The sequence below is a fragment of the Jaculus jaculus genome, chromosome 12, assembly GCF_020740685.1.
Source record: "Jaculus jaculus isolate mJacJac1 chromosome 12, mJacJac1.mat.Y.cur, whole genome shotgun sequence".
In the NCBI taxonomy this organism is placed as follows: domain Eukaryota; kingdom Metazoa; phylum Chordata; class Mammalia; order Rodentia; family Dipodidae; genus Jaculus; species Jaculus jaculus.
The window spans coordinates 14,178,339-14,249,559 of record NC_059113.1 but is presented as its reverse complement, the minus strand read 5'-3'; the positions used below and the strand labels follow the sequence as shown (position 1 = coordinate 14,249,559).

The window sequence follows — 71,221 nt, the reverse complement described above, 5'->3', positions numbered from 1 at the left end:
CACTCTGTAACTGAGATTGGCTTTGAATGGATCCCCTACTTCATCCTCCAAAGTGCTGGATTAAAGGTGTGTTCCCCCACCCCAGCCCTCCCCACACACATTCTTAAGATGCATTCTGAGCAGTTGGGCTCCTCTGAGCAACATTCCCAAAAACTGAGAAGGTAGGCCACGGCATCAGCTCTTGGAATCCTGCCCCGTTGTTAGAACCGCCCTTGGAATAGCCAGTGCAGGCTCTTTTGTGCTTGTAGGTCCCAGCGGGGATATGGGTGGCTTTCACCTCTTCACTTAGACACAGCTTCCTCGGGTTCAGAGAAGCCCCGAGGAAGCAAAACTAGCCAGATAGGCGTGGTCCACTATAAACCACTATAGGACGTGGTGCGTGATCATGTGTGTGTTAGCAAGGCAGGCCTGGCCCACTAGAAGCCACTATAAGACATGGTGTGTGATCATGTGTGTGATAGCAAGTTCCCATGGTGTGGCACTCAACACAGGGAGGTATTAAAAAATTAAAAATGCATGTGCAGGCCTTGAGATGAATATGACTAACTAAATATAAGTCTTTTCAGCAAACACAAGTTAACTCAGTCTCCTAAGTGCTACCCTTTGAAAACTTTTTTAAAGAAGAAAGTATTCTGGTACAATAAGACCTAGATGCTGAGGCACAAGTGAGTTTCAGAAGTTCAGAGGTGAGCTATGAAGCACAAGATTCAAGCTCTAATGAAAAGAAAAAAAAGAAAAAAAAAATCAGATGCCACCTTGCGGCCAGAAGCAGAAATTCAGGGATTTAGCTTTGAAAATAACAGATTGTGAGAATTTAAATGATTTCATTCCACAAGCTACAAATTCCATTCCAGAGAGAGCAGGGCTCTACCACATTAACCCTACAATGTTTCCTAGCTCTAATCTACAACCTCGTTAACCCACACCTGACGTGTATAAAACTCCTAGCTCTGATCTACAGGACTGACTGTCACTTCCACTAGATCTGTGTTGATTGGCCCCCGTCAAACTCTCAGGGAAGGAGAAAGTGATGCTACAAATGCTTTCATGGCTGTGCAGTGCTATCTTGAAGAATGTTAACTAAGGGCTGGAGAGATAGCTCAGAGGTTAAAAGCTTCCTCTGCAGGCACAAGAGCCAGAGGAAGCCTGAGAGACCTCTCAAGTTCAAATCCCAGGACCCACATACACAGCTGGACATAGCTGTGCACATCTGTGATCTCACTCCCATAAGGCGGCAGAGACCCAAGGATTACCAGAGCTAACGACAACAGCAACAACAAAAAAGAAAAAGAGCAAGCTCTGTGATTAATAAGAGACTCCACCTCAAGTAAGAATGGGCAGAGTGACAGAGGGGACATCCAACATCCTGCTCAGGTCAGCACAGATGAGCGCACCCTGCCACAGGCCGGCACGGGGGGCACCACGCAGGTACACACACATGCGTATACCACATGCACACACACGCACACACATCACTACACACATACACATGCAAAAAAATTATTGACTATGTGAAGTGATCGTTAAACCGTTATTCTATGGTATCACGTAAATGATCGATTTTGGCGCCACTGGAACATTCTTGGTTTCTCTAAAAGCAATCCAGAGCTGTTCAAGCCAGGTGTGATGATTCATCCTCACAACCCATTCTGAGGAGGCTGAGGCAGGAGGATCACCAGCCCAAGGCCACCTTGGTCTACATAGCAAGACCCCGTCTCCAAACAATGTTATTCAATAAAAATGTAATTGTGAACATAATTATGCCTTGTGGTATCTATTTGGATGCAGTTTTTAAAGTTTAAATATACAGGGCTGGGGAGATTGCACAGTGGTTGAAGGCACTTGCCTGCAAAGCCTACCAGCCTGGGGTTCAATTACCCAGTACCACACAATGCCAGATACAAAGTGGTGCATGCATCGGGAGTTCATTTGCAATGACGAGAGGCCCTAGTGTTTGCTCGCTCTCACACACACACACTTTGCAAAAAAATGAAAGTTAAAAATTGGCTCAAGGGGCTGAAGAGATTGCTTAGTGGTTAAGGCACTTGCCTGCAAACCGTAAGGACCCAGGTTCAATTCTCCAGGTCCCACATAAGCCAGATGCACAAGGTGGTGCAGGTGTCTGGAGTTCCTTTGCAGTGGCTGGAGGCCCTGGCACACCTATTCCCTCTCTCTCTCTCTCTCTCTCTCTCTCTCCCTCTGTCTCTAATAAATAAATGAATATTTAAAATAATTTAAAAATTGGCTCAGGAAACATTGAAGAAGAGGGAGCAGAAAGACTGTAAGAGCCACAGGTGGGAAAGAGTATACAGAGGCATTGCCCCCCACCACCCACACACCAATGACTGACGGCTGCTCTCACAACTCCATGGTGAATACCAGCAACCCCACTGAGGAGGGCCCTCAGTGGAATGGGGCCAGGGAGGAGAATGGTGCCAACACATGATTTATCCATACAAAAGTTCTACTTCATACAAAATTTTAAGTTTAAGTGTATAATCCAAAGATAGAAATTGTCAGCTAGAATGAAAAGTGGTACCCAATTGTATGTTTCTTATTTTAAAAAAACCCTTTAATTTTTATTTATTTATTGATTGATTGATTTGAGAGAGAGGGAGAGAGAGAGAATGAGCACACCAGGGCCTCCAGTCACTGCAAATAAACTCCAGACATGTGCACCACTTTATGCATTTGGCTTACGTGGGTCCTGGGGAAATAGATGCTGGGTCCTTATGCTTTGCAGGCAAATGCCTTAACCACTAAGCCATCTCTCCAGCCCCTTTCCCCCCAAAAAAACACTTTAAATATGATGGATTTATAGATTAAAAGAAAATGGTTGGAGAAAAGATATTTTGATATAAAGCTAATTTAAAAAGCAGAGTAACTATATTAACTCAGAGCAAACTAAAAAGGAAAAAATGTTCTTAGTAATAAATAGAGGTATTACAAAATGATAGAGACAGAGAAGTGAACTGTTCAATTTGAGGACTTCAGCATCCCTCGGTCAGAAAAGGAAGCTACGGGAGTCAACAGACACACAGCTGAGCTCCACAGTGCACTCACTAGACATGATGCCCACTGCATCCAAACAGCCGAGCCCACGCTCTTGTCAAGACCCTTTTCGATTCTAGGGCCTGAAGAGAAGGCTCTGCCGTGAAGTGAGCCGCTTCTGGGCAAGGATGAAAGCCTGAGGGGGCCCGACACTGGCAGAGTTAGAAGCGCCAGAACCCACGTGAACAACTGTAACTCCAGTCCCTTGGGAAAGCAGAGACTTGGACACCACTGGAGGTCACCAAGAAACAGAAGTTCTGGGATCAGTAAGAGTCTCTAGTTCAAACAAAAACAAGTGGGAAAGGGCTGGAGAGATGGCTTAGCGGTTAAGTGCCTGACTGTGAAGCCTAAGAACCCTGGTTCGAGGCTCGGTTCCCCAGGACCCACGTTAGCCAGCTGCACAAGGGGGCGCACGCGTCTGGAGTTCGTTTGCAGTGGCTGGAAGCCCTGGCGCGCCCATTCTCTCTCTCTCTCTCTCTCTCTCTCTCTCTCTCTCTCTCTCTCCCTCCCTCCCTCCCTCCCTCCCTCCCTCCCTCTCTCTCTCTCTCTCTCTCTCTCTCTCTCTCTCTCTCTCTCTGCCTCTTTCTCTCTCTGTGTCACTCTCAAATAATAAATAAATTAAAATGAGCAAAACAAAATTAAAAAAAAAAACAAGTGGGAAAAAAAAACATGTGAAAGTCTGATGGAGTGGGACACCGGACTGTGCTCCGGCCCCTACAGGTGAGCACATGTATGGTGCCTCAAAGGCACACACACATGCACGTACACACAGAGAGAAAGAGACCCCATTCAAAGCCATGAAACAAATTTTAACAAATTCAAAATAATAAAAACCGCACAATGGAGGTAACCCAGGCCCAGAAAGCCAAGCACCGCATGTTCTTTCTCATATGTCGATACTAGCTACAGATGATTGGGTTTCTGTGTGAGAAGGAAAAAAACTCAGTAGCAGAGGCCAGTAAGCTAAAAAAGAGATATAAAGGGAAGAGAAAAGAAGGGAGGAGGGTACTTAATAGGTTGGTATATGTAAATAGAAGAATAGATTAATGGGGGTGAAAAGACCCAAAGTGAGGTGAGGGGAAGAGATTGAGTAAAGGAAAGGTGGAGGGAGGGCTAATCAAAATCTAAGAGGATATAAATAAATCATATGGAATCCTCCAGTTTTGGGCAATGGAACACTCAAGAGCCATAGATCGTTGCTAGAAAATTTTCAGGGCCTGGGATGGGATACCTTCCAGTGAGTTGTTGGCCAGAGAGGTCCCTGATGTCCCCAAAACATTATAGGCCATTGCCAAGGCCTTTGGTTTCCCACCAGAAATAGATGGTAAGACCCTATTGCTGAAGACTCCACATACTTGGGCTGCAAAGCCACTGAGAAATCCTGCTGGAACTGAGCTGATAACCTCTTCCATGTAGACCAGCTGACAGAAAGCTGGAAGAAGCCATTCTACATGTAGTTCAATGAGAGAAAGAGTACCACCAATGAAGATAGTCAACAGTGGACACTGTAAGCCTTATAATTGGCCAGCCAGGCCAAATGAGCCAACGGATGCAATAGTGGCATGTCTATCATGGTGGAAACCAACTGCCCTCCAATTGGACTGGAGGCCCAGTCCATGGGAGGGAATACATCCCTCATACTGAAAACTTAAAACTGGGGTAGTCATGAGCCCTAGGGAGGCAACATCTGCTGATGTCTGGATAAATGTATATACTATGCTTATCAAACTGCCCAGTAAGCACTTTTCTTAATATTCATACCCTTATATTAATGCTACTCTCACTTTGGGTAGAGAATCTTCTCTTTTCAGATGGCAGAGACCTTGGGACGACTCAGAAGGTATCATAGCACTGGAAAGAAGTGACTGGAGTATTGAATAACATCTCAATCACACCTTCCAAGGCTCAGGGTCTAATGCGGAAGAGGGGGCAGAAAGAATGTAAGAGCCAAAGGAAGGGTAGGACTCCTTACAACGTGCTCCCTCCAGACATAAAATGGCCTGGATATCCATGACCTCATACTGCCTGACACTACCTACACAAGACCATCATAAGAGGAGGAAAAGATCATGACATCAAAACAAAAGAGAGACTGATTGAGATGGGGAGGGGATGTGATGGAGAATGGAATTTCAAAGGGGAAAGTGGGGGGAGGTAGGGTATTACCATGGGATAGTTTTTATAATTATGGAAAATGTTAATAAAAATTGAGAAAAAAAATGCACACTGTCTACTCTCAGAACACAAGGAAATGAAACTAGAATTCAATATAGAAAGACAGAAAATCCATAATTGGGCGACACACCTTGAAGAAACACTTGTATAAAAGAGGAAATCTGAAGATGTTTTGCAATATTTTGAATAATAAAAATTAGCAGGACTGGAGAGATGGCACAATGTTTAAGGCTCTTGTCTGCAAAGCCTAAGGACCAGGGTTCAATTCCCCAGTACCCATGTAAAGCCAGATGCACAAGGTGGCACATACATCTGCAGTTCATTTGCAGTGACCAGAGGCCCTGGTGCACTCATTCTCTCTACCATCCTTCTTTCTCTGTATATATCTTTCTCTCATAAATGAATAAATAAAATGGGGCTGGTACAATGGCTTAGTGGTTAAGGCACTTGTCTGTGAAGCCTAAGGACCCATGTTTGACTCCCCAGTGTCCACATAAGCCAGATGCACAAGGTGGTGCATGCATCTGGAGTTCATTTGCAGTGGCTTGAGGCCCTGGCGTGCCCATTTTCTTTCTACCTACCTTTCTCTTTCTCCCCCTCTTAAATAAATAAATAATATTTAAAAAGTTTAAATTAGCATACAATTATCAAATTTGCAAGACATAAAAGAAATGCTTTAAGAGAAATGCACAGCCTTGAGTATATGAGCTGGATAAGAAGAATGCTCTTGGGCTGGAGAGATGGCTTAGCGGTTAAGCACTTGCCTGTGAAGCCTAAGGACCCTGGTTTGAGGTTCAATTCCCCAGGACCCACATTATCCAGTTGCACAAAGGGGCGCACGCATCTGGAATTCGTTTGCAGTGACTCGAGGCCCTGGCATACCCTTTCTCTCTCTCTCTCTCTCTCTCTCTCTCTCTCTCCCTCTCTCCCCCTCTTTCTCTCTGTCTGTTGCTCTCAAATAAATAAGTAAAAATTTTAAAAAAGTAAAAACAAAATTATAAACAGAAGAATGATCACAAATCAGCCCCAAAGGCCAGCATTCCTCACTAGGTTTAGAGTCATATAGGCAAATAAATTAATTACAAGTACACAGAAAGGTGACTTTTAAGACACATTACAGAGACGGGTGTGAAACCATTATTCTCCTTTATCAGATGTAGTCTAGCTGTTTCCTCCAGACTTAACATGACCATGGCCATCTTGAAGCAGAGGGCTCAGTCATAGCAACGAAATAAATAGAACCACACGCAGATAGCTAGCTTTATGATAGTGGTCATGTTAACATTCCCTCTTGAAGACAGGAAGAGTCACAAGACCCTCCCCTGAAATCCGAGCCATCGCTCCCTCCTCCTCCACTTGGACATAATCACAGGAAATACTGAAGTAGGGCTGGGGAGATGGCGTAGTGAATAAAGTACTTGTGTTCAGACACCCAGAACCTACTTTTTAAAAAGCCAGGCATTGGTGGGTGTCTGTAATCCTAGCATGCCTATGGCAAGAAGGGAAGCAGAGACGAGAGATTTTCCCAGAATTTCATGGCAAACATAGAAATGGACAATGAGCCCAGCCTCAACCAAGGCAGAAGGTGCAGAGAGGACCCACGCCCAAAGCTGTCTGCCCAAGATTTGTCTTACTGACCCCTCCTCTACTTAGAGTAATAGACATTGCCTTTCCATCTCCCCAGCAACATCATACAAGACCAAAATTCACAGATTTTTAAATTCTATCTGCAGAATAATTCAGGATGTGAAAGGCGGTTAAAAAAAAAAAAAAAGCTAATGAATGATTCTTTCCGGTTGGTAGACTAAAAAGCCTGTGCAGTTTTCCTTCTAATCTCATATAAATCACCTTAAATTAAGCCGTAATTATAGACTGGGTAGAATGTGGAGCATACGGACGTTTTCACAGGCCTTGGCAGCTTCAGGAGCTGTGATCCATCCTCTGGCCCACGGCTTTCAGGTAAGTAAACTGTTGGACACAAAGGGTGAGTGATGCGTTCAAAGGTCACCTAGGACCACCTGTCCGGTTACTGACCTCCAAGACTCCTTCCTAGGCCTCTGGACGTATTCAACTATTATGTGCTCGATTAGAAGTGAACCACAGCCAATGAATGCCTTCATCACATTAACAGATAAAGCATTACCTTGCTGTGGAATGCTCTATCAGGCAATTGTATGCTTTGTTGAATTTTGACTTTAAAACTTGCTGTTTTTAAAGGTATAAGTTATATAAGCCAAGGTAGAAATTCAAGGTAGTATCAACAGAACAGTCATTGTGGTTTGAACAAAAACCAGCAAAAATGAGCTCTTCAAAGTAGGAAGTTGGATCAGAGGAAACATGACAATAAGAGCCTAAGAACAGGTCTTCAGGCAGTGTTCTTGGCAACCTTGGCTCATCAGAGCAACAGGAGACTGGAGGACCTCACGATTCACCCTCAGGCTTCTTAAAAGGAAAAGAGGCTGGGGGTTTGGTTGACTTTTTTTTTTTTCCTTTGAGAATATTCTTTTTTCCTGGAAGCTCTTCCCGGTAAGACTGCTCTTTGTCCGGCTAATCGTGACCCCCTTTATTGTGTGATGTATCCAGATATTACTCCAATGGTGACCTTGAGAGGAAACGCGAGAAGGAATCACGCACACAGCGACTCACTCTCCAGCCCTGGTTCCCACACGACATGTATACTAATCCGTGGTCGGGATCACTAGGCATGCGAGAGGAAAAACAACTAAAGGAAGTTGCTGGCCCTTAGACAACACCAGTTTCTAGGAGGGTGGTGTGTGTGTGATGTGTAGTACACGCATGCGCCCACACGGTGTCCCACGCACACTCTGGGGTGTCTGCTTCCACCCGTTCTGTTTTGAACCAGAGTCTCTCTTTTTTTTAAATTTTTATTTATTTATTTGAGAGTGACAGACACAGAGAGAAAGACAGATAGAGGGAGAGAGAGAGAATTGGTGCGCCAGGGCTTCCAGCCTCTGCAAACAAACTCCAGACGCGTGCGCCCCCTTGTGCATCTGGCTAACGTGGGACCTGGGGAACCGAGCCTCGAACCGGGGACCTTAGGCTTCACAGGCAAGTGCTTAACCGCTAAGCCATCTCTCCAGCCCTTGAACCAGAGTCTCTTACTGGTCCCAGAACTTGCCATTTTTTCCCATGAGCTCCAGGTAATTCTCAGGCCTCTGCTCCCCACAGGACTGAGGTTCCCGACACCCATACCCGGCTGTGTACGTGGCTCCTGGCGGTCAAACTCCAGCTGTCACTCAAGTCTTCATACTTGCACCGGAAGTGCTCTTCACCACTGAGCCATCCCCCCAACTGTGGTGACGGATTTACACCAAAGCAGTCGAAGCTTGGGCACTGTCTGGTGCCCTCGGGGGTGTCTGTGGTGGCCGAGGGCTCTTGAAGCTAAAAAGTGCTCATAAGCTGGGTGTGGTGGCTCAGGCCTATAATCCCCGCACCTGTGAGCCAGAGGCAGGAAGACTGAGTTGAAGGCTAGCCTCGGTGACATAATGAGACACAAAATTAAAAAGTGCTCGAAGGAAGCATTACCCATCCACAGCTCATGAAGTAATGAGGGACAGGCAAACATTATGGAGAAGCATAATGATGCCCATTAAAATTAGAACATGATTTCATTCTTTTTTAAGAAATAATTTTTATGAGCCAGGCGTGGTGGCACAAGCCTTTAATCCCAGCACTCGGGAGGCAGAGGTAGGGGGATCGCCGTGAGTTCGAGGCCACCCTGAGACTCCATAGTGAATTCCAGGTCAGCCTGGGCTAGAGGGAGACCCTACCTAGAAAAACCAAATAATAATAATGATAATATTTTTTATTATTTGAGTAGGTGAGTGGATGAGAAGCAGATGTACAGTGGATGTGCCAGAGCCTCTAGCCACTGCAAATGAACCCCAGATGCATGTGCCACCTTGGGCACAGAGCATGATTTTATTCTAAACATCACACAGATGCCTGCAGGAGGGGAAGGGGACATGAGGAAATACTTCACTCATCTGCTTAGATTAAGCTCAAAATACTCATCTTGAAATATATACATCACCAAGCCAAAGGCATCCACATTAGAGCATTTTCTGTCTTCTAGAGGCAGCCAGAATCTGCTGCCACAAACTCAAGACAGGTGACAACAACTCCAGTTCTTCCTTGTAAACTACATCTCCCCTCACAGGCAGCCACACAGGGCCAGTGTGAGAGGAATGGAATGCCTATGTCCACAGCACTCTCTCTGGCTCTGGGCTTCACGAGGGTTCAGCAAGCAGCTGCCACCAGAAGCCCTAGCAACATGGCAAGTCCTTGACAGCAGCAGCAATTCACAAGGGCCTGAAGACAATGAACAGCCAGCGTCGCCTGCCTGCGGCGGAGGCAGAAGCATTGCCGAGATTTTGTTTTCTCAGACAAAGGTCTGCTGACAGTGGACGTGGACTGGGCCATCTGTCCCTGCTACAGTGGCCCCTGAATCCTCTAAGCAGTACTGCTCATGGGTCTACCCAGAGGTCCCTCTTAGAATGGACGGTGAAACTTGATGACATCACAGACAAGCCAGACCATCTTTTAGAAGCCATGCCAACAGGAATGGGGAGTTCTAGCATGTGATCTCATACCCACAGCTTCACACAAAGAGCAAAGTTGTTCTCTAGCCTTGGGAGACAAGGTGAGAGAAATGGGGAAGTTTAGAAATCTTCTCAAAATCAAGTAATGCATTGACTGTTCGGTTTCAAATATGGGGTCTGTCTGGGAACTTTGGATGAAATATCCTTCCTTCCCATAGAAATACCAGGAAAGCGTAAACTTTCTACAAATCCCTTCACTTCTTGGCAGATATAAAGTTTATTTTCCAGCCTTCCATGTTCATGAACAAGACTGATTGATATGCCTTTTTGAGTATTTGTCTAATGATTGCCTTAAGTGACTATTGGACTATCCATCAGTTACATTAATAGTGTTTGGGGGCTGGAGAGATGGCTTAGCAGTTAAAGCGCTTGCCTGGGAAGCCCAAGTTCCCAGGTTTGAGTGCCCAGTATCCATGTTAGCCAGAGGCATAAGATGGCACATGCATCTGGAGTTACTTTGCAGTGGCTGGATGCCCTGGCCTGCCCCTCTCTCTCTCTCTCTCTCTGTCTCTCTGTCTCTCTCTCTCTCCCTCTCCCTCTCCCTCTCTCTCTCTCTCAAGTAGTGTTGGGAGTGAAAGCTGCTGGACCTCATAGGAGGGATTTCAAAAGAGCCAGAGTAGGTGCGATGGTTAATCTTTATTGTCAGCTTGATTGGAATAGAGGATCACCTGGAAGACAAGTCTCCAGGTGTGTCTGTGAAGGAGATACGAGATTTGGTGAAGGGAGGGTCCACTCTGATTGTGGGCAATACCATTATATGTCGCGGGTTCCTGTGTGACTAAAAAATTCATCTCAACTTCCTGACTCTGTATGCACGAGCTCTTCTGCTTGAAGCTCACGCCGCCACACCTTCCCCACCATCGTGGATGATAGCCCCTCGAAAACTGTAAGCCAAAATTCAACCCTTCCTCCCTTCAGTGGCTTCTTGTCAAGTGTGTGGTCACAGTACAGACGAGTAACCAACAGGAGAGGAGGTGAAAGCAACCAGGGACAAAGAACACAAAAAAGAAGAGACACTAGATTTTTTTTTTTTAATAGCTTTTTAATTCCTTTGCCTTTACATCTCTCATACCACCCGCCCTCCACAAAGTCACATTTCTTTCAACTATCTGCAAAACTCAGACATCTCTAATTTCTCCTGCTTTCTGTTCACCCTTTGCTATTAAATCATAAACATTCCAGAAGGTGATTCTTCTCTTCTCTGAGCCCATGGCATTCCTCACTGCACCCAGCAAAGAACTGGCAAGTCCTTATAGCCTTTCTCATCATACCACTTTTGTCCACCTGACTGCTATATGGACTTCAGAAGTTTACAAAATATGATGAACAATTATTATTGGCCTGGAAAGATGGCTTAACGGTTAAGGCACTCGCCTGCAAAGCCCAAGTACCCAGGTTCGATTCCCCTATACCCACATAAGGCAGATGCACAAAATGGCACATGTGTCTGGAGTCTGTTTGCAGTGGCTGGAGGCCCTGGCATGCCCATTCTCTTCCTCTGTCTGCTTGCCTCTCTCTAATAAATAACATATTAAAAACAATGATTATTGCTATTATGTAGAAGATGTTAGACTGGGCGGGGAAGGGGCGCTACAGAGAAACGAGTAAATTAGGTATGCTCACTGGGATGCATTCCGGGCAGAAGGCAACAAAAATGCAGCCGGGAAGGTCACAACAACATCATAATGACCAAAGGGGGAGAGGCCCAGTTGGCACTGCTCCACAGGGGAGTCGTAAAGGCCATCTTCAGGGTGACAGTGAAGACAGGGCTTGGATGGGCAAAAGAGGGAGGCAGGGACGGAAGCAGAAGGAAGATGATCCAGCAGGAACCAAGGCCCAGAAAGAACACGATGCTGGCCTGCTTGAAGGGGTGAGACCTAAGGGGCTTCTCCGTCCATCCTCTACCCTGATCATTCCTTATGCCCTTACATGGAGGCTAAGTGAATAGCCCCATCTATACAGGAGACTTCTCAAACTCAACACACAAGGAGCCCTTGCAGGTGCTGAGCAAGGTAAGCCTCTGCAGTGGGGTGGGAGGGAAGTTCTCTTGAGACAAGTTCACATCTGAGAGATTTTCTGCAGGAAGACATTAGGTGGGAGGCTTGAAGAGTGGGCATGCTACAGCCAATGAGAGAGCCATCTTCCCAGGAAGCAGAGATCAGAACCCAAGAGGAGACCACCACGAGGAGAGCCAGGCCAAGCAGCAGAAACGCCTCAGGTGAGGGTGTTCGATGCAATGCACACCCAGGAGGCCCAAGGGGTGGGGGTGGGGAGGCAGAGATCACAGAACTGGGCTCCTTTGCTGCCACCTGCTGGCCTCCCCCAGGAAAGCCTTCCTTCCTTCTCTCAGCAAGAGGAAGCCTCAGGATCCATCCACACCTTGGTCCTTCATGGGGCACCTGTCATCTCCCTTGCCTGTTTCTTAGCTCCCCCTCATCTGGGCAATTTCACTGTGACACCAGACTCCCTGAGGACGTGCATGGACCCCAGCCCTCAGTCCCCACTTGGTTCCGTGTATCTACTTTTTTCCAATCACGTCCTCTGCTAGAGACCCTCAACCTCACCCGCTAGCCTGCTGCTTAAAGGTCAAACTTCTTGCAGAGGTAGGTTTATGGTATGAAAGTCTAATTCCCCCAAACTCAAAGCAAGCAAGCGTTTGAGTACTTGGTCCCCCGAGCCGGTGGCTCCATTTGGGGAGGTTGTGAAATTTTTAAGATACGGGGCCTATAAGAAAGCGGGTTGCTGGGTGGTGGGGCATTATAGTCAGGTCTCCCTTCTCTCTCTGTAGACCTTCATCTCAGGGTAGAGTGAAGAGTTCTCACAGGGACGGTCCCTCTCTCACATCTAACAAAGGGTCTCTTCCTGGCTTTGGCTATGACATTTAGGGAGCCATGACCGGACTCTGGTCACTCTTGAAGACTTTCTAGGAAGGTCTTCACTGAGCCTCCACGAAGGTGTGGGAGAAAATGAGTATGAATCCAGCATGTTCTCGGGAACTCTATGCAGCCAGAGGAAAATTACCTCTCTCTCAGCCTGCTGTTCAAAGCAAGCAGAAGCCCCTGGCTCCCGTCATGGTGTGACTTCATGACCACCTCCTATTGGCAAAATAGTGATCTGCTCCCAATACAAATGACTTCCAGCCAAGTTGTCCCTGCTGGTCTTTTATGGGTAACATGGAAGAGACACAGCCCTGCCAATGACATAGGTCCTGAAGCCACTTCCATATTCCCGCCACAGACTCTAGACCACTTCCAAGATCAATGTTTTATTTTCTCTAGCTCCAGTGTTAACAACTGTAGCAGCATCAAACGTTCCCACACATGAACACATACTGCTCCCCATTTTCAAAGAGCTGGCAGCAAACACAAGTCAAAAAAAAAATTTTTTTTTTGATTTACAAGCATTTAACACATCGGGAAGTAACACTTGGTCACCCTAATCTCATACACTCTGCCAGCGGCAGGTGAGAAGCCACCGCCTCTGTGGTTCAGAGAGAGAGAGTCATCCTCAAATAAAGTTAAATAAAACCTCATTGACATATCAATGTCCTGGAGATCCAGCCTTGGGCGACAGTGGAGGATGGTGCTTGGAAAAAGAGGACAGGGGTAGAGGGAGAAGGAGGGGACAGGCCAGTAAACAGCTAGATGCAAACCAAAATTAAGGAAAAATAGTCACGGATTGATAATTTATCCCATCTGAAAACAATTTCAGTGTTTTATTCTAAATTAACACTGTGTTCTACAAGTGGTTGAACCTCCCTCCTATCGTGGTCTGGACAGAACTCATAAAAACACACACTCAGCTCTAGAATAAACAGTGTACCTGTGTCATTGCCCACGCGTGGATGTCACTCCAAAGACACCAGCGGTCAGTGTAGGCCAGGATTATATTAAGCCAGTCATAGGGCAGGAGAAGCACTTTCCTACTTAAGCCTTTGTAATGTGAAAACCACCACACCTGGTCTGTAGACTGTGTGGGATCAGGACAATACCAAGTTTGGGATGAAAGGTGAGAGGGGAAAATTAATCCTCACAAAACTGACACTTGTGTTCAGGGCTTCACAACTTTCCAAAAGTCTTGCATATACATCACTGATTCTGCCCTAGGTAGCAGGGTGGGATGGGCAGGACCGGGGGCTACTTGTCCCCTCTCTCGCAGACCCACCCATCATCACGGGGTGGGAAAAGCCAGGTCCCGACACCTGGGCTTCAAGCCCACACAGCTTTGACGTCCCCTCACTGGAGGGGAACAAAATCCTATAGAAAATACTATGTTGTGGCCGGGTAGTAAACTAATGGACAAAAAGAGATGGTAGGAATAAAGTTTTCAGATTTGATTAAAATCTTCTCCAGTCACAGAATTTAACAGTACTCACAACCTGCCCCAAGGCAAGGCGAGAGCACAGGTTAAGACTTTCAGTGGCTATGTGGTCACCTGCCTTCCACAGCCTGGATACAAAGAAGCCTGCTACAATCATTTCTTATGGAGGTAAGGGAGGTTACTCCAAGGGAAGACAGGTCAGCCACGCACCCGGCAGATGCAGGGACCCGGGATGGCTCTCTCCAACCCTTGATCTGAGAGAAGACTGGCAGCTTTATCAGAGTTTCCCATATTAAGACGAAACAAAACCTAGACCCAGAAGCACTGGGTCCATGGTTCTGACGTGGCAATCTTCCAAGTTCTCCCCAGGCAATGACACGCGTCCCACAGGATGTTAGGGACTGGGCCCCGCTGGTGAGGGAGGCGCCACACTGGCCACTGCTTGGGTAGCAGATGGAGGCCAGGCCCACCAGGATGAAAATACTTCCTGCTTGTTCCTCACAGGCTCTGGTGGAAAAGGAAACTGAAGCCAGTCAGTCTCCCCTTGGGAGAGTGGCGTGGCTGGAAGGCCACAGGCTTGCGTTTTCACTTAGCGACGATCTGATTCTATTTCGGAAAACAAAGCGCAGAGGCCTTGCGTTCTCGGGTGACACAGGGCTGAAGGATGGCTGGGAGGGCCCATGTCAGGCCTCTCCGGTGAGGTCCCGGCCGGAGGCTTGGTCTTGCAGGATGCAGCAAGAGGCCGTGATGGGGGCGCTAACGGCTGGGGCAGGGCCAAGCATCGAGAGACAAATGCCAGAAGCACGACGCCGGTATGTTTCGCAACTGCAGGGTTAATGGGTCAGGAGGAGACTTAGTCAGAGAACCAGGCATGCCCAGGGCTTCTAAGTACTGACCAGGGAAGCAGACATTCGCATCGTTCACGACAGGGAAGGAAATGTGACGGAGGCTTCGGCCCAGCCTTCCTCCTCACATGCCCCTGCCGAGGGAGCGAGCCTGCTGCCTCGTTCGGCACGCGTGCGCACAGCGGGCAGAGAGGAAGGGAGAAGGCACGTGCCGGTGGCTGCGCTGCTTCCTAAGTAGCTGCAGGTCATAGATCATTATTTAGATTTGTCTTCAACGTACCTTTTCCCCCCATTGAGAGAGGAGAAATTCAATACATAAACTTAATATTTATTTTACATTTTACATTCAAGTGAAACTTCCACGGGAGGGGGTGCTACACAGTTTTAAGCTGCATAGAGCTATTACTTTGGTGCTTTTCTTAAAAAAATTTTTTTTTTCTTAGCCTGATAGAAGAATTCAATCTTACTTTTTAAATACAGCTTGGATAATTCCGGCTGCAAAACTAGCTATGGATACACACAAGCACGCACACATGCAAGCATACACACACGCACACGCACACTCAAATTCAAAAATTTCTATGTAGAAAAATAAAGGATAAACATTATCCACCTATTTTAGACTGTGTAATGGTACTTATATATACATAAACTCTTTTTCCTTTAATGTGCTCACTATTTCTCTCCCCCTATGGCTAAGACCTAAGGATCTAGGAAGAAGGCCACACTGAAGCAGATCAGCTACATTCCTCTTGAGGAAGGATGAGAAAACCTACCACCACCTCGGACGTCCCCACAGACAGACAGACAGACAGCCTTTTGGTCAGTGGAGGCCTGGTTCGTCCCCCGCGCCCCTTTCTAAGGCACCAGGGAACCAAGGGCCTGGCGCGAGCACCCTGGAGGGAAAGAACCTGAGCGTGAGGCTGGCAGGCCAAGGCGGACACAAAACATTCTGGAATCACTTCCCACTGCCCGATCCTTTAGTATGGAGTCCGATGCTCCAGCTGACGCTTGGTGAGGAAGTACTTAAAGAACTCGTAGACCGACCAGGAGATGGCGGTGGAGGGCACCTGGTAGATGACCCGGGCCTGCATGCCTTTGAAGTAGCCGGCCACGCCGTTGAGCTGGTACACCATCCTGAAGGCGTTGGCCATGCCTGACAGCCGGCCGCTGATGTTGGCCAGGGACAGTGCCATGTTCTCCTGAGTGTTGAGGAGGGTCTTGCAGACGTCCAGCGGGGTGGTGGCCGCCGCGGCCAGCGCACCGGCCAGGCCCCCCGAGATGATGTGAGACTGGGGGTTGTAGTCCCGGTGCGGGTTGACCTGCTCCTGGAGGAACTCATAGGTGATGAAGTGGATGGACTGGAAAGGGATGTTCATGGTCAGCTGAGTGGTGTAACTCCGGTAGAAGGCCCCCAACCCTTCGGTCCGCCACACCGTCCGGATGCAGCCGAGGGCCGACTGGTGCTGCGAGTTGAACATCTGCATGCGTTGCTTCACCACTGTGTCCAGGCACAGGACGCGCAGCCAGCAGAGAGGTGGTTGGTTTGATCCCACCCCGGGACGGAGTGAAAGGGGAAGCCAGCCAATAAAGAAAAAGAAGCACGTTAGACACTGGTGACAGGGACAGAGAGCGCACGCGGGCGGGTGCGCACGCACACACTACACACACACACACACACACACACACACACACACACACACACACACACGCACGCTCAGCCCAGAAGCCAACACCCCATCCTCTTGTTTCTATCTTCAGGACCCCAGGTTGGGAAGGTAGCTACTTCCAAGTGTCTCCTGCCTGGCTTGTGAGTAACGTGGCCCCCACACTGGGCCCTCGAGGCTTCCCCCACTCCTTCTATTAAAAGTGTCCCTGACTTCTCAGGGGTCCGCACCTCTGATCTTCACTTCTGTGTATCGCGGTTCACCAAGGGCAATGCCAGATTTACATGTGCCCAAGTTCAATGACTGCCTAATGAAGATGCTGCCTTTGTTAAGAAACGTATGGTTCACAGGGGCAGGGGACGCTGTGTTGTTCCCTGAAGTTAAGGGTGGTGACATTGCCTACACATTGCTGAATGAACCCACAACCACCTTCACCTTCAAAGAAACAGACTCGAAGTCAGTAGCGATGTGGGGAGGGAGGTGAGCCTCCAGCCTTTTTTTTTTTTTTTTCAAGGTAGGGTCTCACTCTAGCCCAAGATGACCTGGAATTCACTATGTAGTCTCAGGGTGGCCTCAAACTCACAGCGATCCTCCTACCTCTGCCTCCCGACTGCTGGGATTAAATGCATGTGCCACCAAGCCTAGCATAAATTCTTTTTAGAAATATTTCTATTTATTTGAGACACAACAGGCACTCCAGGGCCTCCTGCCACTGTAAACGGACTCCAGGTATGCATCTGACTTTACATGGGCACAGAGGAAGCAAACCCTGACCACTGAGCCACTTCCCCAGTCCCGCTTGCAAGCATCCAGGTGCATTGGCACAAGACTAATCCCAACACTCTGGACACTGAAGCAAGAGGATAATGAATGCAAGGCCAGGAGGGAATGACACACTACATGCCTTAATGGTTAAAAGCACTTGTTTGCAAGGAAGGCCTGGGTTCAATTCCAAGCCATCCACATAAACCAGATACAAAAAGTGGCATATATTTCTGGTGTTTGCAGCTACAAGAGGCCCTGGTGCATACACACACACTCACAATATTTAGAAAAGAAAAATATTTTTTAAAAAAATCTTAACACTGGCCAAAAACATTGCTCATTGACCAGGTCCATGTATGAATTGCAAAAAAGAAAAAAAAAAAACTGAAGCATGTATACATTCCTACCGTGTTGGGCCCCATGATTAAGCTAGAGATGATTTAAAATATGCAGGAAGGGTATGCATAGTTCACACATAAATACAACTCCATTTTATAGAGAGACTTCTAAGCTTCAAAGAGATTAAGAAAAGATAAGCCAAAATATGGTCACATGTTAATTTTTGAAATACAAAAGATCCTTAATTGTCCTTATTCACTTTTACTTGAAATTTTCCATAATTTCAAATCATGGGGGGGGAGTGTATTTAGGCTGGGTGTGATGTTATATGCCTACAATATCAGTACTCTGGAGACCGGGGCAAGATGATCTGGAGTTTGGCGTGAGCCTAGGTACCTCACAACAAGTTCCAGCCTGGGATACGTAAGGATTCTCTTGTAAGCCTTCCACCCACCACCCCCCAAAGAAAAAGAAAGAGAAGAAAATGGATGCAAGTCATAATGGATGTTCTGACAGGTTCCCTCCTCATAGATCTGTCTAGGATTGATGCAGGTTAGCAAGACCTGATTGGATGCATGTATAGTGTGTGCACAGACATGAACACATGCGTTTTATTTTATTTTATTTTAGAGAGGGAGGGAGAACTGGCGCACCAGGGCCTCAGCCACTGCAATTGAACTCCATAGTCTTGCGCCACCTAGTGGGCACGTGCGACCTTGTGCTTGACTCACCTTGTGCATCTGGCTTATGTGAGATCTGGAGAGTCAAACATGGGCCCTTAGGCTTCACAAGGCAAGCGCCCCAACCACTAAGCCATCTCTCCAGCACCAACACACAGGTTTGAGAGCAGTGAAAAGCATACCAAAGAATTCCTAGGAGAGCTAGTCCCTAGACTGCTGGCACCCATATACCCCCGGGAGCCTGCTGCGGTGGGTCTGCAGGAGGGTGGGGCCTGATGAGGAAGCAATTCTAACACCTTCCCAGAGGCTTCAGGCAGGAAGACCGAGCTGTTCAGCTGTTTACACAGCAGGAGGACCAGAGCCCCCAGGGCTCCCTTGAGACCTTTGGTAAGGTACAAAGGATTTAATCCTCTCGGTGACTCTGATGAAGCCAGGGACCATCTGCTCCTCACTGACCACCTCTCCGCGTACCCTACGTCCCTCCCTGGAACCACAGAACATTACCTTCCGCTGGATTCATTACTGCATCGTGGAGCAGGGTGGCCATACTCCCAGCTATCCCTGTAAAACAAACTCCAGAAAATTACCCTTTTATACCTGATGCTCTGAGAAGTTCCCGGAACCTAAGGTCAGATGAACAGTGGGTTCAGCTGTCTAAGGATCAAAACAGACTAGCAGAAGGGTGTAATCCAGACACTATGTTACACATATCCAAACCTCACCGAGACCCCCTTGATGGAAAGTCAACCCTGCGGAAAGGTTAGACCAGCTGGCGCCGCATGGTCCCCAAAAACACACTCCAGGGTTCCTCCCACCGCCTAGAAGCTCTGTCTCTGTTCCCTTAAGCTAAGGTGATCAATAGGAACGATAACATATATATGGCTGGGGACAGAGGTGGAAATGTTTGTGAAAATTCCCTACTTGAAATCGAGACATTTTTTTAGGAAAATGGGTAAGAGAAGAACTCGGGAAGCTCAGCATCTGATATGTTTCTAGGTATGTCAGGAAAGCTATGACTGGCCCAGGGAGTATCTCGTGGTGCTTGGCTTCAGAAGCCTGAATTAGCCTGGGAATTTTGCTCTGACTTCATGTTTCCTCTACAGTTTACAGTAGTACTGACTGTAATTAAAATTACCCATGGGGGTAGGGGAGAACTACCACTGTAAGACAGGAAGAATGAGGGACAGACAGCAGCCCAATGCACAGAAAGACACCTATCGGGGTACAGCTCAGTGGCAGAACGCCTGCTCAGTAGGCACAGGACCCTGGCTTCAACCCCTAGTAATACAGTAAGACTTCAGAAAGGCGCTTAATATCAGCTCTCCTCCCCTCCGTTCCCATACATACTTATGACTCCCGGAAAGGTCAAAAGGCAAGCACAGCATTTAGCATCACGTGGAAGGGACAGTGCCAGGCAGGTCTTGGCATAAACAGGATTTTGTCAAACCCCCTTGAAGGCAGTTTGAGCAAAATGAGGGCCTCCATGTCACAGGCTCAGGAGAGCTTCAAGGCAAAGCTATGGGAGACCCATGCCAAAAAAAAAAAAAAAAAAAAAGCAATGTATAGCCACTGGCTTAAAAGCCAAAGAAATGTCTGCAAAGCAGCCTGGCACTTATTTCCCAGGCTTGCTAATGGGAGAGATGCTCTCTGGGTCAGGGGAGAGTGCAGCCGCTAGTCCTATGTACAGCTCCATTGTTAGAAAAAAGAATTTTGTTAAAATGAGCACATTTTGTGTTTGTATCCACATTCCCATCCCACACCCTACTCTCCCAAAAATCCATGAAAGCCCATCCCATTTAACCGCTGGGCCCAACCCAGTGACTCAGCCTTATATAAGAGCCTCCCGCTGCTATACCATCCCACCCTCTCCCCCCAGTCAACCACAGGAAACTAGTTCAGCCCTGGCTTGCAGAAAGATGGGACTGAGACACACGGAGGAGGCTGGGGGTCAAACGCCCGAATCTCCTGCAGCTTAAAGTGGGGAAGGCCTTCCGCAGTGGCACAAGTCCTCTGTCAGCCATAAAACGTCTTGACCTTTCAAAGTTTAGTTACATCGTGGTGCTGAAGAGACCTGCTGTAACAGTTTTTAAATAGTCTCAAAGAAGCTGTCCTTTTTTTTTTTTTTTTGGAATCCAGCATTCAAAAGTTTTGCTCTTATAGTACTGATCATTAATTGCTTTTGAATGTTTAAAAAAAACAAAACAAAAAGGAAACAAAAAAAAAAAGAGCCCACACAATGATAAACACCTCTGCCACCAACTTCCCCAGGCTTCACACAGCGAGAGAGGGGGGGACCTCAAAAGCGTGTGCGCACGTGTGTGTGTGCACGACCCTAGAAGTTCTCTGTCCGTGAGCCAGCGGCCGAAGACAAGGCTGTAGGGTCCCAGGGAGGAAGACCCCAGGGAGCATGTGCCGGAGAAGAGAGTTTGCTAGCTCCAGACAAACGCTTTCAAAATACCATTGGCTAGGTGGCTGTTTCCTTGGTGGCTGAAAACATCATTTAAAGTCTTTTTCATGTTTTCGTAGCAGGCAAAATACATGGCATGGGCGGGCCCGGCACCCATCACCATCACATTCAGGCCCCGCAAGGGTCTCCAGAAGCCTTCCGTCTGCATGATTTTCTTGAGAGCTCCATAGATGCTTGTATACTGGGCTTTGGGATCTGGGTTCAAACTCTGCATTCGTGTCTGTGGGAGAAGACAGGCAAACAGGAGTTAATAAGAACAGTAGCAAGGGGAAAGAGGGAGCTGGGGAGATTGTGGAGTTGATCAAGTGCTTGCCTTGCAAACGTTAGGACCCGAGCTCTGGTCCCAGAACCCCACGTGAAGGCAGCCAGGTGTGTGGGCACACACTTGTCATCTCTGTGCCGGAGAGGCAGACACAGACAGATCCCAGGGGCCTGTCAGCCAGCCAGTCTGGCCGACTTGATGAGTTCCAGACCAGTAAGAGAACGTGTCTCAGGGCTAGAGAGATGGCTCAGAGGAAACATGACTTGCTGCGCAAGCATGAGGGTCTGGGAAGGTTTGAGACTGATCCCCAGCACCCACCTAAAAAGTGAGGCATGGTCATGCAACACCTGTGACCCCAGTCCTGGCGGGAGGAGGGGACAGAGACAAGAGAATCCCTTGCGCTGGCTTGTCCGCCAGTCTGCCTGAGAAGAAAAAAAAAAAAAAAAAAAAGCCAGCAGCTCCGGGTTAAATGATATGCTAAGTGTTGCAGTCAGGTCTTTGTGGCTAGGACAAACATCCAACCAGAAACAGCACATGGGAGGAAAGGGCTTTATTTCAGGCTTACAAATCCCAAGGGAAGTACCTCAATGGCAAAAAAAAAGTTGGCTCCCATTCACAGACTCAAGCAGAGGGACAGGAGAACCACCAGCAGACCGCCAAGGTCCACAGCAGGACCCAGTGAGGTCCCCCCTGGCCTGCCTGGAGTCGGGACTCAGCTAGGGTCAGGCCCGGGAATGGAGAGGGGAAAATACCGTGGGGGGATGGGGGCGGAAAGTGCGGTGTGTCCAGTGTCAACTTGAGAGGCTCGGGGATCACTTAAGTACTCTCTAGGAATATCTGTGAGAAAGGTTTTAGCTTAGGTTAGCTGAGGAGGGGAGACCCAATCTTAAATGTCCACGGGCTGGGGTAAAGAACAGAGAGCTCGCTGAGCGCGAGCGGTCATACCTCGCTGCTCCCTGGCTGTGGACACAACGTGACCAGCCACCCCGCATTCCTGCCAGAATGTCCTCCCCACCCCCAGTGAACTGTCCCCTCAACTCGGGGCCAAAACAAAATCTTCCTTTCATTGTTTCTGCTGGGCATTTTGTTGCAGCAACAAGAAAAGTAACTAATACAGGGGGGAATGGAACAGACCGCTGGGGTGCCAAAGAAAGCTCGGGGAAAGTCCACTAATGACACACAACCTGGCAAAGCCTCGGAGGAGAAAGATGGGCAGGTGGACAAGGAATTTGGGAGAAGGGAGAGGGCAGAGGAGACCAATAATCAGTTTAGCCTCTTTAAAAATAAAAGCGATTCTGCTTATAAAATGTAAAAACACACAACAAAAATTAAAAAAAAGAGAGAACTGGCCTCTGGTCTATCTTGTACAACTCCCAGAATATTACTCAGCCTTAAACAAAAGAAGGCAATTCTGACGCATGCTGCCATGGCACTAAACTTTAAAGACACTGTGCTGAGTGAAACAGCCAGTTCCAAAGAGACCTGCACTGCGTGATCCCACAGACAGGAGGGACCCAGAGCACTGAGACCCCGCGCAGTAAATCCCAAATCACACGGTGCTCGCTTGTGTTTGGTGGGCACAGGGTTTGGGTTTTGCAAAAAGAGTTTTGTGAACGGCCAGCAGTGACGGTCACACAACAGTATAAATTCGCACCTGATGAGGGAGGGCGTGAAAAAGGTGATGGTCGCTATTTGTGTTGCTAACGTACAAAATAATAATGATAATAATAATAATGCATGAGGATGTTGACGAGGAAGAAGGAAAAGAACAAATGGGGATGTATAAAAGAGGCAGAAATTAAAAACAATGACCAACACCACACACACACACACACACACACACACACACACACACACACACACGCCAGAAATAGAATTTCTCAGGTCACTTTTCTCGTCTGGGTTTCAGCTCAGGCATATGACCTCATGGCCTCTCTCCTTACACTCAGTTCCCATATCTGCCCTCTTGGAAATTCATCACACCCGTCAGCACATGGACGACTCTGGAAGGCCTTCCAGAAAGAAACCTGTTTAACTAGCTTTCACAAGGCACTTCCTAAATGTGTACCTTTGGCAGCATGACTTTTGTTTGGTGTTTTCTTTTTTCCCACTTTGCTCGCTTGTGAAAACAAACACAACTGGATCCAAGAGCAAACCCTCACTCCTTCAGGCACAACGTGCAGGTGGCATGCAGGTGTCAGGGCAGTCAGCAGGGAGCAGTCTGGGGCACAGGGTGCCTGTAGGTACAGGGAGAAGCTACCAGCAGAAGCACACAGCACACCCCTATGCTGCAGAGCCCTCTGCAGCGTCCTCCACGCCTACCTGAACGGCAACAGTTCACTCAAGGGGGAGCAAGCGGGAAAATACACTGGGGCTCTGGCCTGGTTCTGCCACTCAGAGTATGACCTGTGGAAGTAAGTCCCCTTAGGCCCGGGGAACAGAACCAGCCACACGCCAAGAAGGATCTAGCACAGTGCCACATGCATGGACAAGGCTCCTCTATAAGCATCTAGCGAGGCTAGCAAGGAAAGGGGCCACCCCTTACTCAACCCTTTTCCAAGATGAGAAGACAGGCAGGCCTACCTCCTCACCCTATTCTCTTACCACCCACGGGAGGAGGGAGCAGGGAGAGTGGAAAATGTGGGTGCTGCCTGAGGCACACTCAGGGATCATATAACTGCAGCGACTCAAGGGCCCTGGGCAGACAGCACATCTAGCCCAGGTCAGTTTGTTTGGTTTTTACAGATGGCAAACTGGGACCCCCAAAAGAAAGCAATATGCCTGTAATCCAATGACTAAAGAGTATGGGAGCCAGGTCAGAGCCCAGGGAAGAAAGAGCCCGATGTCCCAGAAGATCCTGCCCAGTCTAGGCCCACAGTGCCATCACCGAGCCAGACTCCCTGCCTGAACCGGAGCAGCTGGTGACTCCTGTCCTCCCTTCGCAATTTCTCAAGAAGAAAAGGAAAAACTCCCCATGTTCAAAGGGCACATGGTCCTTCCAGGATTGGGAGAAGATAGTGCAAAATCCATTCAGCAGAGAGGGAGGCAGAGACACAGGGCAGGGAGGGGCTGGAAAGGTCCCAGTTGTGACCAAACCCTCACATGACACAGCAAACACGACTTCCCTGGATACCAGAGCTAAGCTTAGGCTGCCCAGCAATCTCTGTTCCGGATGCCTCCCAAAGAAAGGAAGATAAGACACCCCAGAAATTCTAGGAAACAGTGACAGCCTCTACCGCCAGGATCTACTCCAAAGCCAGAGATCACACCAGTGTCATTCCAGCTGCCTGACAGATGCCCCTGGGCAGCGCTAACCTGTCACTAAATCCAGTCACAGTAAAATGCACCCCCCCCAATCATCCCCCCTTCTGTCCCCTTGAATACTAGCTGGGTTCATGCCTTGCACCAATATCATTCTCCAGACACACAGGGCCAACCTCCATCAATGGTCACCCATGGCACCAACAATGTGGCCAAGGAGCTCAGTCCCAGGAGTAAGTCCTGACACACCACACCACAGATCACAGCCCAACCCCAGAAGGAAGAGGCTCCCCTAGCCCAGCGATCTGTGGGAAGCAAGGCCTTCTGCTGGAGAGAAGCCAAAACCTCACCCAAGCCTTGGAAAACCCTGACTCACCTTCTAGAATCCTCAGGAGGCACAAGTTGTAGATGTCTGACTCCAAACCACATCAAGGAATACTGTATATGGTGAACTACCACTGTCCCTAATCCACCAGCACCCCAACTGCTTCCCTAGGCCACCAGCATCTCTAACTCAGAACCTGCTCCCTTAAAGAAGATGGACTCTCTTGAACAATATTTTATTTATTTGAGGAAGAAAAGAGGCAGATAGAGAGAACGGGCACACCAGGGCCTCTACCACCATAAATGAACTCCAGATGCTGGCACTGCCTTGTGCATCTGACTTTACGTGGGTACTGGGAAATTGAACCTGGGTCCTTTTGCTTTGCCAGCAAGTGCCTTAACTGCTAAGCCATCTCTCTGGCCCTGAAGGTGGACTCTTAATATAGCCTCCCCCCGCCCAGGAGGTAGGGTCTCACTCACCTGGAATTCACTATGTAGTCTCAGGCTGACCTCAAATTCACAGCAATCCTCCTCCCTCAGCCTCCTGAGTGCTGGGATTAAAGATGTGAACCACTACACTCAGCCTAATACAGTTTTTGATGGCCACATCCTTTGAAATCTCATGGACTAATCACCCACAATGAAGCATAAGGGCACCACCCGGCATCATTTCCACACACCCACGAACCAACAGTGTAGCAGTGCCCATAATCCTGGAGGGTGAGCCACGCCCCACTCGTGGCACGCTGGAGCACTTCAAACTCTATACACAAGCTCTGAATCCTAAACCACACCTTGCTTGTTTTTTTGCAAATTCATTTTTAGGGAGCTGGGAAGATGGATCAGAGATTAAAGGTGCTTGCTTGCAAAGCCTGCCAGCCCAGGTTCAATGCTTAAGACACTCACATAAAGCTGGACTCAAAGAGTGACACAAGTGTCTGGCGTTCATTTGCAGCAGGAAGAGGCCCTGGCACACACATACACACACAGATAGAACTTTTTTTTTGTTTTGGTTTTTTGGTTTTCGACGAAGAGTCTTACTCTAGCAGCTCAGGCTGACCTGGAATTCACTATGTAGTCTCGGGATGTCCTTGAACTCACGGTGAGGGAGTGAGTGCTGGGATTAAAGGCATGCGCCACCATGCCCAGCTATAAATAATTTTAAAAAATGAAATTTGCCGGGCGTGGTGGCGCATGCCTTTAATCCTAGTACTCAGGAGGCAGAGGTAGGAGGATCGCTGTGCGTTCGAGGCCACCCTGAGATTCCATAGTGAATTCCAGGTCAGCCTGGGCTGGGCTAGAGTGAAATGCTAACTCGAAAAACCAAAAGAAAAAAAAAAAAAAGAAAAGAAAAAGAAATTCATGTTTAAAGTTAGCATACAAAGCAATGGGTGTCATTATGGCGTTTCTGTACATGGGAATCATTATACTTTGTGCTAATTCATCCCTTATACCTTGTGCATTTTCATTTTCCAACTTGGCAAACATACATGCAGAGACACAAAAAACATCTACTTTCCTACGTAGTAGGTGCACACAGACGTGTGTGTGTGTGTGTGCGCGCGCGCGCACGCGTGTGTACTTCATCTAAAAGAAAAGTTGAGTCCTTTCAAAGTTTAGAGACCAGCAAGAGAAAATGACTCCCTCGAGAGTGATCACCAAAAAGCACGGGGGGGGGGGGGGGCGTGGGGGGGAGGTGAAGGAGAGAATGGCTACTTCTCAGCACCCCATGGAACAGAGGTTTCAGGAACATGTGTTCTGAACCCCTACTTCGTAGCAAGCAGAAAAGCTGGCCCACTCGGAAAACAGCTAGGAAAAAAAAAACAGAGAGGAGGTCCCAAACGGTGGCACCCATCCAGAGGGATCCCCCATCTTAGCCATGTAGGGACATCAGGGCTCAGGTTACCCTCATATTGGGGGTAGGTGAGAGGAAGTGGGTTCAGACACAGGGACAAGCCATAAAGGCTCTTCTGGCTTTTCACCCACATTCCATAGGGCTCCTGGCTCCCGTGCCTGCGTCACTCCACAGCCCCGCCTTCCTGGTTACCCGCAGGGCATGGGCTGCAAGGAATCTCCGACACCGTCATTCACCTCCTCCAGAAACCTCCAGGGGCCTGTCAGGGTGTGTTTGATGTTCCCAGGGGGCATGGCTGTTTCTTCTTGGAGATGAAAGCCAGGCCCTCATGCACGCCAGGTAAATGTTCTACCACTAAGCTACAACCCCAGCACTGTCCTTTCCAGGGAGTAAAGCACTAGCGAAGTGTTTCTATCACGTGTTTGGTGGAGTTCCACCCGTAACCATGTTCCGCACGTTCCCGGGAAGGAGTCCCGGCACCACGCCTGCTTCTCCTCTGGCAGGCTGCAGGAGGGCAAGTCAAAGGTGGAGGGTGACCAAAAAGGGGGACATTCAAGCTACACCTAGAAAGAGGGGCAGCGCGTCGGGCTGTCGGAAACGGATCTGCCACTGCTCTCATAGTCTCTTCTATAACGGTTCAGCTTTGGGCCTTCAACACTGGGAAACACAGAAGGCGCTACGAGGTAAAGACCGACTGACTGGCTGAGGGGTCCGTGAAGCTGTGGGGATATGTGGGAAACAGAACCAGGCGAAGGGAGCAGTGGGCACCCTAAGAAGGTACACACACAGGGCTAACAGCAGACAAGACTCAGACAGTGGCTGCAGCATGGGACAGTCAACAGAAGCCTGCTGAAAAAGGCAGGTTGGGGGGGCTAGAGAGATGGCTCAGCGGTTAAGGCATTTGCCAGCAAAGCCAAAGGACCCAGATTCGATTCCCCAGGACCCACGTAAGCCAGATGCACAAGGTGGTACATGTGTCTGGAGTTTGTCTGCAGCGGCTGCCTTTTTCTCTCTCCCTCTCTTTCTTAACAAAAATAAAATGTGTGTGTGTGTGTGTGTGTGTGTATACATACATACATACATACATACATACATACATACATATATACATGAAAGAAAGGCAGGTTGGGGCCAGACCATGGGTGGGAGGGCCAAATCCCTCGACAAGGAGTTTGGAAATCAGCCAGGTGTCTTCCGTGCACGGCTCTGCACTGGAGAGCAGCTAGGAAAAGCCCATACGTGCAGGTAGGCTCACTCAGCATTAAGAAAAGGCAGCATCCCCACATAAGAGAAGCCCCCCCCCCCCCGCGCCCGCCCCGCCACGCACAGCCCCCAGACGGGCTAGATGCTCTTTTCAGACCTACAGCCGCTCACAAGGCCCTTATCCAAGCACATACCCAGGTCGACCCTTTGCCCAGAGCATCAGCTTACTGATGCCAATGGCTCCAAGGATGCCATTCCCACATTCCTAACCCTAGGAGCAGACCCGGGCTGGTCCATTTCTCCAGAGATGTCCTACTGCAGACACAGGGAGGGGGAAGAAGCCATGCTTGGCCAAAGCCCGGCGTCCCCAGGACCCCTCGCTCAGCCCATGTGCAGCCTGCCCCAGGGAGTAAATGACTCTGCTCTGCATGTGGGGCAAATTCCCAGAGTTCCAGGGATCAGGGCTAGGGTCTCCTGGGTGCGACCGGCAACCTCACTGGAAGACGGAAGAGGGAGGGCAGGCGCTGGGCCAAAGGGAAACCTGAGAGCCAGGTCACACCTTCCTGCTCTGGCACAAGGAACAGGTTCTAGACACGAACGGGCGCTAGAAGGACCGTGTGGCCTTGTGCAAAACCAGCTTGCTTCTCGAGTCCCCAGTCTTTGCTTACAAAATTAACCGTAATGGTAGAAGCGGAAATCTTCGCGGCTAGCTAGCCTCGTTCTACAAATGGGAAAACTGAAGTGAGAGTTGCTAAGCAACCCACCCCAAAGGGCACAGCATACATCATGAGGATCGGAAGACAGGCCACCCGGCTCCAGCCATGTCCCTAACTAGTAGGCCATGTAGCCTCTCACAGCTGAGCTCAATCCCCGCCTTGTCCCCAGAAGGCTCTGCTTCTAGGACCACAATACTCAGTCATATACTCGCAGCCTCCTTTGTGTCCAACACTGGGGATCCCCAGCGACGCAAACGTCACCTGAATTCTCACATGCTCAAGTCCACGCAGCCACCAGGGGGTTCTGTCTAGGCCCGGCTTGCAGTGGTGTGTCTGTGGGCAAAGTCGCAGGCTCACTCCCTCTGAGACCACATGGTTTTGCTGCCCCACAGTACTGCTCATCAGCTTGGCACTGGTTCCCAACAGGACTGTCAACAATGCCAGCTTAATACAAACCCATTCAGTCTCTTGAAAAAGAACGTGAGCCAGTTTGCCCGCTGAGGCAGGGGCACGAAGGGCCTCTGGGGAGAGGAGAGCCTGGTAGTGAGTTGGTATTTGTCTTAGCCCAGTTTCTGCTGCTACAACACAATGCTACCAGCTTGGACCCTCAGAATCCCTCCTCCCTCCACTCGCACCAGGCTCTAGGCTCTGGAACTGCCTCCTGGGAAGTCACTGAGACTTCAAAGGCCTCACTTCCCCAGAAGAATTCAGCCAAGGGGGTCCAGCCAGCCTGGCTGCTGCAGGCTCCTTGCCCCACACCCTCTCCTGTTTCAGGTGCATGCGTGTTCTATTTTCCCTCCCCTCTCTGCCCTACGTACCTCCTTGCCCTAGCCTCTTCTCTCTCACTGTCCTCTCCCTTTTGCCTCCCCCTCCCCTCTCGGAGCCCTTGCTCTCTTCCTCTCCTCGGCCCAGGGTTTTCAGAGTTTCCTTTTACCTGCCCCCTTCCTCTTGGCTCCAAGTTCAGTTCGTGCTCCAAAGTCCACTCTCTTGCTGACTCTAAATAAAGCCTGAAGCTCATGAAAAGCATCTCAGAGCTCTCTACTGAAAACTGGGGATGGGAGGGGGGTTGGATAGATAGATAGTGTTATTTGGGTCATAGTTCTGTACACTGGGATGTAAACCAGCATGATGCCCACACCTGGGGCACACCTTTCAGTATGAACGGAAGGGCAAGCACGTGCAAGCCAGAGAAAGTCAACCAGACCCACAGGGGACACACTCCCATGGAAACAAACCCATCCCCAAGACTGGGACACTAATCTATGCAGCAAGAAAGACTTGGCCTCTGCCTCCCCAACTCTGCCACACAGCAGTTAAGTTTGACAGGGCTAGGGAGATGTCTCAGTGGGTAAAGTGTTCGCTGTGCAAGGATGAGGACCCAAGTTCAAATCCCCAGCATCCATGTACATAAGCCCAGTGCTGGGGAGACAGAGACAGAGAAGCCCCGGGGCTTACTGGCTAGCTACTCTAGTCAAATCAGTGAGCTCCAGATTCAGTAAGAGACGTTTCAAAAAATAAATAAGTCAGGCATGGTGGCGCACGCCTTTAATCCCAGCACTCGGGAGGCAGAGGTAGGAGGATCACCAAGAGTTCGAGGCCACCCTGAGACTACAGAGTGAATTCCAGGTCAGCCTGAACTAGAGTAAAGCCATACCTCAAAAAACAAAAACAATAAATAAATAAGGTGGAGAGAGACTGAGGAAGACACGTGACATTGACCTCTGGCCTCCACAGGCACACACATGCAGCACATATACCCAAAAACACATAAAAAACCAACACACACATATACATACACACACCAAAAAAAAAAAATTAGCATGTACTTTGTATAAGACATTCAAACCAATATTCAAAAGTTAAGACTAGGGCTGGAGAGATGGCTTAGCAGTTAAGGTACATGTGTGCAAAGCCTAATGACCCAGGTTCAATTCTCCAGGTCCCAAAGCCAGATGCACACGCGTCTGGAGTTCGTATGCAGTGGCCAGAGGCCCTGGTGCACCCACTCATTCTCTCTTTCTCTTTCTCTCTCCCCCTGATGGTAATAAATAAAAATAAAATCTTTTTTAAAAAGTTAAGACTAAGCCGGGTGTGGTGGCACATGCCTTTAAACCCAGCACTTGGGAGGCAGAGGTAGGTGGAACGCCGTGAGTTCAAAGCCACCCTGAGACTACATAGTGAATTCCAGGTCAGCCTGGGCTAGAGTGAGACCCTACCTCGAAAAACAAAACAAATAAACAAACAAAAAGTTAAGACTAAAATATGTCAATAGGCAATGCTTCCAAGAAAGAGCTGACCTCACTGCTTGTAAACATGGCTTTCTGAAGTCTTCTACTGACTCAGCCAGCTTTGTGGAAAGGAATGGCTTGAGAACGCTTCATTCACAAGTAAGGACATGAGCTCAAGGTGACTAGAGAAACGCCCCGCCCGCCACAGCGCATCATTTGCTTGGGCACAGGTAAAGTCACTGAAGCCCTGAACTTCCCCCTGGAGAACAAGCTGAACACAAGAGCCCCACGACTTCAGAAGCAAGAGCACCCCAAGCAGATTCAAACAGAAGGCGAGGGGTAAGCGTAACAAGGCAGCCCCAGCCAAGGTGAGTTCCCACCCATCATTGCTGGGCTCCAGTCTCTTCAGCAAGGTGGCCGGACAAGCTGTCAGAACTGCATGGAATTCTGTGTCCAGGAGACAAATTCCTCCTCTGGCTAGCTTCAGCCTGTCTCTTCTCCCTGCATAATGAGATTTCGGGGAAAAATTCCAATTCCTTGGAGTAGGTTATCTGAATAGCCTAATAGACAAAGGGAGGGGCACACGTATCTCTTTAGAATATCTGTCTGCCTGTCCAGATAGTTCCTCCTGAGGTGACGTAACAAGGAAACAGAAGGTATCATCCCTGGTCTGGCAAGGAGGTGCTCCCTTAGGGTTTGTCCTCATTGCAATTATCTGTAGAAAGGCCCCAATGTACTCCCTACAGGGAGGGGGAAAAGCCACTTACTGCAGATGCCTGGACTGTTCCCAACATCCACCAAAACTCACTTTGCCTGAAGGGGGCAGGGGGTGCTTCTCTTTGCTGGCTGGCTGGAAAAGGGCTAAATGTTTGGCACTAAGGGCTTCATTAGGCTACAGAATAGGTGACCAAAAAAAAAAAAAAAAAAAAAGAAGAAGAAAACATTCACACAGACCCTGGAGTCCTATGGGGAAGCTACCAGTCATAGGATATTAGGGTGGGACTCAAGGCCACATACTGAAGTTCACAGGAAGGAAACCCTAACCCATCACCATAGCCAACTGAGCAAGCAGATTCCGAGCCACACGGCTGCAGCCAGCTCTGGGACTGCTCCAGCAGGAGCGAGCAAGTGACTTATCTCTGAGTCCCCATCTGTGGTGGAGCTTACAACAGCACCTGCCTTCCAAAAGCCCTGTGAGGATGAAAGCCCTTTACCAGGGACCTACCCCGTTGCTTCTAGCTTGGCTTTTGTGAATAGACGAGGAATTCCTAGAAAGATTCCCTCTGAACTAATTCCTCTCAGCCCCCAACTCTCAATTCTTGGAAAGGATGCTCCTGGGTGGGAGCAAACCCATCTCTAAAGAGTGCCCGCTGACCCCAGAGCCCCACTGGCCCTTCCATTCGATCGTCCTGCTGACCATAAAGAAAGCCCAGGCCTAGAAGGGGGCGGGGAGCTGCACACAGCGCTGCCCTGTGAGGAACACCACGAGGGCCACATTAGCTTCTCTCTCCTCGTCATTGCCCAGCGAATGGCCAGGCCTGCTGAAATTAATCCTGATTATGTAACAAAGGAACTTGGAGAGCTAACTAGTGTGTTTGTGGGGGCGGGGCAGGGGTGGAAGAGGAGCTGATACTAGCATCAGTTTACACAGGCCAGAAAATCCCAAACCAAAGTGCTCAGGGAAACTCACCTGGCCTGGCTGCGCTGGGACATGGGCCATTCTGGGGACCTTTGATGAGCCAGGACTGGATAGCTTCCGTGAGGGCAAATCTTCCTGACACTGCTGTGGCCATGGCAAGGCCTGGGCACTGCCCAGGGCTATCTGTCTTAAAAAGCATTGGGAAACAGTCCCTGGGCAACAGTCAGGTGAGGGCCAAGGTCAGGTGTGGGCTGGGCGTAGAGGTGCCCTCCTTTCCCCTGCTCATGCCACACAGTGGCTCATACCACATTGGAGAGACCAGGCTAGGGCCTGAGAGTGGGTGCAGGTGCCCAGGTCGGAGATTCCAGAGAAGTCGACTCTAGGGCAAATGGTGACATGAAGAGGCTCGCTTTAGAGCTGGAGAGATGGCTTAGCGGTTAAGCGCTTGCCTGTGAAGCCTAAGGACCCCGGTTCGAGGCTCAATTCCCCAGGACCCACATAAGCCAGGTAGATGCACAAGGTGTCACATATATCTGGAGTTCGTCTGCAGTGGCTAGAGGCCCTGGCACATCCATTCTCTCTATCCATCTGCCTCTCTCTGTGTCTGTTGCTCTCAAATAAATAAACTTCCACTGACTTCTACAGAATGGATTCACCAGCCCTTAAGGCTGACTGGCAACTTCTTCAGCTTTATTCAATACGACAATTTCAAATGTGTTGAATAAATATATCATTCAGAATCCATGCAACTGGTAGACCCTGTGATAATCGAATGTGTGTAAATGTATGGGTGTTGTTTTTTGTTTTAATGTGGGGGTAGTAAGCTTCCATTACTATGTGTCAGGCCTTTTTGCAAATTAAAAAAAATAAAAATAAACTGGATGGGCACTGTGGCATGCACTTCTAATCCCAGCACTCAGGAGGCAAAAACAGGAAGCACGGAAGTTCACGGCCAGTCAGGAATACCTAAGGAGACACTGACTAAAGCAAGGGAGGGGAAACAGGGCAGGGCAGAGGCAGAGGAACCTTTATGCATTATTACTGGTGAGAAAATAAAATAAAACAGTGGGTGTAGAAAATAGCGAGGCAGCGCCTCAAAAAATTAAAAGCAGGGCTAGAAAGACAGCTTACAGTTAAGACGTTGGCCTGTAAAGCCAAAAGGTTCAATTCCCCAGGGCCCACGTAAGCCAGATGCACAAGGAGATCATGTGCAGTGGCTAGAGATGCTGGCATGCCCATTCTCGCTCTCTCAAATAAATAAATAACAATAAAATATTTTTTTTTTAAGTCTGGGCTGGAGGGATGGCTTAGCAGTTAAGGCATTTACCTGCAAAGCCAAAAGACCCAGGGTCAATTCCCCAGGACCCACATAAGCCGGATGAGCAAGGCAACACATGTGTTGAGTTCATTTCTGGTGGCTGGAGGCCCCTGGTGTACCTATCCCCGCCCCCCACCTCTCTCTCATAAATAAATAAAACTTTAAAATTTATTTAAAAATATTAAAAGCAGAATTTCCATATGGTCCACTACAGTATACACCAACAAGAATGAAAACAAGGTCACAAATAAGAATCTGCATAGGTAGAGGCAAGTCAAGCATCCACTGCAGAACGGATCAAAAAAACATGGCCTAGCCCCTACAACGAAAGTCTTACTATTTTAGACTTTAAAAGGGCAGAAACTCCAAAACATGCTCTGCTTGGATGACCAGGGAAGATGTTATGCTAATGAGGAAGGCAAAGGAACTAATATAGCCTGATTCCAGTTACATGAACTACCTAATAGTCAAATTCAGAGAGAGAAACGGAATGGGGCTTCTAGGGCCTGAGGGAGGGAGAAAAGGTCAGACTTCAGGTGTTTGTTTTTTAATTTTTAATTTTTTTATTTATTTGAGAGAGAGAGAGGCAGATAAAAAGAATGGGTGCTCCAGGGTCTCCAGCCTCTGCAAACAAACTCCAGGTGCATGTCCCACCTATGCATCTGGCTTATGTGGGTCCTGGGGAATTGAACCTGGGTACTTTGCCTTTGCAGGCAAGTACCTTAACCACTAAGCCATCGCTCCAGCCCCAGACTTTTAGTTTTGAAAGTTGACAGAACTTCTGAGATTGGCTGCAGCACAAAGGAAGGACACTTAACACCACTTAAAAAAGGAAGACACGGACTGGGCAGATGACGCTTGCTTATAAATCTGCCAGCTGGAGTTCAGTTCCTAGATACACCAAAGCACCAGATGGGCCTTCACTTGCAGCAGCTAGAGACCCTGGTGTGCCCATTCTCATTTTCTCTCTTTCTCGCTCTTAACTGCAATACATAAAATATTTCAGAAGCAAGACAACATGGGCTGGAGAGATGGCTTAGAGGTTAAGGCGCTTGCCAGCAAAAGCCAAAGGACCCAGGTTTGATTCCCCAGGACCCAGGTAAAGCAAGATGCATCATGTGGCGCACGCATCTGGAGTTCATTTGCAATGGCTAGAGGCCCTACCATGCCCATTCTCTGTATTTGCTTTTCTCTCTCTCTCTTTCTCTCTAATAAATAAGTAAATGAAAATTTTAAAAGTTAGTAAGAATAATAAAAAGACAACATATTCTCTGGTGATTAAACCATAACTTTAAAAAAAAATCCCTAAATTTAATCAACAGCTCACTCCAAAACACATCTCAAGGTCTGAAATCCTACTGCTACAATCAAGTATTTCCTAAGTTTCCCATAGCCCCAGAGCTAGCACGGTGCTTTGGGTTTTGTTTTCCTTGATTCTCAGCAGCCAACGGTCTCAGATGGAAAGACCGTCATTCCCAACACAGAAAGAGCCCTGGCTTGGGAGCCTGCTAGGTGGAAGGCAGTGTGTTCAAGGCCAGCGGGGGTTCTCTCAGGCAGTCAACAATATTGCAAATGCTTAGGACGCAAAACTTGGGTCATCTTCCTTCTCATGGGCCCACCTGGCCAGATGATACATTTCCTTCCCTAATTAATACATGCCAAACCCCACGCCACCCCAAAAGATGCCCTCCCCAAAACAGAACCTTAGCTGCTCAGGCCCAGAGGAGCAGCCAAGGAAAACCAGCCAAATGCCTGTGTGCTAGAGACAGGCTTGGATGACAAATCTGGTGGCTCCAAGACAGTGTCCTCGCCTCGCCACCGGTGCCAGGGGAGGGAGGGGGCCCAGCGCGCTGTGGGTGCTGGACTGGAGCGGGCACCCTGTGCATGTCTCCGCGCTGGGTGTGGCCCTGCGTCTCCAAGGCCAGCTTCCACTCTTCTCAGAGGCCACACCCTCTCAAGCATGCCCATGATTAGACTGTTCTCCATAGGAGGAGCAGCTTGTCACCAGGCTTCGCTTGCTCATGCCTTCACTTATAATTACATCTGGGGACGTGCCAGTGTGTCTGCCTCTTGGGAGGACGGTCCGCTGCTCTCAGCTGTGCCACGAAACCACTTACACCACGCCCAGGGAGTCCGAGTCCAGCAGGGTCCCCCTCATGGGCAAGGTACAACGCAGGGGTCCGAAAACGCTCCCCAGACTCCGCTTGCTCCAGATCTGTGTCCCCAAGCACTGCATGTCTGGAAGACACAGGGAGGTGGCGGAGGACATGAGCCCCATCAAATCTGAGTCCCAGAACCCAGGGGACATGACAAGCTCAAGTTTCCAGGGTGAATTCACAAAGTCAAATTTCCCAGCAGCTCTACGATCAAATTGTCTCCATAGAGCAGCAAGCTGGGTGTGTAGCTGGGCCAGTCACCGCTCCAGGGACTGGTCTCCACGCACCTTTCACCTCTTAACAGAAAATCGTAACAAAGAAAGGTGACGGCACCCGGGCACCCGGGACGTGGCATCCAAAGGGCCTGGGAAAAGAACACTCCAAGGGAGCAACCAGGAGGCTCAGCTTTCAACCTCTGGGCCCCACGTGTTAAATTTAAGCTAGGTGACATGCACAAGTTATTTCGGACACTTTGCAGGGACGCGTATTTAAGTCACCAAGAAAATGGCAGGAACCACGGGCCACGGCTGAAATCTGAGACTAACCAAGATCCTCTCCACAGAAACAAAGAACTCAGGTGTGCACTTTTAAACCAAAGCTGCCTGAGAAAAGGGGGGGGGGGCTCTTGGAGTGCCAGAAACCGAGGATTCCCCCCACAGCAAGAGTGACTCCAGGTGGCAGAAGTCCCAACAGGGAAAACACCACGCCCATTCTGCCAAAACCTCTGCCGACTCCCAGGTCAGCACACTGCTAGAGGCTGCGGGGCGGTGGTGTGGAAGGGGCCCCCACCTTTTGGATGTTTATCACCTACATGTGGAAATAAAGGAAACTAAAAATCACATAAATAATTTCCAAATTCTAAATGTCATTAGCAAAAGTGGGAGGTGCTATGGGGACCTAGTTTAGACTTGGGCAGTGATGTCCACCCCTGAGGCAGGTGAATCGTAGAAGAAAGAGAAGGCCTCACATGAGGATTGCGGGCAGGGGGATAAGGGTGAGGCTCTGAGAGAAGTAGTACCCCTAAACCTGCTGAGTACCAAGGGCCAGGCCTAGGACACAACCTAAGGACACAAAACCCATGTGGACCCCCAACCCTGAGGCACAGCAAGTCATTTTACCCTCCATGCTGTTTCCATTTGGCCCTGACCTTGGCCTTGGATTTCAGGAAAGAACAGAAGAAATGAGATGTTTTTTCTCACGGGGAAAGCTCCAGGAAGGAAACCTCTGGGGGGGGGGGGGGCTGGAGATGCTGTGGGGTAGCCCCACCCCCGGTCCTCCAACCTGCCATTCCTACACTGCTCCCCCCAAATGCCCAGCCAACCCCATCTGTGCTGCTGGCAGCACTGGGTGACCTTTGGTCATGCCGGACTGACCCGTGCATGACTCAGCTTCCTGGTGATGAACTTGTGAAAGGTCCCCCACAGGAAAGAGTCAGAGGGCCACGAACAGGGCCTTACCGAAGTCTCGGCCACACTCTCCTCCAGGCTCCAGGGTGGGGCTGGGGCCATTCAGCATTTCTGGGAAAGTCCAGTCTTGAAGGGATTGCCTGTGGTGATTTTTAAGTAAACTGGAATAAACTTGTCATTTCTAGGTAGGTGCTTTGGAATTCAGGGATAAGGAGGTCACAAAATGGGGCTCAAGCACCTGGCTCCTCTCTCAGAACTCCTAAGTCACCACTCCCAGAACGCATGACAACGGTCTTCCTAGCTTCCACCCCAATAAGGAGGTCACAAAATGGGGCTCAAGCACCTGGCTCCTCTCTCAGAACTCCTAAGTCACCACTCCCAGAACGCATGACAACGGTCTTCCTAGCTTCCACCCCAAAGCAAAATTGCCTACGTTTAACATCCCAAGTCTAAAAGGATCATTTAGAAGTGATTCAGTTGTGTGTGTGTGTGTGTGTGTGTGTGTGTGTGTGTGTGTGTGCAGTATGTGTGTGGTGTATGCACATGTGTGCAAATGCACACACACCCATGTGCATATGTGGAGAGGCCAAAGGAAAATGTCAGGTGTCCTCTTACTGCTCATCCTGACACTTCTCTCAAGACAGGGTCTTCCTCAACCCAGAGCAACTGGACATCAGCAAGCCCCTGCGAGTCACTGGTAACGGTTCCCCCCACCTGACTAGTGCATAGCCATGCCCAGCTTTTTACATGGGTTCTGGGGAGTAGAACTTGGTGGTCTCAGGCCCAAGAGGCCCTCATGATTAAGCGGCAAACACTTTTAATTTCTGAGCCATCTGCCCGGCCTGTTTAGACATTATCCTATCCATGGACCAGGGAGTGCAAATTTTCCATTCAGAACTTCCCCAAACCCCATGAGCTTCAGTTCATTCTTGCCATTTAACAAGCAAACATGAAGGCTCTGGGTTTTCCTCGGGGCCACTCAGTCAGTGTGTCCATGGTTACCTCACTAATTTCAGCTACCTCTGAACTTCAAGGACATGCGTGTATTGGCAGAAAGAACCCCTTTGACAATCTTTCTCCTCAGTTCATTCCAGGCCCTTTCTCATCTGCTGTGGGCCAGAGGGCTGGGGCTGAAAACACATCCCCAAAGCTTCCTAGTCCCTTTGTTCTGGCTGCTCCGAGGAGACCAGAAAGCTGTTCTGGGGAAAGCCCATATTTATAGTAACTTGTGGTTCCCAGGGACTGCAAGAGAAATGTCAAGAACTTGCTTATGATGGCATTGTCAGGAGAAAAAAATACAAAGAGCCTTGAAGAGAAACTGACAAGAGTTCTTACTCAAGGGCAGACCAGTTACCCTCCTCAGCAGCCTGAGGGTAGAGCTCTGACTGCCTGGATAAACAGAACCTGCCACCACCCACAGTTGTGGCACTATGCACCCCATAATAACAATTGCCATTTCAACCTTTCTGCCTCCATCAGAGACTCGGAAGACTCTGTTGGAAATAAGTAAGGAAATAAGCAAGAAATTAAGAGTTCTTCTAACCGACAAATCTATTCTTGATTGCTGTTAGATGGCCTCTACAATTAAAAGTCATTTCTGGCCAGAGAGAGGGCTTAGTGGTTAAAGCACTTGCCTACAAAGCCTAAGAACCCATGTTCAACTCCCCAGATACCACGTAAGCCAGACACACAAGGTGGAACGTGCGCATGTGTACAAGGTGGTACAGGCATCTGTGGACTTCAATTACAGTGGCTGAAGGCCCTGCTGCACCAATTCTCTATCTCTCTCTCATATTAAAAAAAAAAAAAAAAAAAAGAGGGAACCGGAAGGTGGGCGGTGGTGGGGAAGGACGCGCCGCCTGCGCCTCCCTCCCTCCCTGCATCCCCAGCTCCGGGGCGGCCCTTCCCCAGGGCACCGCGGCAGCGCTGGCGAGGGTGCAGGGCACACCGCCATGGGCCTGGCCGGGCTGCAGGAGAATGTGTTTGCTGGGCAATCAAAGATCTATTCCTACATGAGCCCGAACAAGTGCTCTGGAATGCGTACTCCCCTTCAGGAAGAGAACTCAGTTGTACAGCACCAAGTCAAATGCCAAGGGAAACCATTAGCTGGGATCTACAGGAAACGAGAAAAGAAATGCTGGGAACTCCATAAGAAACACCATGAAGTCTGAGGAACAGAAGATCAAAGATGCCAGGAGAGGTCCCCTGGTACATTTTCCAAACCAAAAATCGGAAGCAGCAGAACCTCCAAAAACTCCACCCCCATCATTTGATTCTACCAATGCAGTTGTCACCAAGCAAGCTCTGAAAAAGCCCCTCAAGGCCAAGCAGACCCCTCAGAAAAAAGCTCATGGAAAAACGCTGCAGAATCACAAACTCACAGATTTCTACCCGGTCCGAAGGAGCTCCAGGAAGAGCCAAGGTGAGCTGCAGTCTGAAGAACGGAAAAGAATAGACGAGCTGATCAAGAGTGGGAAGGAAGAAGGCATGAAGACTGACCTCACTGAAGGCAAAGGCAGGGGCGTGATTGCTGCTAAGCAGTTCTGCAGGGGCGGTTTTGCGGTGGAATGCCACGCGGACCTCATCGAGATCACTGATGCCCAGAAGCGGGAGGCTCTGTATGCACAAGACCCCTCCACGGGCTGCTACATGTGCTGTTTTCAGTATCTGAGAAAAACATACTGCGTGGATGCCACTCGAGAGACAAATCGCCTAGGGAGACTGATCAACCACAGCAAGTGTGGGAACTGCCAAACTAAACTGCATGACGTCGATGGCGTGCCTCACCTCTTCCTCATCGCCTGGCGTGACATCGCAGCGGGAGAGGACCGTGGCGACCGCAGCAAGGCCTCCACTGAAGCCCACCCGCGGCTGAAGCATTAGCCACGGTGGTGCCCTCCCCTCCACCCCCTCCTTCTTCAAAGGACAAAGTGCTCTCAAAGGGAAATGACTTTTTTTACATACTTAATCGTAGTGAAATCGGATGTTTTTAAAAGTATAATAAGATGCCTTTTCACTGAAGTATTTAAATATCTGTTACAGGTTTCCAAGGTGGACTTGAACAGATGGCCTTATATTACCAAAACTTTTATATTCTAGTTGTTTTTGTACCTTTTTGCATACAAGTCGAACGTTCATGCTTCCCGTGCAGTCAAAGACTCGGCACAGATTTTAGAGGAAAGAGTCAACCTTGAACTAGAAAGCTGGGCGAGGCTTTGCCCCGCGTTGAAAGCCAGAACTTACCCTGCACCCTAATGTCCCATGACGGGCAGGTGTGAGGGCACCGCTGCCCCCCACGCATGGCCTGGACGGGATGTCCCCAAGCTCTTGTTCTCATCATCTCAACAGACGCGCATCAAAGTGTATGAATATTTTTTAAAGAGCAGTGAGTTAGTCTTCCCCTCTGCTTTCTTGAACGCTGACCTTCCTGGGGTCTGGAGGCACCAGCCAAGCTCAGGCCTTCTCTTCCGCAGCTCGCTGCTTTCCCAGGCACCTCGAAGCATCAGGGTGGGCATCAGACTAGAGGTATGCCGGGAAAAGCACTTTTCCCTGAAACTGCATTCATTCTTTATAGAAATGTGAACACTGAATTTATTTTAAAAAATAAAAAGTTGGGCTGGAGAGATGGCTTAGCGGTTAAGCGCTTGCCTGTGAAGCCTAAGGACCCCGGTTCGAGGCTCGGTTCCCCAGGTCCCACGTTAGCCAGATGCACAAGGGGGCGCACGCGTCTGGAGTTCGTTTGCAGAGGCTGGAAGCCCTGGCGCGCCCATTCTCTTTCTCTCCCTCTATCTGTCTTTCTCTCTGTGTCTGTCGCTCTCAAATAAATAAATAAACAAGAAAATTAAAAAAAAATAAATAAATAAAAAGTAAAAATAAAAAAAACAAAAAATTAAAGAAAAATGGGAAAAAATCCACAGAAAACAACTTACATGTATATAGGTCTTGAAGTGAGTGGCTGTGCTTTTCTTTTATTTTGGTATTCTTTTCATTTTTATCTTTTTGGTTTTTTTTTTTTTTTAGAGGAGATTTACGATGGTATTCTATTCTAATCAAAAGAAAAGTTTTGTAGTGGGACCAGAAATTACTAAAACTGATCCCCTCCCCCTTTCACTCCCTCTTCTGCTGCCAAGACCTGTTTGTTAGATTCCCTGGTGTCCATAGCAGCCTGCCAGCCTAGACACCAGGTGTGTGTGGCAGCCAGCAGGGCTGAGGGGCAGGAAACCGGGAGAAGGCTCACATGGGACAGCAGAGCGGCGGCTTCCTTCTCCCTCCCTGGGGGAGGACCTGGTTCTCACTCTTCACCTTCAATCCAAGGACGGGGCTCGGGAGCCGGGTACATGTGAATGGATCCAGGTATGAGAACCTACCCTTGCCCTTGACCCCCGGCCTCACGACAGTGCTACCTGAGAAAGTCTTCCCTGCAACCCCACCCTACCCCTGCTAGCCTGGTCACAGAATTGGAGGAGGATCAACAGGAGCATCTAACTGTGAGATTAAATGTCTTGGTTGTACCTATTTTGTGATTTAGCTTTGTATTTAAATAGCAAACAAACAAAAAAAAGAAAATAAACTTGAAAATTATTTGTCATCAGAAAAATGAAACAAATATTAAAATATGTATTGCCAGGCAAGGCCAAAAAAAAAAAAAAGGGCCAGTCTGTTGGTCTTGCCTCACAAACAAAAGTCATTTCTATACTGACACTTTTCTTAGTTTTTCTTTTGTGTGTGTGTGTGTGTGTGTATCTAAGTACGCAGACAGTGTGTTGCAGGGAGGGCCCACACACACCACGACGCACATGTTGAGGTCAAGTCTAGCATGTACCTTGGGATAATGGCCCCCACCTTCCACCATGTCTGATATCGGGTCTGTTTTGCTGCTAAGAAGGTCAGTCTAGCTGGCTTCCAAGCTTCAGAATTCTCCTGACTTAGCCTCTCATTGCCACATGCATGTCGGGACAGACACATGAGCTGCTCTGTGTCCTGCATCACATGGGGATCTGAACTCTGGTTGGAGGCTTGCAGAACAGATGCATTGAACCACTGAGCCTTCCCAGCCACCTGAGCTGATAGCTGCAAAACTCTAAAAGCCACACATAAATCTTCCAGTAATACAGGAAGCAGGTTCACGGAGCGCCTTGCCCATCTCTGCCAGCACAAAACTCAGCTATTGCCTGAAAGGCCAAGGAGGCAGAGGAGGGGGAAAAAGTCTGAAGCACAAATTCATGAGCGAGAGAGAAATAGCTCCAGTCTCACACACACTGCGGGTCTTTAATCTCTTCAGACCACCTTCTCCTTCTACCTTCTTGGACATGACCTGGACCTCTGCTTCGACAAGAGCAAATCTTCCCTTCTCTCATTTATTCTGAGTAACTGCTCAGCACTGGCTAGACACAGAAAAATGCCCATTTCCACTCAAAGCACCCAACAAACAGGCTGAGTAAGAAACGCCTCCATGAACACAGAAGTACACACAGCAGGTGTATTGGCATCTATGCTTTCGTTACTTGTCTGGCCTTCTAGAGACATGGGACTCCAGCTGGAGAGATGGCTTAAGATGGTTAAGGCACTTGCCTGCAAAGCCAAAGAACCAAGGTTCGATTCCCTAGGACCCACGTAAGCCGGATGCTCAAGGTGAGCACACATCTGGAGTTTGTTTGCAGTGGCTGAAGGCCTGCCCCACCCCTCTCTCTCTCTCTGCCTCTTTATGCATTCACCCACTCGGCTCAGGGCCTGGATGGAATCCAGCATGCGCAGCCGCCCTCTGCGCTATCTAGAAGGAAGGCTAAAAGGAAAGAGAGGGGACAGGGAAGTGTAGCCGGCTACCCTGTTACCTTGCTAAGTGACAAGGACCCAGACATGAATCAGACTCCAGAACAGATCCCAAGGCTGCAGGCTCCTTTGGAAGGTACCCTGTCACCTGTGTTGGCTACCTCAGGTCTCCTCTCCATCTCTCCCCTACCCTTACCTGAACTAGGAAAGGTCACTCAGGGAAAACCTTAAACCTTCACACATCATGTGACTGTGCTCAATAGTTAGCCACTCTTCTGTCCACTGCTCAGCTGACACTTGTCATCCTGGACACCAGAGTATGGGCTAATTCTGAGCAGCAAGGCGTGTGATGTGACAGCTTGTCCCTGCCTCCTCCCTCGGTTTCTGCCCTTCCCTACTCTTGAGCTCTAAGTGAAAGTCCCACCCTGCTCCCAAGGAGCAGCCTGCTTCCCTGCAAGCCACCAAGCAATGCCCACAATCACAACGAGAGGTCTGAGCTGCAGGTCCCACCTGAAGACCTCAAACCACAAAAGCTTTCTCAGCAAGACTTAGGACACAGCCTCTGAAGTAGACCACTCTGGGGGTTCTGAAGATGGCCAGGCATATTAGGGACCTGCTGTCATGTTCTCAAAGACAGACTTAACGCTGCTTTGTTCTGAAGCCTGTGTCATCTCCTTCAGGCTTAGACACATACTGAGACATTACTAGACTTGCCCAGGGCCTCACTGACGCCACTCTTTATAGTTCAGGGTCCTGGGGAATGGTCATCACTATTTAATGAATGAGTCATGAATTTATCTGTCCGTCCTGCTACTGAACCCAAATGGGAGAGACTTGGGCTGTAGGGAGCCTCTTGCCTCCCGGCAAACATGGGCAGAGCCCACCAGCTCCCCCTTGGAATGAAGAGTCACTCAGTGATGGAGGCATACAGAACCAACATTCCACAGATGTCTTTGGGGTCTTCCTAGGAGGAACTTGACCATAATCAGAGGGCAGCAGATTCTAGCCCCGTAGATGGAGGCTAAGGAAATCACTCCACTCTTTTAACAAGACACACCCGGTTCACCCCACCCCCACATACACACACACTCACGCACACACATGCACATGCATGCATATGCGTCGTCCTCTCCTTTTAAAACACAGCCGCCGCTTGGGTCTGGCTCCTTGGTGCTGGTTGGTCGTCTGCCAGCCAGCTAGAATCCAGATTCCCAATAGCACACAGATAGCCCTGAACACCCCTCTGCCATATCATGACAGACAGCACCCTGCCACCCACCTTTGGCTAAGTCAGAGGCCATGCGGGCAAGTGTGCCTGACAAGCCAGTACGCACCACCACCTCTGGCTCCTAACATCTCACCTAGCTGACAGTGGGCAGGATACCTGTGTTCCCCTCCATGGGATGTCCCCACACTCATCTGGCTGACATTCCACGAACAGACTCTAAGAGTAAAACCCATGAAGTGACAAGCCCACAGAGAGCCCCAAGCAGTTTCAGCCTCAGCATCACACTCCATTGTCACACCTCTTCCCTTGTCCCCAGCTGCCTGCAGATCAAGGCCATAGCTACAGGGCCTCCTACTCCATGTCTGGGGGGAAAGAGGGCTGGATTTCCCATTGCAGTGGACCGACCTTCCCCCGACCCCTCCCCACAGCCCAGTTTGACAATAAATGCCACAGTGGAGTAAGCCACACAGGGCTTTAAAACTGTGCTCTCTGCCTCATCAGAAAAGGGGCAGGGAAGAGCAAAAGGATGGTACCAACATGTGATGTTTACATACAAAATACGTCCATATCTAATACTAAAAAAAAAAAATTTTTTTAAAAACTGTGTTGCCTGCCTGGCACGACAGGTGCCCATTTGTAATCTCAGAGTCTGAGGCCAGCCTGGGGGATACATGGAGAATGCCTGTCTGTCTCAACCAAATAAAAGCAAACCAAAAGAAAAAAAAAAAAAAACATGCTTTCAGCAAACCTGGCTGCATTGCCTTCCAAGATGCAGCAGGCAGACCTGCAAGGCAGACTGGACGCGCATGCTCATTCTTCCCAGTCTCCAGTGAAAACATGCAGCCCTGGTCCCTTTAACAGTGTGGCCTAGAGGTGTCTCCAGGCCAGTCTGAAATCAGATCACTAGGTTGAGTGTAGCAAGTCCCTGCTGAGGAGAAGGGACACAGAACCTGCAATTCTCAAGAGAGGAGCCTGCAAGCCATAGCAGGGCGCTGTGATCGCGCCTCCCAGCCCTGCGCCGCCTTGTCTATGGCTTCCCGCCAGCAGCTGCCACTGCGAGGCCCCCAGTTCCTCACTCTCAAGGCGCGGGCAGCTGGGCTGGGTCAGGATTGCCGGACCCTGCTGTTAATCTGCCGGAGTCCAGCTCCAGGGCATGTCATGAACATCTGGTTCCACACCCCACCCTGTACCTGCCTGGCACCCTTCCTCAATTCCCCCACCCCAGCGATGGTGTGACCGAGAAAGGCCTCTGCTTCAGGAAATGGGAAAGACCACGGGGCTTACGTCACCTTCAGAGGACAGCGAAGGGGTTGGAATGATGACATTCCCAAAATGCTGCAACATCCGACCGCAGCAGCAGCAGCAGCAGCAGCGGGTGAGCGAGCATTCCCGCAACCCCACTGACAGAACTAAGCAGCTGAGGGCTTGCCATGGGACAGGAACTGTGAACACTCCAGAACCATCAACTCACTGAGTTCTCACAGCAGCGCTCCCAAGTGGGTGCTTTCATCCCCATTTTATAGGTGAGAAAAGTAAGACACACTAACATAACCTCCTAAGCTTTCCAACAGCCCTGTCAAAAAGGTAAAGTAGGGCTGGAGAGATGGCTTAGCGGTTAAGGCGCTTGCCAGCAGAGCCAAAGGACCTAGGTTCGACTCCCCAGTACCCACAGAAAGCCAGAGGCGCATGGTGGTGCACGCATCTGGAGGTCGTTTGCAGTGGCTAGAGGCCCTGGCGTGCCTATTCTCTCCTATCCCCTCCTCCAGCCTCTTCTTTCTTTCTCAAGTAAGTTAATTAATTAAATGTGTGTGTGTGTGTGCACGCGCGTGTGTGTGTGTGTGTGTGTGTGTATTTTTTTAAAAAGGTACAGTAAACCGGGCATGGTGGTGCACGCATTTAATCCTAGCACTAGTGAGGCAGAGGTAGGAGGACCGCCATGAGTTCCAGGCCACCTTGGGACTACATAGTGAATTCTAGGTCAGCCTGAACTAGAGTGAGACACTACCTCAAAAAACAAATAAATAAATAAAGCGGATGTATTTCCATGAGAAAACCAGTTCGGATATAAGACTTGCCTGCCCACACTAGTGAATGCCAGGACGAGGAATTAAATACACAAGGCTGCTTCTGGATTGGCGATTTCAACATCAGCCCACCAGTGACATGCACACCCCACTCACGGCAGCATCTCATGCCAGGGATCAAGCGCCATGGGAACACCGAGGCATGGAGTCAGGGTGTCTTCCAGCTGTGGTGCCCATCACAGAGGGTATGGACAGCCATGCCACAGGGCCCAGAGCCTACTGAGGCTCTGCCCAACCATGTCCCACAGACTCAGGGGCCCTGCAGGCCCGGCTGGGAATTCCTCTCGAGGATGCACAGAGGCCAGACATTTCCCAAACCAGTTATGCAACTCCTGCTTTGGCCAGGCCCCGCTGCAATGTCTCCCGATTTCAACATGTTTTGTTTTCTCCGCAGAGAAGGCATGAATGCAAACCCAAGGCCCCAATGTCCAGACGACGGCGGCCGCTCTGGCCTGTCTGGGGTTATGACCAGGGTGGGGTATGTTTTCAAAGGCACCTTTGTGAGCTAATGTGAGTCTGCAGAATGACTGGACAAGCACAGAAGGAAGACGAAGGGCACTGTCCCCATGCAACAGTGCCCGGCAAAGGAGGCCAAGTGACAATGCTACCTTGTGAGCTCCGGACCTTCTGGACAGCAGCAGCCCAGCCACTGCAGGATGGGAAACCCAGCCCTCTTCCTCCGGGCCCCAGGGAAAGGAGAGTGGTTCTCTCCACTCCCCCATCCCACCCACCCCCATCCCTACCCACAGTTTTGCTTTCTGCGGTTTCTACGACCTGCAGCCAATGTGGTTGGAAAATATTAGTGGAAAATACCAGAAATAATTCGTATGCTTTAAACTTTTGTTACAGTTTATTATTGCAGTCATTCTAATTCAATCTTGTTGTTGGTTACTGTCCCCTCTTAACCGTGTCTAATGTATACACTACACTGTTTCCTGGGTGTCACAGGTGGGAAATAAGAATGTGGGTGCAATGCTAGTTACAGGCAGAATGTCCTGGAATGTGCTCCCCACCCAGGACAAGAGCGGGCTGCTGCACACTTGGAGATGGGGCCGGTCCTTTGGCTCCACTCACGCAGGATGACAGGGAGCATGGTTACTTTGGGAACGGAAGCCAGTTCTTATTTCTGCAGTCTGGCGTTTAGCCCAAGGCATGGCAGAGGGTACTAGGTACACGTGGAATGAAATGACTCAGTGGGGGTAGGAAGACCAGGGAGATGGCCCAGGGGGTAAAACACTTGCTGTACAAGCTTGACGACTGAAGTCTGAACCCCCAGAACCCACGTAAAGCCAGCTGCAGTAGGAGACATCGGCAATCCCATCTTTCCTACAATGAGAAGAAAGGCGTAGCCAGGAGAATACTGGAAGCTTCCACACCAGCCAGCCCAGCATTCATTCACAGCAGGAATCAAGAGGCCCTGTCTCAAACAAAGTGGAAGACAAGCACTGGCACTTGGGGTGACCATATACCCCCCACACACAGATGGTGATAAAATAATTAATAATAGTAATAACATGGCAGGCTGCTGAGCGGGAAACGTTATCAAACTGTCTTACCCTGCTATGGACTCTGAGCTACACAGAGGATGAGCCGGGAAAGATGTGGCCATTGGTGCAACAGTGGCATGACCATTGTTAGCGGGGTAACCAACCGCACTCTGCGTGGATCTGAGGCCCACTCCACAGGAGGGACTTACCAGGAAACTAAGACCTGTACACTGGGGAGGTAGAAGGCAAAGGTTGAGTGCTGAGGCCCAAGAGGGACATGACCGTGGGAGCTGAAGAGGAACCAGGTCCACGGAGGGAAGAGCAGAGGGGAGAAAGGAGCCGGGCAGGGCCAGAGGCAGCATTATTGGACCAGGGTTTAGCAAAGAGATCCCCGGCGGTGTCCTCCAGGTGTTAGGGAGTAGCAGGTGAAAGAGCAGGGAGACCCAGGCCTGTTACCTGTAACCCCAGCACCGGGGAGGCGGAGGCAGTTGGATCATGAGTTTAAGGTCATCCTAGGCAACATAGTGAGTTTGAGGCCAGCCTGGGCTACAGGAGACCCTGTCTGAAAACAAACAAAAACCAAGGTCGCATGGGGTGATGAAGATGAGGAGAAGGCAGAGGCCAATCACCAACAGTCCCTTCACATCAGGAGTTCTGGAGGGAAATGGGGCAAGCGGAGTTTGGTTACTGGAGGAAATGCAGCAGTGCTGTGGGGGGGTCCAGGGGGTACTGGCAAGACGTCTACGCTGCTCTTGGGTGTGCATGCTTGTGCTCTCTCTCTCCACCTCCCACACATATAAAAATAATTTTTTCTAAAAAAAAAAAAGGGGGGGGCCTGGCGATTACTCAGTTGTTAGACATTTGCTTGCAAAGCCTAACGGCCTGGGTTCAATTCCCCAGTACCCACGTCAAGCCAGATATCTGAGTGACACACGCATCTGGAGTCAGTTTGCACTGACAGGAGATCCTGGAGTGCTCATCCATCTACCCCCCCACCACACTTCTTTCTGTTGATTAAATAAAAATAAAAAGTTTTGTTTTAAAAAGAGAAGTCTAGGCTGGGCTTTTTTATTTAAGACTGGAAAACTAGACTCCAACCTATAGACATGCTTCTAAGGTGATAATGGGGGTTGCTAAAACAGCTGAAATTGGGTTCCCCGAGTAAGGTGACACTCTGACCACATGGTTCATCGTAGAGCTTCAGTGCCAGGCAGTGGGACAAAAGCAGCACGTGCACTTATGTCTTTCAACAACCCTACAAGATAGGTCCTTGTCCCACCCTGCAGTGAAGGGAACTGAGTTGAAAGAGGTGGAGTCTTACACCCCATGGGCAGAATCAAGACTCAGATCCACATGCTTCTGGTGGTTTATGCCCATCACTCTTCCCTGCCACCACCATTGCCCCTTAGAGTCACGGGGATGTCCCACCTTTTGACATTGTGACATGATGTGATCTTCTACATTCATAGCTACCATGGGGTGCACGCTGCCCGCAGGGCCACGATTTGGGTGCGCCTGCCCTTAGAATGAGGGGGGCCCTCCTTCCTTACAATGGAAGTGGGGGGGGGTGGAAGGCAGGGGAGTGACGGCAAGATGAGTCCATGAGAAGGAGTCACTTCAAGGAGGACCACAGGCACTTGATGTTCTGAGGCAGCTAGCAGGGACAAAAGGGGCTGGTGACACGGTGCGAGGCCAGGCCCAGAGCTCAGAGCACACAGGGCATTCAAGGGAGGCTGTGTTGAACTGCGGAGGACTCAGCTGTCCAGCAGGGTCCAGGAGGAAAATAGAAAGAAGCAAAGGCAGAGAAACTGAGCCAAGAGTGTCCACAGCAAAGACCCTGGGTTCAGACATCCGGGTCTCTGAAATGGAGGCTTCAGAGGTAGTAAGGTTCTGGGGCAAGACGGAGACTTGTGGAGGTGCAGGTTCCTGATCTCCAGGGAGCAAGAACTGGAGGGAGGAGAGGTAGAGCGAGCTAGCACAGGAGTTCACACTGCCAGGTCGGGCACATGCACAGGGTCTGTGGAAAAACACAATGCCAGCAACCCGAGTCCTCAGAAGGACAGTGACTGGGCCACACTGCCAAGGGAAGGGGGAACACAGACTCGCGGAGGACACTCCCCCGAACATCAGGAGCCATCCTAAGTGTGGTAAGGACCTCATCCTCCAAGCCCTCAAAACAGCAGAACCATCCTCCTAAAGGTGGGGAAATGGGGTTCACAGAGGTTAAGAAACGTCTCCAGATGCCACAGGTGGAAATTGGGACTCAGGGCTAAGCAGGCATGTGAAAGGGTCCATACTTCTGTCTACGAGGAAGAAGGTGGCTTTCGACCAGAGCTGGTGGTGGGACACTAGAGGAAGCAGCCATCGTAGAAAGAAGCAAGCACGAGAACTAGGGACCCCCTCTCACAGGTAAGGAAATTATTAGTCAGGAAAGCAAAGGCTTTCTGCCCAGCGGTGGTGTGAGCAAGCCCAGCACCGGGGCACAAGTATTGGGGGGCAAGAAAGCTTTCAGGTCATCAATGTTCAAGAAGCAGAAAGTGACTGGAGCCATCACCTCTGACAAAGTTAGCAGGGCCACCCCACTGTTTCCAGAGCCAGCACCGATGAGGCCCAATGGAGCCTCTCAGATTATACATAAATGCCAACTCCCCAAGAAACAAAGATTGAGAGGAGACAAGAACAGCAAGCTCTGGGTTCCAGACAGACATCAGCCCCCAACACACACATACAAGGGTTCAGAGGGAAGGGAGGAGAGGGAAGAAAAGAGAAGGGAGGAGAGGAAAGAAGAGGGAAAATCTACCCAAGGAAAGGCAGACTTAGGCAGTCAGAAGAAAAGGCCAGCATGCCTGGTGGCCACCCTCAGCAAAAGAGAAAGACAAAGAGCTCAAGACTAAAACTCAAGGGAAGAGAGACCAGGGTCCTGAGGATAGGTCACTACACAAAACTGCAGAAGGGACAGAGCCCTCTCCCAAGACACGGTCCACAGGTGACAAAGATACACCCACATGAAAACAGGAAAAGGGTTTTTTGTTGTTGTTTGCTTGTTGTTTTTTGGTTGTTTTGTTTGTTTGTTTGTTTGTTTGTTTGTTTTTTGCTTTTTTTTCAAGGTAGGGTCTCACTCTAGCTCAGGGTGGCCTCGAACTCGCAATGATCCTCCTACCTCTGCCTCCCGAGTGCTGGGATTAAAGGCGTGCGCCACCACATCCGGTTCAGGAAAACTTTTGGACAGCATGCCCTCCCATCCATAGGAAACATGTTCCCAACCCCTGTGGGACTCTCACCCCTGGATGGTTTAAGGAGTGCAGTCAATTAAATCTCCCATTAGCACATAAATGCCTCTCTGCATTAAAAAAAAGAAGAAAGAAAGAAAAGAAAAGAAGAAAGAAAGGTTGAACCTTATGTAACAATTTAAATTTTAGGGCTGGAAAGATAGCTTAGCGGTTAAGGTGATCACTTGCAAAGCCAAAGGACCCAGGTTCGACTCCCAGGACGCATGTAAGCCAGATACACAAGGGGTCACATACACCTGAAGTGTGCAGTGTCTGGAGGTCCTGGTGGATGTGCGCGCGCCCTCCCTCCCTCCCTCCCTCCCTCCCTCTCTCTCTCTCTCCCTCTCTCTCTCTCTCTCTCTCTCTCTCTCTGTGCCTCTCTCCCCCATCTCAAATAAATAAATAAATAAACTTAAATAATAAATAAATTTTAATTAAAAAAAAAAACAGTATCCCTCCTACCGCAGTCCTGAGAGCCACTATCCAGCCCGTCCCTCCAATTCTGGGAAAAGACACATGAAGGCCAAGCTGCAAGTCTGTGATAGGATGCAGGTGGCAGATAGAGTATGTCATCAGCGTGTGGGGGGGGGGGGCGCTCATGAAAGGAAGGGGGACTTCAATTCTAGAGGGTTGACTCCATGTTCCTCCCAAACCATTTTTCAAAAAAAACACCTTCCACAGCAAGACAGAAGAGAGGAAAGGAGCAGAGACAGAGAAATTACCACATTTTTGTTCAGGTAGTAGAGCAACTTGGGGTTTCACACCCACTTAAAGATAACTGGCACCACCAGTCCTATATACTCTGGCAGCTGCTGGCACCCAGCCCCCTTCCTTCCACCCAGTCAGCCCGCATCAACTGGGGGAAACTCAAGGGTGGGGGGAGGAGGTGGAGAAATAGGTCGGAGAGTAAAGAGCATGTCTCGAAGGCATGAGAACCTGAGTGTGATTCCCCAGGACCCATTAAGACCCTGGTGTGATGAGGAGCGCCTGTAACTCTGGGGCGGCAGGGCTGGGAAGCTCTCTACAGCTTGCTGGCCATCCAGTCTAGCCTAGCTGAGGAACTTCAAGCCAGTGAGAAATACATGAGGAACAACACCTGAAGCTATGCGCGCGCACACACACACACACACACACACACACACACAGAGAGAGAGAGAGAGAGAGAGAGAGAGAGAGAGAAAGCTATGGAGCATCCTGGCATCTGCCTCCCAGGTCATCATCAGGGCAGGACGGTGGAGAGTTCAAGGCCAGTCTAGGACTCACAGTGAGCTCAATCAAGGCTAGCCTGGGCTGCACAGTGAGGTCCAAGGATGCCTCTGTGGATGTCCTGGAGGTCTACCAGAGGAGCCCGTGGCAGAAGCTGTAAGCTCACCGCTGCTGAGGAGGGCTCGACCTGGGAGAGGCAGGAGCGGGCTTCCCGGATGAGCCATGCAGAAGTGGGGCTGCAGAAGGGTCAGCGGAAGTTTCCCCACTTCAAATCTCTTCCTGTTTCCTTTTGCCCCTGTGCTCACCAGGCAGCCCCGTATGGTCTCTAAGTGATGTGCCTAATCTGGATGGAATTTCCTCCTCCACCCACCTGGCATGCTCCCCACAGCCAGAGCACTCCTGACCACGGGCTCTTGCTTGCACTATATGGACTGGTCTAGGCCACCATGACACTTGCCACTTTGGAACAGTAGTCAGAGGCTCCGAGCCGGGGGCTGGAGAAGAGCAGGGCACGGGGAGACAAGCGCCCGCAGATGTCCAAACCTGGGGGTGGCCAAAGAACCTAGCAACGCAGAGCTCCATAAACAAAAACGGAGGGCTGGAGAGATGGCTTAGCGGTTAAGCGCTTGCCTGTGAAGCCTAAGGACCCCGGTTCGAGGCTTGATTCCCCAGGATCCACATTAGCCAGATGCACAAAGGGGCACACGCATCTGGAATTCATCTGCAGTGGCTGGAAGCCATGGCGTGCCCATTCTCTCTCTCTCTCTCTCGCTCTCTTTCTCTCTCTCTCTCTCTGCCTTTCTCTGTCTGTTGCTATCAAATAAATAAATAAAAATAAACCAAAAACATTTTTAAAAAAGGAACTCTCAACCACCACTTGGAGATGAAGGGCAAGAGAAAGATGCTGGGAATCGGCACAAGGCTTCCAAATAACAGCTTAATAACCTCAGACCATGATTGACCATTGGGACATCAGAGATGTTGTGTAACACTGGGTTCTACGGCACTCACCATCTGTTTGGTTGGTGAAGTTTTAAAAAACAATAATACTAATTAATTTATTTGAGAGAGAGTGTATGAATATCGGTATGTTAGGACCTCTTCTCACTGCAAGCAATGCCAGATGCATGCACTACTTTATGCACCTGGCTTGCTTTACATGGGTACTAGAGAGTCGAACCGAGCCAGCAGGCTTTGCAAGCAAGTGCGTCTGACTGCTGAGTCATCTCTCCAGCCTTGTTTATTCGGAGACAGAGTCTCCCTAGGTAGTCCAGACTGGCTTGGAACTCGCTAGATAACCCTCAGACTTACTGTGGAACCCAGGCTGGCCTTGAAGTCACTATGAAGCTCTGGCTGGCCATGAGCCCTCTGCCCGGTCTCAGCTCCCAGTGCTGGGATTCCACGCAAGCAACGGCAGCCCCAGCTTCACACATTCCAGCCCAGGTTCATCTGACACCACTGCAGGACACACACAACCCAAACACAACTCCAGCAAGCCACGCCTGCCCAGATTCTGCTCTCCCACCAATCTCTCTTTCCAATACTAAGAAAAATGTCAGGCATTCAAGTGGCACGGGCAAGTGACTAGGCGGCATGAAAAAGCCACTTCGACATTGTGACTTTCTACGTTAGCCGAGTTGGTTTTCTGTCCTTAGGACCACAAACTAAGGAGTTCGGCAAGCTCTGGATTCCACAGCCCAGCCCACACCTCCTAGGACAGAAAAAACTGGAAAAAGCAGGCTGACTCAACACTCTCATTTAACAGTTACAAGATCAAAGAGGAAAAAAAAATGAGTGCCTTGTGAAAATAAAACACAACTTTTGTTTCCAAGATATAATTTACAGAGATTTGAAATTCCAAGTGGCATGGTAGGACAACGGAGGTCCTCCGTGCAAAGTAGTGAAGTGTTACAGAGGTGGCAAAATGAAGCAGACCACAGTGCCTATTTTACCTATCATAAAACTAAGGCACACATCAGTGCCCGAGGCAGGAAGCAAATAGGGTGCAGGGCTGGCAGCCCGACCCAGGTCTTCAACTACTCAGTCTTCATCAACTAAATTTTGTTTGGGGATGTTTTGTTGTTGTTGTTGTTGTTTTTGTTGAGGTAGGGTCTTGCTCTAACCCAGGCTGACCTGGAATTCACTATGTAGTCTCAGGCTGGCCTAAACTCAGTGATCTTTCTACCTCTGTCTCTTGTACTCTGCTCAATCAAGATATTTAAGAGGGGCTAAGGAGATGGCTCAGTGTTGCAAAAGCCTGCCGGCTCAGGTTTGATTACCCAGTACCCACATAAAACCAAATGCACAAACTGGCACACGCATCTAGAGTTCTTCTGCAGTGGCAAGAAGCCCTAATGTGTCCATATTCATTCTTTCTTTCATTCTCTCTCTCTCCCTCCCCCTCTCTCTGCAAATCAAAATATTTTTTTAAAAATAGATATTTAGCCCAGGCATGGCAGGGCATGCCTTTAATCCCAGCATTCGGGAGGGAGGAGCATCGCTGTGAGTTCGAGACCAGCCTGAGACTAATTCCAGCATTCCAGGTCAGCCTGGGCTAGAGAAAGACCTTGAAAAACCAAAGGGGGGGGGGGTTACTTATAAGAGCAACACAGCTGTGGTCTCCCTAGAGAAGCACCTCCATGGATGTGTCCCTTGTCACCTCATGGCTAGCACAGACACCTGTGTGGTTCTGAATAGGCCATGACACTCAGTTGATACTTCCCTGAGATCATACAACTTTTTTTTTTAAGTTTTTTGAGGTAGGATCTAACTCTAGCCCATTCACTATGTAGTCTCAGGGTGACCTCAAGCTCTCGGCAATCCTCTTCCTCTGCCTCCCGAGAGCTGGGATTAAAGGCGTGCGCCAGCACACCCAGCTCTCATGCAACTTTTACTTGTGCCACATAACTTTCTCTGAGCCTCAGTCTCAACTAAAAACTAGGAAGAAAAACTGTTGCTGCTACTCTAAGGAAGTTTGCAGGGGGAATGAAAAGAGGACTTGGCTCCAGCCCTGCATGATTAGGAAGAACAGAGCCCGACAGTCAGTGTCTGGAGCCAATCAGAATGTGCTGCCTAGCTAACCAAAACCTGCTTCTGCAGGTAAGACCCTTAAGGTGGATGACTTCTGGCAGCTGTCCTGTCACCACCAGACATACACACCTTGCTCACCTGTATACAAATGAGAACTGCTTGGGAAAGTAATACTAAGGGGCTGGAGGGATGGCTTAGAGGTTAAGGTGCTAGCCTGCAAAGCCAAAGGACCGAGGTTCAGTTCCCCAGGACCCATGTTAGCCTGATGCACAAGGTGGTATCATGTGTCTGTAGTTCGTTTGCAGTGGCTGGAGACCCTGGGGCGCCCATTCTCTCTCTCTCTCTCTCTCTCTCTCTCTCTCTTTGTCAAATAAATAAATAAAATAAAATATTTTTTAAAAAGAAAAATAATGCTAAGTACATAAATGTGGTCTAAATCAAAACCTACCAATTTCTTTTGTTTTGTTTTTTCGAGGTAGGGTCTCACTCTAGCCCAGGCTGGCCTGGAATTCACTATGGAGTCTCAGGGTGGCCTCGAACTTGCAACGATCCTCCTACCTCTGCCTCCCGACTGCTGAGATTAAAGGCGTGTGCCACCACGGCCGGCAAAACCTACCAATTTCTAATGGGAAGGAGGGATGGGAAAACTAAAAACAGAGTACACAGCTTAAACATCAGAGATGAATGCCTTGAGTATCAAGGAAATCGAAAGAGAACTAATTCTTTCTTTCTGTTTTTTTTTTTTTTTTTTTTTTTTTTTTTTTGAGGCAGGGTCTCAGTCTAGCACAAGCTGACCTGGAGCTCACTGCAATTCTATCTCAGCCTCCTGAGTACTTGTATTATAGACGTGAGCCACCATGCCCAACTAGAACCAATGATTTCTCAAGGCAGAGAGGCTGCAGGCCTCAGAGGTGGTAGGGTTCCCATAACGGAATGTCACCTCCAGGACACAGTGGGTCTGCAGCCTGCTCTTCCCCAAAGTCCTCCCAAGGCACCTGAAAAAGCAGCTTCAAGCCCAGGAAATTTTATTACATCTGAGAGGTTCTTTCTTGAGCCAATGCTACCTGGAGAAGCTTGAAAATTTAAGAGACAAGATTTATCCCCATTCCCTGGGCAACAGGTCCGGCAAGGATCATTCCTCTAATACCCACTGGGGCTCTGGAGGGACACAAGGTGATGACTCAGGCCTGGAGTGCATCTGAAGATAAGCCTCGCCTTGCTACCAAAACCTGTCTGTTCTCACTGGACTTAGCCTTTCCAGCCACGACTGGCCAGCCCTGAGAAAGCCCTGAGTCAGATGGTCACACCTGCCCAGGTGGAGCCAGCATCCGCAGTAGGGTTCAGCTAGCTGCTGCTGGCAGAGGCAGGCCCGGGCACTGCCTTGCAAAATAACTGCCACCTAGAGAGGTTCTCTAAGTTCCCCGAAGCACACAGGAACTGCAGCCAGAGGACGGACACGGGTGGTTTAAGAGTCAAGGTAAATTCATCCACACGCCTCCCAGGGCCTCAGTTTCTTCATCTGTTAACTCCCTAGAGTGCTTCATACAAGAGATGAGTTATGGCTAGAAAAGTGCAATTTAAGTTCCCGGTATGACTTCATGGACCTCTGCAAGTCCTGGACAGGCAGCTCTGTAACAGGCAAATCACACTTGTAACGCGGCCTCTTGACAGAAATGCATGTAAACTTACCTGGGATAAGTGCCCAGGTCCAACCGAGTACCTATTACACAACCCACAGCGGTAGAACGCAAGCTCTCCCGGCCTCCCCGCCTGTCCCACCACGCAGCAAGCGAAGGACTGCAAATGTCACGCACCGTGGGTCTCCCTGCCTCCCAGCTGCTCAGGTGCCTGAGCTCCGGGAAAAGGAACGGGAGGGGGGGGTCAGAGGTGGCACCTAAGTGTGTGGCCGATCCAATACCCACCCACCCCAACCCCGAAAAAAAAAAAGAGCTTGGAGAACCCCAGTCATTCCGCTCGTCCCCTAAACAAGCCGGGGAGCAGCAGATCCGCGCGGGGGCCAGAGGGCGGCCACGTTTACCGCGAGCGTGGTGAGCGCGTCCCGGCGCGCACGTGTGGGCAGTGCCGGCGGCGGTAAGACGGTGCAAAGCTGCAGCCGCCACCGCCGGTCCTCGCCGGCCGCAGCGCCGTGAGCGGCGGGGACACAGGTTGCGGGAGATTTTTTTTTTTTTAGGGGGTGAACGGGGGGGGGGGGGAAAGACACCTCCCGGGCCCCGGAACGCGGCGGAAGGAACGACGCAGCACGCTTCCCGGAGCCGGGGCCACACGCGTCCAGTCTGATTGAGACCTCGGCCTGTCCCCGCGTCCCCAGACGCCGGTACCCAAAGGGGTTGTGGGCGGGGGGGAGGCGGGGGGTACGGGAAAGCGTGCTTTCGGCGCTGCCCGTGCAAACGCACGCACGCGCGCGCGCGCGCGCCTCTGCCGCCGTCCCAGCTCCTTTCCCCCGGAGCCTCACCTTCACCGAGTCCACCGGGTACATGATCGAGTGCTCCAGGATACCGGCCATCGCTCCGGCTGTCATGTGCGTGGACACCGAGGCGCTGGTCGGCAGGTTCTCGTAGTCCTCCGACCCGACGTCCTTGCAGCCGCCGCCGCCGCCGCCGCCATCTCGGCAGTCCCCATCCATCCTCCGCCCCACCGCCTGGCTCCCCACGCCGCCGCGGCGGAGCTCCATCCGCCGGCCCCGCGGGGCGCGGGAGGCTGCAGGAGGTGGGCAGGGAGGGGGAGGGGGAGGCGGAAAACTTCACTTCTTAAAGTGGGAACCTCCTCCTCCTCCTCCTCCTCCCCGGGGCTGCGGCGGCTGACGCCATGGCGGGCAGGGGGCGGGGCCGAGCGGCCCGGCGCGCCAATCGCTGGAGCAGAAGGAGCCGGCCGCGGCCGCGCCATTGGTGCGCCGGGAGACGGGCACCCGCCTCCCTGTGTGACGTCACCGCCCGCTGCACATTTCCAAGCAACCGGAGGGGGGCGAGAGAGCCGGCCTTGGGGTGTCCCGGGAAGTTGGTCGGGCTAATCCAAGGGTGGTGCCGATCCGCCAGGGACGGTCCCCTCCAGCAGGGTCAGCAGGAGGCATCTGCGCACAGCTGCAAGAAGGACGGGTCCAGGGATGGCAGACAACCCCCCACCACCACCGGCCAGAACCAGCCGTTTAGCCAACGGTATCTATCGCTCGGCAAGCTTTTAGCATTCCGAAGGCTGAGCGGGGTATACCGGGGATGCCCGTGTGAAGCCAGGTGGTAGGACATGGGAGAGGTCGTGAGAAAGAGTTTCTAAAACTGAGGACGCAGCTCGATCTCACTGGGTGCCCCTTTTGTGCGCCTCTGAGGCCCAGACCAGGGGTTGAACAGTTAAAACTTATGGTCCCATTCCAGTGAGCTTTGCTAGGGAGAACCTCATAGACTCAAACTTGTCTCTCTGCTACAAACACAGTGAAAGGCTAAATGTGTTCCTCTTGCAGTTCTCCCAAGTCCACCCTGACCTGGACTAATCAACAGAGCTCTCAGACATTTTCTTTAGGTTTGCAAGGTCCTTAGAGACCTGGTGTCACTGGAAGAGTGCCCAGTGGCTGAGTAAGACTTTACAACCAAATCAGCCTGTCTTTGAAGAGTCTGGCCTCAACTCTTGAAGTCACCCTAGGCTGGCTTCTTCAATAAGTTGAAATCCGCAGTGCTTTGTTTCAACTTGATATTGTCTTGCTCCATCTGAGAGAAAGGAGAAATCAAAAAGCAAGAGACGGTGTCTGTCTATGGAAGGCTCCCCATGTACCCACGCATGCTCCAGGGGGGCTGATCTGCAGCACCCAGCCTGCCGTCCTTATCGAAACAAGCTTCTGGGCAGAAAGGCTGGGCAATGAGATATGCAAGGGTGGGGGAGACCCTAAAGATACTGTGCCTGCCAAAGTTCAGGATACCACATCCCAGGCAGCACTTTTAGGGATCTCAGATACAGGGAGACATGCATCAGTTGAAATCAACTGAGGTGTCAAGGCCAAGGGCACCCTATTTCCATGTGGGGTAGCTGTCCATAGTAGCTAAAGGTAGAAGCAAGTTCAGTGTTTAATAAAGGCTCCAGAAACATTCTTTAACTTTTGTCAAAGCTACTATTTAAGAAATGTTGATCAGAAGTTGTTGATATCAGGTATATCCCTCCTCAGGAGGCTAAGGCAAGGTGATTGTCACTAGTCTGAGGCCAGCCTGGGCTACAATGTGAAACTGTCACACACGAAAAAAGAGGTGTTATTGATACTCAAAAATTGTTGTCCTTTAACCAGTATGTGAGAACCCCTTGTCCAATTCCTTTGGCAACACAAAAGCCTGAATATAACAAAAACACTTTCTCAAAGCATTATTTGACCAATTAGAAGCAATGTTCACCCCAAGAGAAATAGCTAAGAATTTTGACCTGTGTGTTAGAGAATTATTATGCAGCCATTAAAGATTATGATTCTATTAAGCAAGCACAGAGGAAATAATTCGTGTAATATTAACTGGAAAAGCAAAACAGAATTATGTAGCCATTACCTTCACTAAAAAGTAAATATGCACAGAAAAAAGTAAAATGAGAGACAGTTCAGTGGTTAAGGCACTTGCCTGTGAAGCTTAAGGACCCAAGTTCAATTCCCCAATACCCCATGTAAAGCCAGATGCACAAATGGTACATGCATCTGAAGTTTGCAGTGGCCAGAGGCCCTCATGCACCCATTCTCTCCCTCCCTCTCTCCCTCTCTCCCTCTATGCCTCTTACACATACACACACATTAAAAAAAAAAAAAAAAAGCCAGTCTGTTGGGCTTGCCTCAAAAACTAAAAAGTGAAATAACTTGGGAGGGTCATAGAGAAGTGCAAGCAGCCATTTTGACTCTTATTTTTCAGATTTCCATTAATACCTGTAATGTTTCTATGATTTAACAACAAAAACAGGGCTGGAAGATGGCTTAGCAGTTAAGGCATTTAACTGTGAAGCCAAAGAACCCAGGCTTGATTCCCCAGGACCCATGTAAGCCAGATTCATAAGGTGGTGCATGCGTCTGGTGTTCATTTGCAGTGACTGAAGGCTCTGGCATGTCCATTCTCTCTCCTGTCTCCTCCTCCTCTTCCTTCTTCTTCTTCTTTTCTCTCTCTCTCTCTCTCTCTCTCTCTCTCTCTCTCTCTCTTTTTCTTTCAAATAAGTAAATATACTTTTTAAATAATAATAAAAATAAAAGAAGGCTGGGCGTGGTGGCACACGCCTTTAATCCCAGCACTTGGGAGGCAGAGGTAGGAGGATCATCGTGAGTTCGAGGCCACCCTGAGACTACATAGTGAACTCCAGGTCAGCCTGAGCTCAAGTGAGACCCTACCTTGAAAAACTAAAAATAATAATAATAATAAAAGGAATGAGTCATTGTTTTTAAGATACATGCACCACTTCCTAATGGGTGGGAAACCCTTTGAACTTTGCAACTGTAACTTTGCAATTGCAATTTGTAATTGGTGGAAAGAATTCAACTTCTGGACAGTTAAGAAGATTCTTAGAAATTAAAATAACAATGAAAAAAATTCTTGGCAAATGTGAAAATGCCTGTAAGACATAAGTTGTTTTTTAATTGCATTCAATGTTAAGTCAACCCTACATGCAAACTTCTAGAATATTTACTACAAGTATATAGTATTGTTTTTCTCTGTACATGCCACAGATTGGGCACTCAGCATTTACCTTACTCTCCTTGGTGTATTCCAGTGGCCCAAACCTTGAAAGCTTTTGTATTTCTCCACCTCCCCTGTAGCCACGGGTCTAAGTGTGCGTGAGGTTCTGCCAGCAGATGAACCGAAGAGGTGTAGAAGGCAGAAGTGAGCCAGGAGCTGTCTGTTCCTTTGAGGCTTTCTGCTACGAGGGAAGGCCGCAGACACCTGGGACGGGAGCGTTGGGAAAGAACAGTGGTCACCACATTCATGGCTGTTGAGAGGTGACAGTAAGGTGGCAGCAATAATGATGGTGGCTTCCCAGGCCCCCAGAGCCTCAGTCAGTGGCTTTCTATTGCCCACCTTTTTTTAAAAAATATCTTATTTTTATTTATTTATTTGAGAGTGACAGACAGAGAGAGAAAGAGGGAGAGTGAGAGAGAGAGAGAGAGAGAGAGAATGGGTGCACCAGGGCCTCCAGCCACTGCAAACGAACTCCAGACGCGTGCGCCCCCTTGTGCATCTGGCTAACGTGGGTCCTGGGGAGCCAAGCCTCGAACCGGGGTCCTTAGGCTTCACAGGCAAGCCATCTCTCCAGCCCATCTATTTCCCACCTTTAAGAGCACGTCAGTTTCCCTTGGGAAGCCAGGTTGGCTATGTGCATCTAAGAGTTCTCCTCGGGAGACCTAACCTGGAGTCTGCTCCCCACCGCCCCCCACAAAATCATGCAGAGCAGCAGAAGGCCCTGACCTCGGAGGAACACCGCAGCAAGCCCAGTTCCTTCACCCCGAAGACCACTGGGATGCAGCTGGCACCTCAAACACCAGAACCCAAAGCGTCTGGCCACACCCAGTCACAAAGGAGCAGCCCTTTGAAATGCAAGTGCCCCGGGGACTGAGAGCCCAGGGCCTCAGAGGAGCGGTGGGGTGGGGGGGAGGACACTTGCTGGTTCTGTTACAGTCTTGCATAAGATTCCTGAGATGTCACTGTCTGCCCGGGGCCAACTGGAAGCCAGGCTTAGCTCAGAAAGAGGAAGCTGCTGAGCATGTAGGATGTGCAGTCGCTGACTCAGGTCCAGGAACCCATGCCAGCCCTGATGCCACCATTTGCTGGTTACGGGGCTTTGGCCCATTTGACTGGCCTGCTTCCTTTCCTGTAGGTCATGGTCATGGGTACTTAACCACATGCTGAGTGAGAGACAGAAATAGATTGAGAACGAAATCATCCACACGCTGGCTAATTTTAACTCGAGTATATATGCTGGGAAGACCGCGCAGGGTGGCGGGGGAGGGGGGGACCTCTAGATATAGTCCTTATGCATGGCTGGCCCTGGAATCGCAGAAGACTTTGCTTTCTCAAGGAAGATGCTGTTTCTGAAATCTCTTATCTATGACTCATACTTTAGGGATAAGCTCTCCTTCCCCTCCCAAGACAGAAGAAGAAACAAAGAGAAAAACGTCACAGGAACCCCAAGTCAAATGAAGCGGTGGAAGAGCCCGTCAGGTGCAGAGCACAGAGCTGCCTCTGTTTAGCAGGCTTCTTGTGACAGAAGGTGATGACAGACAGGGATCAGAGCCCCAGGCTCCATTAGCGGGCTGCAGAGAAGTGTTAACCTGCTCTACCTCCCAAGACCCTCCCACTGCTCTGCCCATACTGCTCAAACCCACCAGCCATCGCACCACCCCGCGACACATCAACCAAGCCCCAGGGCTGTAGGACAGGCCCCTTGCTCCTCTCATAGGATCACTGACTCCATCACGCATGACCTGAAGACAACCCCTCCCCATGGGGGAGGGAGACGTGGGGAGGCACTGTTTCTGCCCACCAGCAGGTATCTCAAAGCCTGAAGTGGCCAGAGGAGTGCATAAGGCCCCAGCAGAGGCACTGACCCCAGTGCAACATTGCTAGGACGTGCTGTGTCATGCACATTTGTGCAGTGGTCATGGACCATCCACTGACCACCCAGAGCATCAAGTGATTCCTATAATTTTTCCCCCTCCTGGCCTATTTCCACAAATATACTCAATGCCTCCTTTCTCTTCCCTGTTCCACACCTTCAAGGACTCTGAATTTCTCTCCTCCATCCCGAAGCCCTTGGAAGTGTTACCTCTCCTGACTCCCCCCTTAATGCATACTGCTTAAATCTGGGCTTGGTAGCTTTCAGCACCTGCAGTGTTGTATACTCACACTTGCAAAGGTCACCGATGACCTCATTGCCCAGTCGGCCTCCTCCCCAGCTCCCAGCATGCATCTCTGGAAGCGCTGGCATTCCTCCATCACTGTCCTCACCACCCCTCCTTCCTCTAGGTGCTCTGCCCTCCTTCCCTTCCTTGCCTTCTCTTCCCTTCCCTGTGGTCCTCTTACCCACAGCCCAGTCCCCAAGCCCAGCTCAGTTTTGCATCCTGCCCCACTGCTGGTTTTCACGTGCCTCTGGGTTATGCCACCTGAGGAATCTGCCACACCTACAGTTCAGACCGTACTCCTGTCCTGGGCTTGCTATCGCAAAATGCCACTCACTGGACGGCACGAAACAACCGAAGCTTTTTGCCTTCCAATTCTGGAAGGTAGCCTGGGGTTCGAGGTGACAGCAGGGTCTTGCTCCCTCTGAAAGCTATCATGGAAGAACCTTGCTTGCTTCTTCCTACTTTTGGCTGCTCCCTGCCAATCTTAATGTTCATCGGCTTATGGTCACATGGGTCTTATGCCTGTGTCTATATGTGGCACCTCTCTGTGGGTCTCTCTGTATGTGCAGATTGCCCTCTTCTTAAAAGGTTACCTGTCAATATCAGATTTCAGGTCTACCCTAGTCTGAGTATGGCTTCATCTGAACTTGACTGTAGCTACAAAGACCCAACATCCAAATAAGGTCACACTTACTTGTTCTGGGTAGATATGCATGGGGGAGGGGTCACTATTCAACTCTACAGTGACATGGAGGCAAGAGCTCCAAAGGGCTTGGTCCCAATCCTGACTCATAACTCTTGCACTCATACCTTTATCAGTGAAATACTGATCTGTTTTTGTGACATGAAACTGAAGTCATAATGTTTCTTCACAAGGAACTTTTTTTCAGTACTGAGGATTGAACCCAGGGCCTGATGCATGCTAGTCAAGGGTTCTTACCACTGAGCTACATTCCCAGCCCTTATTTATTTATTTATTTATTTATTTATTTATTTATTTATTTATTTGCGACAGAGAGAGAAACAGGCAGATATACAGAGAGAATAGGCACGCCAGGCCCTCCAGCCACTGCAAATGAACTCCAGATGCATGCTCCCCCTTGTGCATCTGGCTAATGTGGGTCCTGGGGAATCGACCTTTGAACTGGGGTCCTTAGGCTTCACAGGCAAGCGCTTAACCACTGAGCCATCTCTCCAGCCCTTCCTAGCCCTCTTTTAACTTTTTTAGACAGTCTCACTAAGTTGCCTCAGGTGGTCTTGAACTCACTCTACAGCTCAGGCAGGCCTTGAACTTTTCGTTGTTGTTTTTGTTTTGCAAGGTAGCCCAGGCTTACCTGGAATTCATTATGTGGTCTCAGGGTGGCCTCGAAATCATGGCAATCCTCCTACCTCTGCCTCTGGAATGCTGGGCTTAAAGGCGTGCACCACCACACTCAGCTCACACCTTAAGTTTTTAACCCTCCTGCCATAGCCTCCCAAGTACCAAGCCTGGCACAGGCTCCTTGAAATGTCATCTTCCCCTGTACTTTGCCTCATTTTTGCCAGCCAACCAGTTAATGAGCTTAGTATTCCTGACACTCCTTAACTACTTCACACATCTTCTTAGTTATATGTATGTCTGGCCTCTGCAACAGCCTCCCTTGGAGCAGCAGTGACTATAGAATTTATCGTCCAAACTGGGCCATTTTCTCAGAGAGAAAAAAAAAATGTCATAGTTTGTAATTACCTCAGGACAAAAGGGACAAATGGAGACTGCCCTGGGAAAGCCAGGAAATAGGGTTGTCCTAGATCTAGCCGTCACCCTAATTCTGTGCCCTTTTTCTGTCCTTATATCCTCTTCAGTGGAGGGACACTCTATGCTGCACCTGTCAAAATGGCACACAACGTGCATCTCCCCAGGCCAGATGGCTCCATTTCGTGAAGTTTCTCTGACCCTCAGCAGAGAAGTGACACCTCCCTGCCTCTCCCACCACTCTCTTGACCTTTCACTTTGCGGCGTGGTTCCGGTAAACATGTCTTGCCGCTCCCATTACATGCTAAGTTCCTCCAGGACATACATCAAGTAAACACTCAGGAAGTCTTCTGAAAGCAGGAAGTGTTTCTTGGGTAAAGAGCTCCACATTCTTGTGTAATAACCTTCAAACATCCATTCTTTCCCGAGAATTAAAAAAAAAAAAAAAAAAAAAAAGCAAAACATTTTCTTCCAAAGTGTATATTACAACTGCTAATTAGGATAACGTGGCATTAACAAACCAGGGAATGTGGATGAGACCGAGACCAGTGTACATTCTAGAAATCCCACCACATAGGCCAGGGAAAAAGACCCGAAGTAACTTGTCCAATGGCACACAAGTAGTGGGTAGCAGAGCTGGGATTAAATTCAAGTGTGGATTCAAGGAGTTTGGCACATTCACCTTTCTTATTGCTGTTTTTATTTGTTTTGTTTTGTTTTGTTTTGTTTTGTTTTGTTTTGTTTTGTTTTGTTTTTATTTGTTTTGTTTTTGAGACACGTTCTCACCGTGTGGCCTAGGCTGGCCTTGAATTTGTCGTGGTCCTCCTGCCCCGGCCTCCATGTGCGGGAATCACAGGCACAAGCTCCCTGTCACACCCAGCTGACACGCTCACCTTTGCAGTAAGCTCCAAGACTATAGTCAAACTCTTTAACACTCTCACCTTTGAAATAAACTCTGAGGCTGATAAGATTCCTTTATTGCTGGCATTAGTCATATCTCAGGTGCCTACTCGGCAAAAATCAATAGTCACCAATTTCCTACTCTAGCCAAATTCGCCTGACTCAGCACATTAGTACGCAGCCATGTTAGCCAAGTTCCCCAGGCAGTTTACACAGCATCCACATCGACAATAGAACTTCCAGGCAGCACAGGTATCCTATTCCAGGGCCTCACACAGGCCACTGAGCAGAGGAGAGGTGCCCTTTAAGAGAATGGAGACCATGTGGCATAGAAGCCAGAAGCATGTGATCTGGACACCAACCAGGATTAAGTAAATAAGCAACACTGCTTCCAAGAGCCTCTCTATGAGATTGGTGATTCAGAACAGCAACCCTGTGAACTTCCCTAAGGGTTTCATGCTGGTTTTCTCTGCCCACAGCATGCAGTTTGCACAGCCTATCTCTTCCTGACTTCCAGTCAAGTCTGGTCCTCAGTTTCAGCGGCTACCTGAAAGTGATTACAGAGCGGCCAGGAATCCACAAGGGAACGGCATACAAAGGTGCTTTGTGTCACCTCCTGGCAAAGCACAGGTGAACTAGCTCCAGTGTCCTAGGTGAGGAAGATGAAGGGTTAAGAAGATAACCACTTGGTCATCCACCCGCATAGTCATTTCTGAAATGGAGGCTGGAGTGCAATATGGTGGTACATGCCTATAATCCCAGCACTTGAGGTTGATGCAAGAAGATTGCTACGATTTTGAAGCCAGCCTGGGCTACATAGTGAGTTCCAGGCCATTCTGGGCCACAAAGTGAGGCTCTGACTTAAAAACAAAAGGTGGGGGGAAACAAAGGAAGGAAGACAGCACTTGTGAGGCCAAGGTAAGAGGATTGCCATGAGTTCAAGGCCACCTTGACACTATAGAATGAATTCCAGGTCAGCCTGGGCTAGAGCGAGACCTTATCTCAAAAGGGTAGAGGGGTTACTGAAGAGATGGCTTAGTGGTTAAAGTACTTGTCTACAAAGCCAAAGGACCCAGGTTCGATTCCATAGGACCCACATAAGCCAGATGCACAAGGTGGCACATGCATCTGGAGTCTGTTTGCAGCAGCTAGAGGCCCTGGCATGCCCATTCTCTCTCTCTGCCTCTTTCTCTATCTCGTGCAAATAAACAAATAGAAATTTTAAAAAAGGAAGGAAAGAAGACAGTAAAAGAAAGGAAAGTAAAATAAGGGAAGGCAGTAAAAGAAAGAAAGAAAAAAAGGAAGAAAAGAGATAACTTTTAAAGTACTTTCAATGGAGAGAGAGAAAAAATGGACACTCTTGCCACTGCAGAACACCCCAGGTGTATGTGCCACATTGTACATCTGGCTTTATGTGGATAGTGGGGAATTGAACCTGGGCTGACAGGCTTTATAAGCAAGTGCTATAACCGTCCCTTCTCTCAGGTTTCTAGAATAACCTGAGGCCACTGTGCTGGTGGGTAGAGCAAACATCTGAGCCTCCCAATTAGACTGTGCTAAAGCCAGCTAGATGGTACCTTTTCCCTAAATAAAAGCTATCACCACACATAAACTGTGAAGTCCTAATTCTGTTTTGTCCATTATCAGAGTCCCATGCAATTATAATCCCAGGGCTAAGGGAAGCAGAAACAGGAGGATCCTTGAAGCTCCTGAACCACCATTTTAGCCTCTTTGGAGAGTTCCAGACCAATGAGAGACCCTGTGTCAAAAAATGTGGATGGCCAGGCATGGTGGCACAGGCCTTTTAGTCCCAGTACTCAGGAGGATCACCATGAGTTCAAGGCCACCCTGAGACTATATAGTGGATTCCAGGTCAGCCTGAGCTAGAGTGAGACCCTGCCTCAAAAAAAAAAAAAAAAAAAAGGGCTGGAGAGATGGCTTAGCGGTTAAGTGCTTGCCTGTGAAGCCTAAGGACCCCGGTTCGAGGCTCGGTTCCCCAGGTCCCACATTAGCCAGATGCACAAGGGGGCGCACGCGTCTGGAGTTCGTTTGCAGAGGCTGGAAGCCCTGGCGTGCCCATTCTCTCTCTCTTCCTCTATCTGTCTTTCTCTCTGTGTCTGTCACTCTCAAATAAATAAATAAATAAATTTAAAAAAAAAAAAAGGTGGTGGCATTCCTGAGGAGCAATACCTGAGACCGTTCCCTGGTTTCTACATTAACACACTCATGTGTGCATGCACCCTTGCATCCTCACGTGCACCTCCACCCGCAGAACACAAATGCACACACAAAACATCCAGCAATTATAGAACCAATCTGGAAGACGCTGGCAGTATTTTCCAGAGCTAACACGTGTATAACTATGACTCACACTCCTGGTCCTAATATGCACCAGCGGAAACACCCACTCGGTCCACAAAAAGACAGTCACACACACAACATGCTCAGTGGGGCTGGAGACATGGCTTAGCAGTTAAGGTGCTTGCCTGCAAAGCCAAAGAGTCCAGGGTTCAATTTCTCAGTACCTACCTCCGTAACACCAGATGCACAAGGTGGAACATGCATCCAGAATTCATTTGCAGTAGCTAAAAGGCCCTGGCACGCCCATTCTCTCCATTACTCAATCTGCTGCGCTCTCTCTCTCTCTTTCTCTCTGTCTCTGTCTCTCAAATAAATAAACATTTTTTAAAATGCTCAAGACAGCACATTCACAGTAATCCCAACATGAAGCAACACTAATGCCCATCAGTAGAACAAACAAACTGGTAGATTCTCCAAACAGCTGAGTGAGGAGTGAATGATACCACCCTCCCCCCAGGACCACAACACAAAGTAACATCTCAAAGGCAATGTTGAACAAAGCCAGGTAAAAATTCGACAGCACATGAATCGTTAAAAATAAAGCTAAACCAAGCTGGGCCTGATGGCACATGCCTTTAATCCCAGCACTCGGGAGGCAGAGGTAGGAGGATTGCTGTGAGTTCGAGGCCACCCTCAGACTACATAGTAAATTCCTGGTCAGCCTAGGCCAGAGTGAGACCCTACCTCGATAAACAAAAGCAGACAAACAAAAAAAAAAAAAAAGCTAAACCAGACAAAAGCTGCTAAGTGCTAGAAATTCACATAGTAAGAGCCTTGGTGGAAGCGGAAATGTGTGCAGGAACTTTTGGGGTCCTGGTCATGTTCTGTGTCTCCCCTAGGTACTGGCCACATGGTAGTCACTGTGTGGAAAGTCACTGAAGGAACACCTATTATTCCTATACTTTAGATCATTTAATAACCTGTATAAACCAGTAATATAACTTTACAAGGAAATATATATTGGAGGGAAATTTTATCAACATGTATTTAATCGACTGAGGAGCCACAGCATGGTAGAAAAGGTGAACTGTGAAGTAAGTCCTCTTGGTTTACCTCTTACTAGCTAGCTTGGAAAACTCCCTTCTTCTCTGAGCCTAGTGTCTCAATTATAAAATGGGCACAAGAATTCTTACATAACTGAATTAAAACAGAAGTTACAGAAAGTGTCTGATAGGCATTAGTACTATTATGCATGCATATTGTATAAGTATTAAATATTGTACAGTACATAGATACTTGAGCTATACTTATATACAAATTGTATGTATGTATATTGAAGTTCATCAATTTCGCCTTCAGTGTTTGGCTGATACCAGCTCGTATTCTAGGCATGGGTATTGTTTTCATAACATGTTTTGCTGACTTAAAAATCTGTCTCTCAGTCAGTATAATTTTTTAAATTAATTTATTAGAGACAGAGAGGACAGAACAAGGGGGGGGGGGGAGAATGGACATACCAGGGCCCTCTAGCCACTGCAAATGAATTCCAGACTCATGTACCACCTTGTGCATCTGGCTTATGTGGAACCTGGAGAGTCAAACCTGGGTACTTCGGCTTCACAGGGAAGTGCCTTAACTGCTAAGCCATCTCTCCAGCCCCAGTAGTTGCTTTTGAAGTCTCTTTTCTCTTTATTCTATTTGAGAGAAATATAAGCATGCCAGAGCCTCTTGCAGCTGCAAATGTACTCCAGATGCATGCACTCTCTTACAAGTCTGTGGATACTGGGGAATTAAACCTGGGCTCTGCAGGCTTTGTAAACAAGTACTTTTAACTATTGAGCCATCTCCCCCAGCCCTCTCTTTTCAAAACTCAGTACATTCTCAATAAATGCAAGAATGTAAAGTCAGAGCGTAGACAACCCTTTCCAAACTTTGCTCACATCCCTAAGAGTTATCACAAGTATGTCAGCAGTCTCTCAGAATTGATCACTTTGGTGAAAGTAAACCGGGTTTCTTCTCAAGATGTCCTGTTCCTGTCCAAGCTCAAAGACACTGTTACTTAGCCATTGAATCAGAACATATCCTTTCTTTCTTTTAACATTTTATTTTTACTTATTTAGTTATTTGACCGAGAAAGAGGGAGACAGAGTGAGAGAATGGACATGCCAGGGCTTCCAGCCACTGCAAACCAACTCCAGACACATGTGCCCCCTTGTGCATCTGGCAAACGTGAGTACTGAGGAATAGAACCCAGGTCCTTTGGCTTTGCAGGCAAATGCCTTAACTGCTAAGCCATCCCTCCAGCCCATTCTTCTCTTTTTTAATCTTTTATTTATTTATTTATTTGAGAGAGAAAGATGGCGAGAGAAAGAGACAGAGAAAAAAAAGAGGGAGAGAATGGGTGCACCAAGGCCTCTGGCCACTGCAAACTCCAGATGCATGCACCACCTTGTGCATCTGGCTTACATGGGTCTTGGGGAATCGAACCTGGGTCCTTAGGCTTGGCAAGCAAGCACCTTAACCACTAAGCTGTCTCTCCAGCCCTCAGGGCATGTTCTTTCAGCATTTCTAGCTGTCCCTGTCTCCTGTAATCAACCCCCTGACCCAAGACAGCAGTGTGCATGTTTAGTCTTGGTGCCTGTGTACTCCAGATTGGTGACTGGGTCACACTAAATAACGGCAGGTCACATAACTTGGTGACTTTCAAATATCTCATCATTTCTGGGGAGGGGGGGGCGCTGATACTAAGGAATAAGGGGGAGAAATTCAAGCTGTGGGATATTATATGGGGCTCGGGTTCATGTGCACTTGGACGCTTTGACGGTTCATTAACGATGACACTATCAGCAAGAAGGAAATGCATCGCAGAACTCTGTCCCAGAGCAGGTTCAACCCACTTTTTGTCTGAAAACAGTCATGGAATGCAGACTTAGCCTCTTAAGAGACACGATGCTAAAAGACTAGCTTCTTAGAATGCTAAAAGTGAAGATTATTTTGAACTCTTGAAAAATAGAAAATGTAGGGCTGGAGAGATGGCTTAGCAGTTAAGCGCTTGCCT

The 71,221-nt window shown here is 49.2% G+C and overlaps 1 protein-coding gene and 1 pseudogene across 2 annotated transcripts; one reads left to right on the top strand and one right to left on the bottom strand.

The window, feature by feature from the left end:
- Nucleotides 1-15,320: 15,320 nt before the first annotated feature.
- Nucleotides 15,321-58,106, bottom strand: Slc25a37 (solute carrier family 25 member 37). Of its 2 annotated transcripts, XM_004665814.2 has the most exons (4): nucleotides 57,846-58,106; nucleotides 20,923-21,151; nucleotides 18,969-19,025; nucleotides 15,321-16,514 (listed from the first exon to the last, which is right to left on the bottom strand). In XM_004665814.2, the coding sequence occupies exons 1-4, from the start codon at nucleotides 58,062-58,064 to the stop codon at nucleotides 15,994-15,996; spliced, it is 1,026 nt and encodes a 341-aa protein (XP_004665871.1). In that variant the 5' UTR covers nucleotides 58,065-58,106; the 3' UTR covers nucleotides 15,321-15,993. The 2 variants fall into 2 exon arrangements, with proteins under 2 accessions (XP_004665871.1, XP_044986840.1); XM_045130905.1 differs by lacking the exons at nucleotides 20,923-21,151; nucleotides 57,846-58,106 and adding an exon at nucleotides 20,398-20,664.
- On the top strand, nucleotides 39,234-40,182 carry LOC105944590 (annotated as a pseudogene).
- Nucleotides 58,107-71,221: the final 13,115 nt, after the last annotated feature.

What these genes read in the sequence shown, in the direction of transcription:
- Slc25a37 (XM_004665814.2), bottom strand. Translation starts at nt 58,064, where the DNA reads ATGGAGCTCCGCCGCGGCGGCGTGGGGAGCCAGGCGGTGGGGCGGAGG. An exon ending in AAACAGCCACCTAGCCAATG is followed by an intron (nt 19,026 to 20,922) that starts GTATTTTGAAAG and finishes TTTGTTTTACAG; the next exon opens with GGATAGCTGGGAGTATGGCC. An exon ending in AGTAATGAATCCAGCGGAAG is followed by an intron (nt 16,515 to 18,968) that starts GTAATGTTCTGT and finishes GCCTGGACACAG; the next exon opens with TGGTGAAGCAACGCATGCAG.